The sequence below is a fragment of the Hordeum vulgare genome, chromosome 2H (assembly GCF_904849725.1).
Source record: "Hordeum vulgare subsp. vulgare chromosome 2H, MorexV3_pseudomolecules_assembly, whole genome shotgun sequence".
Classification (NCBI taxonomy): Eukaryota; Viridiplantae; Streptophyta; class Magnoliopsida; order Poales; family Poaceae; genus Hordeum; species Hordeum vulgare.
This window is the reverse complement of record NC_058519.1, coordinates 525,085,432-525,157,520: the sequence shown is the minus strand read 5'-3', so window position 1 is coordinate 525,157,520 and position 72,089 is coordinate 525,085,432. Positions and strand designations below refer to the sequence as shown.

Here is a 72,089-nt window from a genome sequence, read left to right as displayed (position 1 = left end):
AGGCAGATTATTCTTGAGAATAGGATATTGTTCTAAGACAATTTTATCTATCTCATCTCTCTCCTCCATATGCATATCATTTTCATGCTCAAGCAGATATTGCTCTAAAGGATCCGTAGGAGGTACGGCAATAGAGGCAAGAGCAATGATTTCATCCCTACCAGACGACTCTCTTTCATGGGGTTGTCTTCCAAACTTGGAGAAGTTAAATTCATGAGACACACCCTTGAAACTTACTGTGATAGTCTGCTTAATGCAATCAATGTGAGCATTGACAGTGTTGAGAAAGGGTCTACCGAATATGATGGGACAAAAGCTATCTTGTGAAGTACCAAGGACGAGGAAATCAGTAGGATACTTCGTCTTACCACACAGGACTTCTACGTCTCTCACAATTCCCAGAGGGCAGATAGTGTCTCTATTAGCTAGCGTAATAGTGACATCAATGGGTTCTGACTCAGCAGGTGCAGTCTCATATTTGATTTCATCATATAGAGAACGGGGTATTGCACTAACACTAGCTCCCATATCACATAAACCATGGTAACAGTGATCTTCTATCTTAACAGAAACAACGGGCAGGCCAACTACAGGTCCGTGTTTGTCTTTCGCGTGAGGTTTAGCAATTCTAGAGGAGTCCTCACAGAGTTTGATAACTTGCCATCTATGTCTTTGGCTAAGAGATCTTTGATAATAGCAACACTAGGTTCAACTCTAATCTCCTCAGGGGGTGCAAGTGGTCTAATGTAACCCCTACGTATCACAGTTGGAGCTTTAGAATAATCCTTTATCCTAACAAGGCATGGTGGTTTCTCAATGTAAGCACAAGGAACAACAGGATCACTAAAAGCATTGACTTTATCCTCAACTAGATTGGTTTTGGCTATGTTGCTTTCTACACGAGGATGATATTTAAACCACTTCTCTTTGGGAAGATCAACATGAGCAGCAAAAGATCCACAGAGAGAAGCTACTATCTCATAGTCAAGTCCATACTTAGCGCTAAAATCTCTAGAAGTGTTTGTCTCAACAAAAGATTTAACGCAATCAAACTGGAACTTCATACCTGACTCCTTACCTTTCTCCAGCTCCCAATCTTAAGAGTTGCGTTTGATTCTCTCCAATAAATTCCACTTGTGATCAATATCCTTCTTCATAAAAGAACCGACACAAGAAGTGTCAAGCATGGTACGATCTTCATGAGAAAGCCGAGCATAAAAGTTTTGAGTGATGATTTCTCTCGAGAACTCATGATTGGGGCATGAATATAGCATTGATTTAAGCCTCCCCCAAGCTTGAGCTATGGTTTCCCTGTCACGAGGGGCAAAAGTTATAAATAAAGTTCCGATCACGATGTACTAAATGCATAGGATAGATCTTTTGATGAAATTCCAATTTCAACCGATTGTAGCCCCATGATCCAGTATCATCACATAGCCTATACCATGTCAACGCCTTATCCTTCAAAGATAAAGGAAATACTTTCTTCTTTACCTCATCCTCGGGCAAACCTGCAAGCTTAAATAAACCACAAACTTCATCTACATAGATTAGATGCAAGTCTGGATGTGAAGATCCATCTCCTGTGAAAGGATTAGCTAGCAGTTTCTCAAGCATACCCAAAGGAATTTCATAAAAGATATTTTCAGTAGGTACCACAGGTTGAGGAGCAACTCCTCGTGCTTCCGTTCATGGTGAAGATACCCCGAACAAATTCCTCAAAGGAACAGTCTCCATAGTGACAAGTGACAATAAATTTCAGCACAGTATAAAAATGTTTCCTTACCAATTTCCACTTACCAAAGGCGCTTCACTCCCCGGCAACGGCGTGAGAAAAGAGTCTTGATGACCCACAAGTATAGGGGATCAATCATAGTCCTTTCGATAAGTAAGAGTGTCGAACCCAATGAGGAGCAGAAGGCTGTGATAAATGGATTTCAGCAAGGTAATAACTGCAAGCACTGAAAGTAGCGGTACAAGTAATTGTGTAGCGAGGTGAAACGTAGCAAGCAAAGAGTAACAAGTAACAAGTAGTAGCAACGGTGGATCAAGTGGCTGATACGTCTCAAACGTATCTATAATTTTTGATGGTTTTACGCTGTTATCTTGTCTTCTTTGTATGTTTTATGTACCATTTTTATATCTTTTTGGGGACTAACTTATTGATTCAGTGCCAAGTGCCAGTTCCTGTTTTCCGTGTTTTTGACTCTTTTCAGATCTGATTTTGGAACGGAGTCCAAACGGAATAAAATCCCCGAAATGATTTTTTCCGAACGAAAGAAGACCAGGGAACCTTTGGGCCAGGCCAGGTGGGCCCCAGGGAGCCCACAAGGGCCCAATCCGCCACCAGGGGGAGGCGGCGGTGGGCAAGCTTGTGGCTTCCCTGGCCGCCTCCTGACCTAGGTTTTGCGCCTATATATTCCCAAATATTCCGCAAAAAATCAGGGGAGCCTCGAAAATAATTTTCCGCCGCCGCAAGCTTCCATTTCCGCGAGATCTCATCTCAAGACCCTTCCCGGCGCCCAGCCGGAGGAGACTTTGGAGGTGGAGGGCTTCTTCATCATCATCATCGCCCCTCCAATGACTTGTGAGTAGTTCACTTCAGACCTACGGGTCCGTAGTTAGTAGCTAGATGGCTTCTTCTCTCTCTTGGATCTTCAATACAAAGTTCTCCATGATCTTCATGGAGATCTATCCGATGTAATCTTCTTTGGCGGTGTGTTTGTCGAGATCCGATGAATTGTGGACTTGTGATCAGATTATCTATGATGTATATTTGAGTCTTTGCTGATTTCTAATATGCATGATTTGATATCCTTGTAAGTCTCTCCGAGTCTTGGGTTTTGTTTGGCCAACTAGATCTATGATTCTTGCAATGGGAGAAGTGCTTGGTTTTGGGTTCTGCCATGTGGTGACCTTTCCCAGTGACAGTAGGGTAGCAAGGCACACATCAAGCAGTTGCCATCAAGGGTAAAAAGATGGGGGTTTTATCATTGGTTTGAGATTAACCCTCTACATCATGTCATCTTGCTTAAGGCGTTACTCTGTTCTTATGGACTTAATACACTAGATGCATGCTGGATAGCGGTCGACGTGTGGAGTAATAGTAGTAGATGCAGAAAGTATCGGTCTACTTGTTTCGGACGTGATGCCTATAGAAATAATCATTGCATAGATATCGTCACGACTCTGCACAGTTCTATCAATTGCTCGGCAGTAATTTGTTCACCCACCGTCTACTTGCTTTCATGAGAGAAGCCACTAGTAAACACTACGGCCCCCAGGTCTATTCACATCCATCGTTTACATGTCCGCTTTTACTTTGCTTTGTTACTTTGTTACTTTCAGTTCTCACTTGGCAAACAATCTACAAGGGATTAACAACCCCTTCATAGCGTTGGGTGAAAGCTTTTGTGTTTGTGTAGGTTGGTGAGATACTCTTCCGCCGGATTGATACCTTGGTTCTCAAACTGAGGGAAATACTTACCGTCGTTGTGCTACATCACCCTTTCCGCTTCGAGGGAATACCAACGTGCTATAGTAGAAGTATTTCTGGCACAATTGCCAGGGGTACACAGCAAACATCAGTGGCCCATTCCCTTTTGTAGCAAGGGACAAGCCTGAATAAAGTCTTATAGGGGGGAAAACGCTCCCGAGGACACACGGGAATTTTTGTCATGCTAGTTTCATCATGTTCATATAATTTACGTTCGTTACTGTGATAGTTTGATATGTGGGTGGACCGGCGCTTGGGTACTGCCTTTACTTGGACAAGCTCCCGATTGATGTTTTTTCCAGACCAGGACGCTTCATATAGCAAAAGAGGGGGCTAGTGGGCCGTCAGGCAGCCCACAAGCTTGCCCTCCGCCACCAGGGGGTGGCGGAGTGGGGGCTTGTGGAGCCCTGGTGCCCCCCCTCTGGTAGTTCTTTCGCCGAATATTTTTTATTTAATCCAGAAAAAATCCACGTAAGTTTTCACGGCATTTGGAGATGTGCAGAATAGTGGACTAGGATTTGCTCCTTTTCCAATCCAGAATTCCAGCTGCCTGAATTCTCCCTCTTCAAATAAACCTTGCAAAATAAGAGAGAAAAGGCATAAATATGGTACCACAAGTAATATAATAGCCCAAAAAGCAATAAATATCAACATGAAAGCATGATGCAAAATGGACGTATCATTTATCACAGGAGGCAATATAAAGTGACGTTCCTCCACACTAAGAGGACACACATCTAAACCTCAAAAGCGCATGACAGCCTCTGGTTCCCTCTGCGAAGGTCCTATCTTGTACCTTTACTTTTTTCCCTTGAAAGAGTCATGGTGATCTACACCAATTCCTTATTTCGCCTTTATCTTGCCTAACATCATATGCTAGGGAAAGATCTATATTCATATGTCAACTTGGAGGTAAGTATTCATGAATTATTATTGTTGACATTACCCTTGAGGTAAATGGTTGGGAGGCGAAATTATAAGTCCCTATCTTTTTGTGTGTCCAACTCAAACTTTGATCTCATGAGTACCACGTGAGTTGTAGCAATTGTAGAAGACAAAAGGATGATTGAGTATGTGGATTTGCTTTACAAGCTCTTATTTGACTCTTTCCGATGTTATGATAAATTGCAATTGCTTCAATAACTAAAGGCTATCGGTTGTTAATTCTCGGTAAGGCTCTTGATCCATACTTTACTTTGTGAAGGAATTATCACTTTAGCATGAGAGATTATATGATGATATTGCTGTTCTAATTATGATCATGATGCCTGCATGTCTGTATCTTGTTTTGTCGACACCTCTATCTCTAAACATGTGGGCATATTTATTGATCTCGGCTTCCGCTTGAGGACAAGCAAGGTCTAAGCTTGGAGGAGTTGGTACGTCCATTTTGCATCATGATTTTATGTTAAAATTTATTGCTTTATGGGCTGTTATTACACTTCATGGTACAATACTTATGCCTTTTCTCTCTTATTTTATAAGGTTTACATGAAGAGGGAGAATGCCGACAGCTGGAATTCTGGCCTGAAAAAGGAGCAAGTTTGAGATACCTATTCTGCGCAACTCCAAAAGCCGTGAAAATCAACGAGGATTTATTTTGGATTTTATAAAAAATACTGGGCCGAAGAAGTACTAGAGGGGAGCCAGCACGAGGCCACAAGCCTGCTAGGCGCGGCCTACCCCCTGGCCGCGCCTAGGGGGCTTGTGGGCTCCCTGTTGGCCCTCTGCCCCCCTCTTTTTCTACAAGAAGGGTTTTGTTCCAGAAAAAATCAAGAAGAGGCTTTTCGGACGATTCGCCGCCACCACGAGGCGGAACTTGAGCAGAACCAATCTAGAGCTCCGGCAGGACGATCCTATCGGGGAAACTTCCCTCCTGGAGGGGGAAATTGTCGCCATCGTCATCACCAACACTCCTCTCATCGGAGGGGACTCGTCACCATCAACATCTTCATCATCACCATCTCATCTCCAAACCCTAGTCCATCTCTTGTAACCAATCTCCGTCTCGCGACTCCGATTGGTACTTGTAAGGTTGCTAGTAGTGTTAATTACTCTTTGTAGTTGATGCTAGTTGGATTACTTGGTGGAATATTATATGTTTAGATATTTGATGCTACTCATTACCTCTATGGTCATGAATATGATTATGCTTTGTGAGTAGTCACTTTTGTTCCTAGGGGCATGGGATAAGTCATGATATAAGTAGTCATGTGAATTTGGTATTCGTTCGATATTTTGATGCGTTGTATGTTGTTTTCCTCCAGTGGTGTTATGTGAACGTCGACTACATAACACTTCACCATTATTTGGGCCTACAGGAAGGCGTTGGGAAGTAGTAAGTAGATGATGGGTTGCTAGAGTGACAGAAGCTTAAACCCTAGTTTATGTGTTGCTTCGTAAGGGGCTGACTTGGATCCACTAGTTTAATGATATGGTTAGACTTTGTCTTAATTCTTCTTTCGTAGTTGCGGATGCTTGCAACAGGGGTTAATCATAAGTGGGATGCTTGTCCAAGTAAGGGAAGTACCCAAGCACCGGTCCACCCACATATCAAACTATCTAAGTACCGAACGCGAATCATATGAACATGATGAAAACTAGCTTAACAGAAATTCCCATGTGTCCTCGGGAGCATTTTACCTCCTATAAGAGCTTGTCCAGGCTTGTCCCTTGCTACAAAAGGGATTGGGCCACTTTTCTGCACCGTTGTTACTCTTGTTACTTGCTACTTGCTACGAATCATCTTCTCACACAACTACTTGTTACCAATAATTTCAGTGCTTGCAGATATTACCTTGCTGAAAACCACTTGTGAGATCCTTCTGCTCCTCGGTGGGTTCGACACTTACTTATCGAAAGGACTACGATAGATCCCCTATACTTGTGGGTCATCAGGGCCCACTCAGTAATACAACATCACATACAAGCCTTGCAAGAATTGTGACTCAAGTGTGAGTCACGGGATTTTGTATTATGGAACGAGTAAAGAGACTTGCCGACAACGAGATTGAAATAGGTATACGGATACCAATGATCAAATCTCGGGCAAGTAATATACCGAAGGACAAAGGGAATGTTATACGGGATTATATGAATCCTTGGCACAGAGGTTCAACCGATAAGAACTTTGTAAAATATGTAGGATCCAATATGGACATCCAGGTACCGCTATTGGATATTGACCGAGGAATTTCTCGGGTCATGTCTACATAGTTCTCGAACCCGCAGGGTCTGCACACTTAAGGTTCGATGATGTTTATTATAGTTGAGTTATATGTGTTGGTGACCGAAGGTTGTTCGGAGTCTCAGATGAGATCACGCACGTCACGAGGGTTTTCGGAATGGTCCAGAAACGAAGATTGATATATAGGATGGTTTCATTTGGTCACCGAAAAGTTTCCGGGCATTACCGATAGTGTACCGGGAGTGACGAATGGGTTTCGGGTATTCACCGGGAGGGGCCCACCCACCCAGGAGTGAGCCCAGTGACCCTAGGGTGGCGCACCAGCCCTTAGTGGGCTCGTGAGGCCAACCCAAGAGGGCCATGGCGCCACAAGTGGAAAAAACCAAAAGAAAAGAAAAAACAAGGAAAGAGGGAGGTGGGAAGGAAGGAGTCCCCTCCTTCCCCAAAACCGAATTGGGGTGGGAGTCCACCTCCTCCCACTCGGTCGGCGCACTTGGGGCTCCCTTGAGCCCCAAGGTTAGCCCCTACCCTCCTCCTACATATATTGGTGGTTTAGGGCTTTTTAATACACAACTTTGCCACGTGTAACCCAAACCTATACCACATAGTTCTTCCTCTAGATCAGATTTCTGCGGAGCTCGGGCGGAGCCCTGCAGGAGTAGATCATCACCACCACCGGAGCACCGTCACACTGCCGGAGAACTCATCTACTTCTCCGTCTCTCTTGCTGGATCAAGAAGGCCGAGATCGTCATCGAGCTGTTCGTGTGCTGAACGCGGAGGTGTCGTCCGTTCGGCGCTAGATCGGAATGGATCGTGGGACGACGGTGATTTGAATCACGAAGTTGTACCACTAAATCAACCGCGTTTCTTACCGCTTCCTGCTTAGTGATCTACAAGGGTATGTGGACCTAATCTCCTCTCGTAGATGAACATCACCATGATAGGTCTTCGTGTGTGTAGGAAATTTTTTGTTTCCCATGCAACGTTCCCCAACAGTGGCATCATGAGCTAGGTTCATGTGTAGATGTTATCTCGAGTAGAACACAAAAGGTTTTGTGGGCGTTGATGTTCGATCTGCTGCCCCCTTAGTCTTTTCTCAGTTCGGCGGTATTGTTGGATTGAAGCGGCCCGGACCAACATTACTCGTACGCTTACGAGAGACTGGTTTCATCGACTAACATGCAACTCGTTGCATAAAGATGACTGGCGGGTGTCGGTTTCTTCAACTTTAGTTGAATTGGATTTGACCGAGGAGGTCCTTGGAGAGAGGTTAAATAGCAATTTGCACATCTCCATTGTGATTTTTGTGTAAGTAAGATGCGATCATACTAGATACCCATAGCAACCACGTAAAACATGCAACAACAAATTAGAGGACGTCTAACTTGTTTTTGCAGGTATGCTTGTGATATGATATGGACAATGACATGATGTGATATATTGGATGTATGAGATGATCATGTTGTAATAGTTAATATAGACTTGCACGTCGATGCTACGGCAACCGACAGGAGCCATATGGTTGTCTTTAAACTAATGTTTGTGTTTGCAGATGCGTTTACTATATTGCAAGGTTGTAGCTTTAGTAGTAATAGCATAGATAGCACGACAACCTCGATGGCGGCACGATGGTGGAGATCATGATGATGGAGATCATGGTGTGACGTGTTGGGGAACGTCGCATGGGAAATAAAAATTTTCCTACGCGCACGAAGACCTGTCATGGTGATGTCCATCTACGAGAGGGGATATTCGATCTACGTACCCTTGTAGATCGCACAGCAGAAGCGTTAAGAAACGCGGTTGATGTAGTGGAACGTCCTCACGTCCCTCGATCCGCCCTGCGAAATGTCCCGCGATCAGTCCCACGATCTAGTGCTGAACGGACGGCACCTCCGCGTTCAGCACACGTACAACTCGATGATGATTTCGGCCTTCTTGATCCAGCAAGAGAGACGGAGAGGTGGATGAGTTCTCCGGCAGCGTGACGGCGCTCCGGAGGTTGGTGGTGATCTAATCTCAGCAGGGCTCCGCCCGAGCCGCGCAGAAACGCGATCTAGAGGTAAAACCATGGAGATATGTGGTCGGGCTGTCATGGCAAAGTTGTCTCAAATCAGCCCTAAAACCTCTGTATATATAGGGGGAAGAGGGGGAGCCTTTCCTTGGGGTCTAAGGACCCCCAAGGGGTTCGGCCGAGCCAAGGGGGGGAGTCCTCCCCTTCCAAACCGAATCCAACTAGGTTTGGAAGGAGGAGTCCTTCCCCTTTTTCCCACCTCCTCGTTTTTTTCTCTTTGATTTTCTTCCTATGGCGCATAGGGCCTTCTTGGGCTGTCCCACCAGCCCACTAAGGGCTGGTGCGCCAACCCCAAGGCCTATGGGCTTCCCCGGGGTGGGTTGCCCCCCCGGTGAACATCCGGAACCCATTCGTCATTCCCGGTACATTCCCGGTAACTCCGAAAACCTTCCGGTAATCAAATGAGGTCATCCTATATATCAATCTTCGTTTCGGGACCATTCCGGAAACCCTCATGACATCCGTGATCTCATCTGGGACTCCGAACAACATTCGGTAACCAACCATATAACTCAAATACGCATAAAACAATGTCGAACCTTAAGTGTGCAGACCCTGCGGGTTCGAGAACTATGTAGACATGACCCGAGTGACTCCTCGGTCAATATCCAATAGCGGGACCTGGATGCCCATATTGGATCCCACATATTCTACAAAGATCTTATCGTTTGAACCTCAGTGCCAAGGATTCATATAATCCCGTATGTCATTCCCTTTGTCCTTCGGTATGTTACTTGCCCGAGATTCGATCGTCAGTATCCGCATACCTATTTCAATCTCGTTTACCAGCAAGTCTCTTTACTCGTTCCGTAATACAAGATCCCGCAACTTACACTAAGTCACATTGCTTGCAAGGCTTTTGTGTGATGTTGTATTACCGAGTGGGCCCCGAGATACCTCTCCGTCACACGGAGTGACAAATCCCAGTCTCGATCCATACTAACTCAACGAACACCTTCAGAGATACTTGTAGAGCATCTTTATAGTCACCCAGTTACGTTGCGACGTTTGATACACACAAAGCATTCCTCCGGTGTCAGTGAGTTATATGATCTCATGGTCATAGGAACAAATACTTGACACGCAGAAAAAAGTAGCAACAAAATGACACGATCAACATGCTACGTCTATTAGTTTGGGTCTAGTCCATCACGTGATTCTCCTAATGACGTGATCCAGTTATCAAGCAACAACACCTTGTTCATAATCAGAAGACCCTGACTATCTTTGATCAACTGGCTAGCCAACTAGAGGCTTGCTAGGGACAGTGTTTTGTCTATGTATCCACACATGTATATATGTCTTCATTCAATACAATTATAGCATGGATAATAAACGATTATCTTGATACAGGAATTATAATAATAACTATATTTATTATTGCCTCTAGGGCATAATTCCAACAGTCTCCCACTTGCACTAGAGTCAATAATTTAGCCCTCACATCATCATGCGAATTACATTGTAATAAATATAACACCCATACAGTTCTGGTGTTGATCCTGCTTTGCCCGTGGAAGAGGTTTAGTCAGCGGGTCTGCTACATTCAGATCCGTGTGCACTTTGCATATATTTACGTCCTCCACTTCGACGTAGTCGCGGATGAGGTTGAAGCGTCGTTTGATATGTCTGGTCTTCTTGTGAAACCGTGGTTCCTTTGCTAAGGCAATGGCACCCGTGTTGTCACAGAACAAGGTTATTGGATTCAGTGCGCTTGGCACCACTCCAAGATCCGTCATGAACTGCTTCATCCACACACCCTCCTTAGCCACCTCCGAGGCAGCCATGTACTCCGCTTCACATGTAGAATCTGCTACGACGCTTTGCTTGGAACTGCACCAGCTTACCGCACCCCCATTAAGAATAAATATGTATCCGGTCTGCGACTTAGAGTCGTCCGGATCTGTGTCAAAGCTTGCATCGACGTAACCCTTTACGGCGAGCTCTTTATCACCTCCATACACGAGAAACATCTCCTTAGTCCTTTTCAGGTACTTCAGGATATTCTTGACCGCCGTCCAGTGATCCACTCCTGGATTACTCTGGAACATGCCTGCCATACTTATGGCCAGGCTAACGTCCGGTCTAGTGCACAGCATTGCATACATGATAGAACCTATGGATGAAGCATAGGGGACGGTGCTCATATACTCTCTATCCTCATCAGTTGCTGGGCACTGGGTCTTACTCAATCTCGTACCTTGTAAAACTGGCAAGAACCCTTTCTTGGACTGTTCCATTTTGAACCTCTTCAAAACTTTATCAAGGTATGTGCTTTGTGAAAGTCCTATCAGGCGTTTTGATCTATCCCTGTAGATCTTAATGCCTAGAATGTAAGCAGCTTCTCCTAGGTCCTTCATAGAGAAACTTTTATTCAAGTAATCCTTTATGCTCTCCAAAAACTCTACGTTGTTTCCAATTAGCAATATGTCATCCACATATAATATTAGAAACACCACAGAGCTCCCACTCACTTTCTTGTAAATACAAGATTCTCCAACCACTTGTATAAACCCAAATGCTTTGATCACCTCATCAAAGCGTTTGTTCCAACTCCGAGATGCTTGCACCAGTCCATAAATGGATCGCTGGAGCTTGCACACCTTGTTAGCATTCTTAGGATCGACAAAACCTTCGGGTTGCATCATATACAACTCTTCCTTAAGGAAACCGTTAAGGAACGTCGTTTTGACATCCATCTGCCAGATTTCATAATCGAAAAATGCAGCTATTGCTAACATGATTCTGACGGACTTAAGCATCGCTACGGGTGAGAATGTCTCATCATAGTCAACTCCTTGAACTTGTGAAAAACCCTTTGCCACAAGTCGAGCTTTATAAACGGTCACATTGCCGTCAGCGTCCGTATTCCTCTTAAAAATCCATTTGTTCTGAATAGCCTTGCGGCCCTCAGGTAGTACTTCCAAAGTCCACACTTTGTTCTCATACATGGATCCTATCTCGGACTTCATGGCTTCTAGCCATTTGTTGGAATCTGGGCCCACCATTGCTTCTTCATAATTTGCAGGTTCGTTGTTGTCTAGCAACATGATTGACAAAACAGGATTACCGTACCACTCTGGAGCAGCACGTGGTCTCGTCGACCTGCGTGGTTCGACAGGAACTTGAACCGGAGTTTCATGATCATCATCATTAACTTCCTCCTCAACCGGCGTCGCAACGACAGAGGTTTCCCCTTTCCCTGCGCCACCATCTAGAGGGATGAGAGGTTCGACAACCTCATCAAGTTCTATCTTCCTCCCACTCAATTCTCTCGAGAGAAACTCCTTCTCGAGAAAAGCTCCGTTTTTAGCAACAAACACTTTGCCCTCGGATTTGAGATAGAAGGTGTACCCAACTGTCTCTTTTGGGTAACCTATGAAGATGCACTTTTCCGCTTTGGGTTCCAGCTTTTCAGGCTGAAGCTTTTTGACATAAGCATCACATCCCCAAACTTTAAGAAACGACAACTTTGGCCTTTTGCCATACCACAGTTCGTATGGTGTCGTCTCAACGGATTTTGATGGTGCCCTATTTAAAGTGAATGCAGCTGTGTCTAATCCATAACCCCAAAACGATAATGGAAAATCAGTAAGAGACATCATAGATCGCACCATCTCTAATAAAGTACGATTACGACGTTCGGACACACCATTACGCTGTGGTGTTCCAGGCGGTGTGAACTGTGAAACAATTCCACATTGTCTTAAGTGAGCACCAAACTCGAAACTCAGATATTCACCCCCACGATCAGATCGTAGGAACTTGATCTTCTTGTTACGATGATTTTCAACTTCACTCTGAAATTGCTTGAACTTTTCAAATGTTTCAGACTTGTGCTTCATTAAGTAGACATAACCATATCTACTCAAATTGTCAGTGAAGGTGAGAAAATAACGATATCCGCCGCGTGCCTCTACGCTCATCGGACCGCACACATCGGTATGTATGATTTCCAACAAGTCACTGGCACGCTCCATTGTTCCGGAGAACGGAGTTTTAGTCATCTTGCCCATGAGGCATGGTTCGCACGTGTCAAGTGAATCAAAGTCAAGTGACTCCAAAAGTCCATCGGCAAGGAGTTTCTTCATGTGCTTTACACCAATATGACCTAAGCGGCAGTGACACAAAAATATGGCGCTATCATTGTTAACTCTAACTCTTTTGGTCTCAATGTTATGTATGTGTGTATCACTATCAAGGTTCAATATGAACAATCCTTTCACATTGGGTGCATGACCATAAAAGATGTTACTCATAGAAATAGAACAACCATTATTCTCTGACTTAAAAGAGTAACCGTCTCGCAATAAACAAGATCCAGATATAATGTTCATGCTCAACGCAGGCACTAAATAACAATGATTCAAGTTCATAACTAATCCTGATGGCAACTGAAGTGAAACTGTGCTGATGGCGATTGCATCAACCTTGGAACCATTTCCTACGCGCATCGTCACTTCATCTTTCGCCAGCCTTCGTCTATTTCGCAGTTCCTGTTTCGAGTTGCAAATATGAGCAACAGAACCGGTATCGAATACCCACGCACTACTACGAGAGCCGGTTAAGTACACATCAATAACATGTACATCAAATATACCTGATTTTTCTTTGGTCGCCTTCTTATCAGCCAGATACTTGGGGCAATTGCGCTTCCAGTGACCCATACCCTTGCAATAGTAACACTCTGTTTCAGGCTTAGGTCCAGCTTTGGGTTTCTTCGTCGGATTGGCAACAGGCTTGCCGCTCTTCTTTGAATTACCCTTCTTGCCTTTGTCGTTTCTCTTGAAACTAGTGGTCTTATTCACCATCAACACCTGATGCTCTTTACGGAGTTCAGACTCTGCGACTTTCAGCATCGCAAACAACTCGCCGGGTGACTTGTTCATCCCTTGCATGTTGTAGTTCAACACAAAGCCTTTATAGCTTGGCGGCAGTGATTGAAGGATTCTGTCAGTGATAGCCTCTTGCGGGAGTTCAATCCCCAGCTCAGCTAGACGGTTTGAGTACCCACACATTTTGAGCACATGTTCACTGACAGACGAATTCTCCTTCATCTTGAAAGCATAGAATTTATCGGAGGTCTCATACCTCTCGATCCGGGCGTTCTTCTGAAAGATGAACATCAACTCCTGGAACATCTCATATGCTCCATGACGCTCAAAGCGACGTTGAAGTCCCGGTTCTAAGCCATACAAGACTGCACATTGAACTACTGAGTAGTCCTCCTTACGTGTTAACCAAGCGTTCTTAACATCCTGGTCAGCCGTAGCGGGTGGTTCATCTTCTAGCGCAGTATTAAGGACATAATCCTTCTTCCCAGCTTGTAAGATTAGCTTAAGATTACGAGCCCAGTCTACAAAGTTGCTTCCATCATCTTTCAACTTAGCTTTCTCTAGGAACGTATTAAAATTCAGGGTGACTGTCGCGTGAGCCATGATCTACAACACAAATATATTCAAAGTGGACTTAGACTATGTTCAAGATAATTAGAGTTTAACTTAATCAAATTACTTGCTAAACTCCCACTCAAAAAGTACATCTCTCTAGTCATTTGAGTGGTTCATGATCCACTTACACTAGCTCAAGTCCGATCATCACGTGTGTTGAGTATAGTTTCAGTGGTAAGCATCCCTATGCTAATCATATCATCTATATGATTCATGATCGACCTTTCGGTCTCATGTGTTCCGAGGCCATGTCTGCACATGCTAGGCTCGTCAAGCTTAACCCGAGTGTTCCGCGTGTGCAACTGTTTTGCACCCGTTGTGTGTGAACGTTGAGTCTATCACACCCGATCATCACGTGGTGTCTCGAAACGACGAACTGTAGCAACGGTGCACAGTCGGGGAGAACACAATTTCGTCTTGAAATTTCAGTGAGAGATCACCTCATAATGCTACCGTCGTTCTAAGCAAAATAAGGTGTATAAAAGGATTAACATCACATGCAATTCATAAGTGACATGATATGGCCATCATCACGTGCTCCTTGATCTCCATCACCAAAGCACCGGCACGATCTTCTTGTCACCGCCGCCACACCATGATCTCCATCAACGTGTCGCCATCGGGGTTGTCGTGCCACTCATGCTATTAATACTAAAGCTACATCCTAGCAAAATAGTAAACGCATCTGCAAGCACAAACGTTAGTTTAAAGACAACCCTATGGCTCCTGCCGGTTGCCGTACCATCGACGTGCAAGTCGATATTATCTATTACAACATGATCATCTCATACATCCAATATATCACATCACATCGTTGGACATATCACATCACAAGCATACCCTGCAAAAACAAGTTAGACGTCCTCTAATTTTGTTGTTGCATGTTTTACGTGGTGACCATGGGTATCTAGTAGGATCGCATCTTACTTACGCAAACACCACAACGGAGATATATGAATTGCTAATTAACCTTATACAAGGACCTCCTCGGTCAAATCCGATTCAACTAAAGTTGGAGAAACTGACACTTGCCAATCATCTTTGAGCAACGGGGTTACTCGTAGCGATGAAACCAGTCTCTCGTAAGCGTACGAGTAATGTCGGTCCAAGCCGCTTCGATCCAACAATACCGTGGAATCAAGAAAAGACTAAGGAGGGCAGCAAAACGGACATACCCGCCCACAAAAACTATTGTGTTCTACTCGAGAAGACATCTACGCATAAACCTAGCTCATGATGCCACTGTTGGGGAACGTCGCATGGGAAACAAAAAATTTCCTACGCGCACGAAGACCTATCATGGTGATGTCCATCTATGAGAGGGGATATTCGATCTACGTACCCTTGTAGATCGCACAGTAGAAGTGTTAAGAAACGAGGTTGATGTAGTGGAACGTCCTCATGTCCCTCGATCCGCCCCGCGAACCGTCCCGCGATCAGTCCCATGATCTAGTGCCGAACGGACGGCACCTCCGCGTTCAGCACACGTACAGCTCGATGATGATCTCGGACTTCTTGATCCATCAAGAGAGACAGAGAGGTAGATGAGTTCTCCGGCACCGTGACGACGCTCCGGAGGTTGGTGGTGATCTAATCTCAGCACGGCTCCGCCCGAGCTCCGCAGAAACGCGATCTGGAGGTAAAACCGTGGAGATATGTGGTCGGGCTGTTGTGGCAAAGTTGTCTCAAATCAGCCCTAAAACCTCCGTATATATAGGGGGAAGAGGGGGAGCCTTTCCTTGGGGTCCAAGGACACCCAAGGGGTTCGGCCGAGCCAAGGGGGGGAGTCCTCCCCTTCCAAACCGAATCCAACTAGGTTTGGAAGGAGGAGTCCCTCCCCTTTTTCCCACCTCCTCTTTTTTTTCTCTTTGATTTTCTTCCTATGGCGCATAGGGCCTTCTTGGGCTATCCCACCAGCCCACTAAGGGCTGGTGCGCCACCCCCAAGGACTATGGGCTTCCCCGGGGTGGGTTGCCCCCCCCCCCTGGTGAACATCCGGAACCCATTCGTCATTCCCGGTACATTCCCGGTAACTCCGAAAACCTTCCGATAATCAAATGAGGTCATCCTATATATCAATCTTTGTTTCCGGACCATTCTGGAAACCCTCGTGACGTCCGTGATCTCATCCGGGACTCCAAACAACATTCGGTAACCAACCATATAACTCAAATACGCATAAAACAACGTCGAACCTTAAGTGTGCAGACCCTGCGGGTTCGAGAACTCTGTAGACATGACCCGAGTGACTCCTCGGTCAATATCCAATAGCGGGACCTGGATGCCCATATTGGATCCCACATATTCTACGAAGATCTTATCGTTTGAACCTCAGTGCCAAGGATTCATATAATCCCGTATGTCATTCCCTTTGTCATTCGGTATGTTACTTGCCCGAGATTCGATCGTCAGTATCCGCATACCTATTTCAATCTCATTTACCGTCAAGTCTCTTTACTCGTTCCGTAATACAAGATCCCGCAACTTACACTAAGTCACATTCCTTGCAAGGCTTGTGTGTGATGTTGTATTACTGAGTGGGCCCCGAGATACCTCTCCGTCACACGGAGTGACAAATCCCAGTCTCGATCCATACTAACTCAACGAACACCTTCGGAGATACCTGTAGAGCATCTTTATAGTCACCCAGTTACGTTGTGATGTTTGATACACACAAAGCATTCCTCCGGTGTCAGTGAGTTATATGATCTCATGGTCATAGGAACAAATACTTGACACGCAGAAAACAGTAGCAACAAAATGACACGATCAACATACTACGTCTATTAGTTTGGGTCTAGTCCATCACGTGATTCTCCTAATGACGTGATCCAGTTATCAAGCAACAACACCTTGTTCATAATCAGAAGACCCTAACTATCTTTGATTAACTGGCTAGCCAACTAGAGGCTTGCTAGGGACAGTGTTTTGTCTATGTATCCACATATGTATATATGTCTTCATTCAATACAATTATAGCATGGATAATAAACGATTATCTTGATACAAGAATTATAATAATAACTATATTTATTATTGCCTCTAGGGAATAATTCCAACATGACGCCGGTGACAAGAAGATCATGTCGGTGCTTTGGTGATGGAGATCAAGAAGCACAAGATCATGGCCATATCATGTCACTTATGAATTGCATGTGATGTTGATCCTTTTATGCACCTTATTTTGCTTAGAACAACGGTAGCATTATAAGGTGATCCCTCACTAAAATTTCAAGATGAAATTGTGTTCTCCCCGATTGTGCACCGTTGCGAAAGTTCGTCATTTCAAGACACCACGTGATGATCGGGTGTGATAGACTCAACGTTCACATACAACGGGTGCAAAACAGTTGCACATAGGGAACACTCGGGTTAAACTTCACGAGCCTAGCTTGTGCAGACATGGCCACTAGACACAAGAGACCGAAAGGTCGAGCATGAATCGTATAGTTGATATGATTAGCATAGAGATGCTTACCAGTGGAACTATACTCAACTCACATGATGATCGGACTTGAGTTAGTGGATTTGGATCATGTACCACTCAAATGACTAGAGGGATATACTTTTTGAGTGGGAGTTTATTAAGTAATTTGAATAGTTAAACTCTAATTATCTTGAACATAGTATAAGTCCACTTTGCAATATTTTATGTTGTAGATCAATGGCTCACGCAGTAGCAACCCTGAATTTCAATACGTTCCTAGAGAAAGCTAAGTTGAAAGATGATGAAAGCAACTTTGTAGACTGGGCACATAATCTTAGGCTCATCCTATAAGCTGGGAAAAAGAATTAGGTCCTTGATGCTGCGCTAGAAGATGAACCACGCGCTACGTCTGACCAAGATGTTTTGAACGCTTGGCAATCGCGTAAGGAGGACTACTCAGTAGTTCAATGTGCAGTCTTGTATGGCTTGGAACCGGGACTTCAACGTTGCTTTGAGCGTCATGGAACATATGAGATGTTCCAGGAGTTGAATTTTATCTTTCAGAAGAACGCCCGGATGGAGAGGTATGAGACCTCCGATAAATTCTATGCTTGCAAGATGGAGGAGAATTCGTCTGTCAGTGAACATGTGCTCAAAATGTCTGGGTACTCAAACCGTCTAGCTGAGCTGGGGATTGAACTCCCACAAGAGGCTATCACTTACAGAATTCTTCAATCACTACCACCTAGCTATAAGAGCTTTGTGTTGAACTGTAACATGCAAGGGATGAACAAGTCACCTGGCGAGTTATTCACGATGCTGAAAGTCGTAGAGTTAGAACTCCGGAAAGAGCATCAAGTGTTGATGGTCAATAAGACCACTTGTTTCAAGAGAAACGGCAAAAGCAAGAAGGGTAACTCAAAGAAGAGCGGCAAGCCTGTTGCCAATCCGACGAAGAAACCCAAGGCTGGACCTAAGCCGGAAACAGAGTGTTATTATTGCAAGGGGATGGGTCACTTGAAGCACAACTGCCCCAAGAATTTGGCTGATAAGAAGGCAGCCAAAGAAAAATCACGTATATTTGATATACATGTTATTGATGTGTTAACCAACTCTCGTAGTAGTGCCTGGGTATTTGGTACCGGTTATGTTGCTCATATTTGCAACTCAAAGCAGGAACTGCGGAATAAACAAAGGCTGGCGAAGGATGAAGTGACGATGCGCGTGGTAAATGGTTCCAAGGTTCATGCAATCACCGTCGGCACAGTCTCACTTCAGTTACCATCAAGATTAGTTATGAACTTAAATAATTGTTATTTAGTGCTTGCGTTAAGCATGAACATTATATATGGATCTTGTTTATTGCGAGACGGTTACTCGTTTAAGTCAGAGAATAATGGTTGTTCTATTTCTATGAGTAATATCTTTTATGGTCATGCACCCAATGTGAGAGGATTGTTCGTATTGAATCTTGATTGTGATGATACACATATACATAACATTGAGACCAAAAGATGTAGAGTTAACAATGATAGCGCCATGTTTTTGTGGCACTGCCGCTTAGGTCATATTGGTGTAAAGCACATGAAGAAACTCCATTCCGATGGGCTTTTGGAGTCACTTAACACGTGCGAACCTTGCCTTGTGGGCAAGATGACTAAGACTCCGTTCTCCGAAACAATGGAGCATGCAAGTGACTTGTTGGAGAACATACATACCGATGTGTGCGGTCCGATGAGTGTGGAGGCGCGCGGCGGATATCATTATTTTCTCACCTTCAATGATGAATTGAGTAGATATGGTTATATCTATTTGATGAAGCACAAGTCTGAAATGTTTGAGAAGTTCAAGCAATTTCAGAGTGAAGTTGAAAATCATCGTAACAAGAAGATCAAATTCCTACGTTCTGATCATGGGGGCGAGTATCTGAGTTTCGAGTTTGGTGCTCACTTAAGACAATGTGGAATTGTTTCACAGTTAACACCGCTTGGAACACCACAACATAATGGTGTGTCCGAACGTCGTAATCGTACTTTGTTAGAAATGGTGCGATCTATGATGTCTCTTACCGATTTGCCGTTATCATTTTGGGGTTATGCATTAGAGACAGCTGCATTCACTTTAAATAGGGCGCCGTCAAAATCCGTTGAGACGACACCATACGAGTTGTGGTATGGCAACAGGCCAAAGTTGTCATTTCTTAAAGTTTGGGGATGTGATGCTTATGTCAAAAAGCTTCAGCCTGAAAAGCTGGAACCCAAAGCGGAAAAGTGCGTCTTCATAGGTTACCCGAAGGAGACAGTTGGGTACACCTTCTATCTCAAATCCAAGGGCAAAGTGTTTGTTGCTAAGAACGGGGCTTTTCTTGAGAATGAGTTTCTCTCGAAAGAATTGAGTGGGAGGAAGATAGAACTTGATGAGGTTGTCGAACCTCTACTCCCTCTAGATGGTGGCGCACGGCAAGGGGAAACCTCTGTCAAAGCGACGCCGGTTGAGGAGGAAGTTAATGATGATGATCATGAAACTTCGGATCAAGTTCCTATCGGACCTCGCAGGTCGACAAGATCACATACTGCTCTTGAGTGGTACGGTAATCCTGTCTTATCAATCATGTTGTTAGACAACAATGAACCTGCGAATTATGAAGAAGCAATGGTGGGCCCAGATTCCAACAAATGGCTGGAGGCCGTGAAGTCCGAGATAGGATCTATGTATGAAAACAAAGTATGGACTTTGGAAGTATTATCTGAAGGCCGCAAGGCTATTCAGAACAAATGGATCTTTAAGAAGAAGACGGACGCGGACGGTAATGTGACTATTTATAAAGCTCGGCTTGTGGCAAAGGGTTTTTCACAAGTTCAATGAGTTGACTACGATGAGACATTCTCACCGGTAGCGATGCTTAAGTCCGTTCGAATCATGTTAGCAATAGCTGCATTTTTCGATTATGAAATCTGGCAGATAGATGTCAAAATGGCGTTCCTTAATGGTTTTCTTAAGGAAGAGTTGTATATGATGCAACCCGAAGGTTTTGTCGATCCAAAGAATGCTAACAAAGTATGCAAGCTCTAGTGATCCATTTATGGACTGGTGCAAGCATCTCGGAGTTGGAATAAGCGCTTTGATGAAGTGATCAAAGCGTTTGGGTTTATACAAGTTGTTGGAGAATCTTGTATTTACAATAAAGTGAGTGGGAGCTCTGTGGCATTTCTAATATTATATGTCGATGACATATTGCTGATTGGAAACAATGTGGAGTTTTTAGAGAGCGTAAAAGATTACTTAAACAAGTGTTTCTCTATGAAGGACCTAGGAGAAGCTGCTTACATTCTAGGCATTAAGATCTATAGGGATAGATCGAGACGCTTGATAGGACTTTCTCAAAGCACATACCTTGATAAAGTTTTGAAGAAGTTCAAAATGGAATAGTCCAAGAAAGGGTTCTTGCCAGTATTACAAGGTATAAAGTTGAGTAAGACTCATTGCCGGTAACTGCGGAAGATAGAGAAAAGACGAGTATCGTCCCCTATGCTTCAGCCATAGGGTCTATCATGTATGCAATGTTGTGCACTAGACCGGACGTCAGCCTGGCCATAAGTATGGTAGACAGGTTTCAAAGTAATCCATGAATGGATCACTGGACAGCAGTCAAGAATATTCTGAAGTACCTGGAAAGGACTAAGGAAATGTTTCTCGTTTATAGAGGTCACGAAGAGCTCATCGTAAAGGGTTACATCGACGCAAGATTTGACACTCATCCCGATGACTCTAAGTCTCAAACCAGATACATATTTATTCTTAATGGGGGTGTGGTAAGCTGGTGCAGTTCCAAGCAAAGCGTCGTAGCAGATTCTACATGTGAAGCGGAGTTCATGGCTGCCTCGGAGGCAGCTAAGGAGGGTGTCTGGATGAAGCAGTTCATGACAGATCTTGGAGTTGTGCCGAGCGCACTAAATCCAATAACTCTGTTCTGTGACAACACTGGTGCCATTGCTTTAGCAAAGGAACCAAGGTTTCACAAGAAGACCAGACACATCAAACGATGCTTCAACCTCATCCGCGACTACGTCGAATGAGAGGATGTAAATATTTACAAAGTGCACACGGATCTGAATGTAGCAGATCCGCTGACTAAACCTCTTCCACGAGCGAAGCATGATCAACACCAGAACTGTATGGGTGTTAGATTCATTACAATGTAAATCGCATAGCGATGTGAGGACTAGATTATTGACTCTAGTGCAAGTGGGAGACTGTTGGAAATATGCCCTAGAGGCAATGATAAAATTGATATTATTATATTTCCCATTTCAAGATAATCGTTTATTTCCATGTTATAATTGTATTGAATGAAAGCATAGATACATGTGTGGATATATAGATGAAACAATGTCCCCAGCAAGCCTCTAGTTGGCTAGCCAGTTGATCAACGATGGTTAAGGTTTTCTGACCATACGCAAGTGTTGTCACTTGATAACTGGATCACATCATTAGGAGATGTGATGGACTAGATGTTGGAATTATGCCCTAGAGGCAATAATAAATATAGTTATTATTATAATTCCTGTATCAAGATAATAGTTTATTATCCATGTTATAATTGTATTGAATGAAGACTCATTTACATGTGTGGATACATAGACAAAACACCGTCCCTAGCATGCCTCTAGTTGGCTAGCCAGTTGATCGATGATAGTCAGTGTCTTCTGATTATGAACAAGATGTTGTTGCTTGATAACTGGATCACGTCATTGGGAGAATCACGTGATGGACTAGACCCAAACTAATAGACATAGCATGTTGATCGTGTCATTTTATTGCTACTGTTTTCTGCGTGTCAACTATTTATTCCTATGACCATGAGATCATATAACTCACTGACACCGGAGGAATGCTTTGTGTGTATCAAACGTTGCAACGTAACTCGGTGACTATAAAGATGCTCTACAGGTATCTCCGAAGGTGTTGGTTGAGTTAGTATGGATCAAGACTGGGATTTGTCACTCCGTGTGACGGAGAGGTATCTCGGGGCCCACTCGGTAATACAACATCACACACAAGCCTTGCAAGCAATGTAACTTAGTGTAAGTTGCGGGATCTTGTATTACGGAACGATTAAAGAGACTTGCCAGTAAACGAGATTGAAATAGGTATGCGGATACTGACGATCGAATCTCGGGCAAGTAACATACCGAAGGACAAAGGGAATGACATACGGGATTATACGAATCCTTGGCACTGAGGTTCAAACAAAAAGATCTTCGTAGAATATGTAGGATCCAATATGGGCATCCAGGTCCCGCTATTGGATATTGACCGAGGAGTTTCTCGGGTCATGTCTACATAGTTCTCGAACCCGCAGGGTCTGCACACTTAAGGTTCGACGTTGTTTTATGCGTATTTGAGTTATATGGTTGGTTACTGAATGTTGTTCGAAGTCCCGGATGAGATCACGGACATCACGAGGGTTTCCGGAATGGTCCGGAAACGAAGATTGATATATAGGATGACCTCATTTGATTACCGAAAGGTTTTCGGAGTTACCGGGAATGACGAATGGGTTCCGGGAGTTCACCGGGGGGCAACCCACCCCGGGGAAGCCCATAGGCCTTGGGGGAGACACACCAGCCCTTAGTGGGATGGTGGGACAGCCCACAAGTGCTCTATGCGCCAAGAGAAGAAAAATCAAGAGGAAAGAAAAAAAGGGAGGAGGTGGGAAGGGAGGAGGACTCCCTCCCACCAAACCTAGTCCAACTCGGTTTGGGGGGGAGAGTCCTCCCCCTTGGCTCGGCCGACCCCCTTGAGGGTCCTTGGACCCCAAGGCAAGGCCCCCTCCCTCCCACCTATATATACAGAGGTTTTAGGGCTGATTTGAGACGACTTTTCCACGGCAGCCCGACCACATACCTCCACGGTTTTTCCTCTAGATCGCGTTTCTGCGGAGCTCGGGCGGAGCCCTGCTGAGACAAGGTCATCACCAACCTCCGGAGCGCCGTCACGCTGCCGGAGAACTCTTCTACCTCTCTGTCTCTCTTGCTGGATCAAGAAGGCCGAGATCATCGTCGAGCTGTACATGTGCTGAACGCGGAGGTGTCGTCCGTTCGGTACTAGATCGTGGGACTGATCGCGGGATTGTTCGCGGGGCGGATCGAGGGACGTGAGGACGTTCCACTACATCAACCGCGTTCTCTAACGCTTCTGCTGTACGGTCTACAAGGGTACGTAGATCACTCATCCCCTCTCGTAGATGGACATCACCATGATAGGTCTTCGTGCGCGTAGGAAAATTTTTGTTTCCCATGCGACGTTCTCCAACAGTGGCATCATGAGCTAGGTTCATGCGTAGATGTCTTCTCGAGTAGAACACAAAAGTTTTTGTGGGTGGTGATGTGCGTTTTGCTGCCCTCCTTAGTCTTTTATTGATTCCGCGGTATAGTTGGGTTGAAGCGGCTTGGACCGACATTACTCGTACGCTTACGAGAGACTGGTTTCATCGTTACGAGTAACCCCCTTTGCTCAAAGATGACTGGCAAGTGACGGTTTCTCCAACTTTAGTTGAATCGGATTTGACCGAGGAGGTCCTTGGATGAGGTTAAATAGAAACTCATATATCTCCGTTGTGGTGTTTGCGTAAGTAAGATGCGATTCTACTAGATACCCTTGGTCACCACGTAAAACATGCAACATCAAAATTAGAGGACGTCTAACTTGTTTTTGCAGGGTATGATTGTGATGTGATATGGCCAACGATGTGATGTGATATATTGGATGTATGAGATGATCATGTTGTAATAGAAATATCGACTTGCACGTCGATGGTACGGCAACCGGCAGGAGCCATAGGGTTGTCTTTATACTAACGTTTGTGCTTGCAGATGCGTTTACTATTTTGCTAGGATGTAGCTTTAGTAGTAATAGCATAAGTAGCATGACAACCCCGATGGCAACACGTTGATGGATGATCATGGTGTGGCGCCGGTGACAAGAAGATCGTGTCGGTGCTTTGGTGATGGAGATCAAAAAGCACGTGATGATGGCCATATCATGTCACTTAAGAATTGCGTGTGATGTTAATCCTTTTATGCACCTTATTTTGCTTAGAACGACGGTAGCATTATGAGGTGATCTCTCACTAAAATTTCAAGACGAAATTGTGTTCTCCCCGACTGTGCACCGTTGCTACAGTTCGTCGTTTCGAGACACCACGTGATGATCGGGTGTGATAGACTCAACGTTCACATACAACGGGTGCAAAACAGTTGCGCACGCGGAACACTCGGGTTAAGCTTGTAGAGCCTAGCATGTGCAGACATGGCCTCGGAACACATGAGACTGAAAGGTCGATCATGAATCATATAGTTGATATGATTAGCATAGGGATGCTTACCACTGAAACTATACTCAACTCACGTGATGATCGGACTTGGGATAGTGTATGTGGATCATGAACCACTCAAATGACTAGAGAGATGTACTTTTTGAGTGGGAGTTTAGCGAATAATTTGATTAAGTTAAACTCTAATTATCTTGAACATAGTCTAAAGTCCACTTTGAATATATGTGTGTTGTAGATCATGGCTCACGCAACAGTCATCCTGAATTTTAATACGTTCCTAGAGAAAGCTAAGTTGAAAGATGATGGAAGCAACTTTATAGACTGGGCTCGTAATCTTAAGCTAATATTACAAGCTGGGAAGAAGGATTATGTCCTTAATGCTGCGCTAGGAGATGAACCACCCGCTACGGCTGATCAGGATGTTAAGAACGCTTGGTTAGCACGTAAGGAGGACTACTCAATAGTTCAATGTGCAGTCTTGTATGGCTTAGAACCGGGACTTCAACGTCGCTTTGAGCGTCATGGAGCATTTGAGATGTTCCAGGAGTTGGAGTTTATCTTTCAGAAGAACGCCCGGATCGAGAGGTATGAGACCTCCGATAAATTCTATGCTTGCAAGATGGAGGAAAACTCGTCTGTCAGTGAACATGTGCTCAAAATGTGTGGGTACTCAAACCGTCTAGCTGAACTGGGGATTGAACTCCCGCAAGAATCTATCACTGATAGAATCCTTCAATCATTGCCGCCAAGCTACAAAGGCTTTGTGTTGAACTACAACATGCAAGGGATGAACAAGTCTCCCGGCGAGTTGTTTGCGATGTTGAAAGTCGCAGAGTGTGAACTCCGCAAAGAGCATCAAGTGTTGATGGTGAATAAGACCACTAGTTTCAAGAGAAACGGCAAAGGCAAGAAGGGCAATTCGAAGAAGAGCGGCAAGCCTGTTGCCAATCCACCGAAGAAACCCAAAGCTGGACCTAAGCCTGAAACGGAGTGTTTCTATTGCAAGGGTATGGGTCACTGGAAGCGCAATTGCCCCAAGTATCTGGCAGATAAGAAGGCGGGCAAAGAAAAATCAGGTATATTTGATATACATGTTATTGATGTGTACTTAACCGGCTCTCGTAGTAGTGCCTGGGTATTTGATACCGGTTTTGTTGCTCACATTTGCAACTCGAAGCAGGAACTGCGGAATAGACGAAGGCTGGCGAAAGACGAAGTGACGATGCGCGTAGGAAATGGTTCCAAGGTTGATGCAATCACCGTCGGCACAGTGTCACTTCAGCTACCATCGGGATTAGTGATGAACTTAAATCATTGTTATTTAGTGCCTACGTTGAGCATGAACATTATATCTGGATCTTGTTTATTGCGAGACGGTTACTCTTTTAAGTCTGAGAATAATGGTTGTTCTATTTCTATGAGTAACATCTTTTATGGTCATGCACCGAATGTGAGAGGATTGTTCATATTGAATCTTGATAGCGATACGCATATACATAACATTGAGACCAAAAAGGTTAGAGTAAACAATGATAGCGCCATATTTTTGTGGCACTGCCGCTTGGGTCATATTGGTGTAAAGCGCATGAAGAAACTCCATGTTGATGGACTTTTGGAGTCACTTGACTTTGATTCACTTGACACGTGCGAACCATGCCTCATGGGCAAGATGACTAAAACTCCGTTCTCCGGAACAATGGAGCGTGCAAGTGACTTGTTGGAAATCATACATACCGACGTGTGTGGTCCAATGAGCGTGGAGGCACGCGGCGGATATCGTTATTTTCTCACCTTCACTGACGATTTAAGTAGATATGGTTATGTCTACTTGATGAAGCACAAGTCTGAAACATTTGAAAAGTTCAAGCAATTTCAGAGTGAAGTGGAAAATCATCGTAACAAGAAGATCAAGTTCCTACGTTCTGATCGTGGGGGTGAATATCTGAGTTTCGAGTTTGGTGCTCACTTAAGACAATGTGAAATTGTTTCACAGTTAACACCGCCTGGAACACCACAGCGTAATGGTGTGTCCGAACGTCATAATCGTACTTTGTTAGAGATGGTGCGATCTATGATGTCTCTTACTGATTTGCCGTTATCTTTTTGGGGTTATGCATTAGAAACAGCTGCATTCACTTTAAATAGGGCACCATCAAAATCCGTTGAGGCGACACCATACGAACTGTGGTATGGCAAAAGGCCAAAGTTGTCGTTTCTTAAAGTTTGGGGATGTGATGCTTATGTCAAAAAGCTTCAGCCTGAAAAGCTGGAACCCAAAGCGAAAAAATGCGTCTTCATAGGTTACCCAAAAGAGACAGTTGGGTACACCTTCTATCTCAAATCCGAGGGCAAAGTGTTTGTTGCTAAGAACGGAGCTTTTCTCGAGAAGGAGTTTCTCTCGAGAGAATTGAGTGGGAGGAAGATATAACTTGACGAGGTTGTCGAACCTCTCATCCCTCTGGATGGTGGCGCAGGGCAAGGGGAAACCTCTGTCGTTGCGACGCCGGTTGAGGAGGAAGTTAATGATGATGATCATGAAACTCCAGTTCAAGTTTCTGTTGAACCACGCAGGTCGACGAGATCACGCGCTGCTCCAGAGTGGTACGGTAATCCCGTCTTATCAATCATGTTGTTAGACAACAATGAACCTGCAAATTATGAAGAAGCAATGGTGGGCCCAGATTCCAACAAATGGCTAGAAGCCATGAAATCCGAGATAGGATCCATGTATGAGAACAATGTGTGGACTTTGGAGATACTACCTGAGGGCCGCAAGGCTATTCAGAACAAATGGATCTTTAAGAAGAAGACGGACGCTGACGGTAATGTGACCGTTTATAAAGCACGACTTGTGGCAAAGGGTTTTTTCACAAGTTCCAGGAGTTGACTACGATGAGACTTTCTCACCCGTAGCGATGCTTAAGTCCGTCAGAATCATGTTAGCAATAGCTGCATTTTTCGATTATGAAATCTGGCAGATGGATGTCAAAACGGCGTTCCTTAACGGTTTCCTTAAGGAAGAGTTGTATATGATGCAACCCGAAGGTTTTGTCGATCCTAAGAGTGCTAACAAGGTGTGCAAGCTCCAGCGATCCATTTATGGACTGGTGCAAGCATCTCGGAGTTGGAACAAACGTTTTGATGAGGTGATCAAAGCATTTGGGTTTATACAAGTGGTTGGAGAATCTTGTATTTACAAGAAAGTGAGTGGGAGCTCTGTGGCGTTTCTAATATTATATGTGGATGACATATTACTGATTGGAAACAACGTGGAGCTTTTGGAGAGCATAAAAGGTTACTTGAATAAAAGTTTCTCTATGAAGGACCTATGAGAAGCTGCTTACATTCTAGGCATTAAGATCTATAGGTATAGATCAAAACGCCTGATAGGACTTTCACAAAGCACATACCTTGATAAAGTTTTGAAGAGGTTCAAAATGGAACAGTCCAAGAAAGGGTTCTTGCCAGTTTTACAAGGTACGAGATTGAGTAAGACTCAGTGCCCAGCAACTGATGAAGATAGAGAGCATATGCGCTCCGTCCCCTATGCTTCAGCCATAGGTTCTATCATGTATGCAATGATGTGCACTAGACCGGATGTTAGCCTGGCCATAAGTATGGCAGGTAGGTTCCAGAGTAATCCAGGAGTGGATCACTGGACAGCGGTCAAGAATATCCTGAAGTACCTGAAAAGGACTAAGGAGATGTTTCTCGTGTATGGAGGTGACGAAGAGCTCGCCGTAAAAGGTTACGTCGATGCAAGCTTTGACACAGATCCGGACGACTCTAAGTCGCAAACCGGATACGTATTTATTCTTAATGGGGGTGCAGTAAGCTGGTGCAGTTCCAAGCAAAGCGTCGTAGCAGATTCTACATGTGAAGCGGAGTACATGGCTGCCTCGGAGGCGGCTAAGGAGGGTGTCTGGATGAAGCAGTTCATGATGGATCTTGGAGTGGTGCCAAGCGCACTGAATCCAATAACCTTGTTCTGTGACAACACTGGTGCCATTGCCTTAGCAAAGGAACCACGGTTTCACAAGAAGACCAGACACATCAAACGACGCTTCAACCTCATCCGCGACTACGTCGAGGAAGAGGACGTAAATATATGCAAAGTGCACACGGATCTGAATGTAGCAGACCCGCTGACTAAACCTCTTCCACGGCCAAAACATGATCGACACCAGAACTGTATGGGTGTTAGATTTATTACAATGTAATTCACATGGTGATGTGAGGGCTAGATTATTGACTCTAGTGCAAGTGGGAGACTATTGGAATTATGCCCTAGAGGCAATAATAAATATAGTTATTATTATAATTCCTGTATCAAGATAATTGTTTATTATCCATGCTATAATTGTATTGAATGAAGACTCATTTACATGTGTGGATACATAGACAAAACACCGTCCCTAGCATGCCTCTAGTTGGCTAGCCAGTTGATCGATGATAGTCAGTGTCTTCTGATTATGAACAAGGTGTTGTTGCTTGATAACTGGATCACGTCATTGGGAGAATCACGTGATGGACTAGACCCAAACTAATAGACGTAGCATGTTGATCGTGTCATTTTATTGCTACTGTTTTCTACGTGTCAACTATTTATTCCTATGACCATGAGATCATATAACTCACTGACACCGGAGGAATGCTTTGTGTGTATCAAACGTCGCAACGTAACTGGGTGACTATAAAGATGCTCTACAGGTATCTCCGAAGGTGTTGGTTGAGTTAGTATGGATCAAGACTGGGATTTGTCACTCCGTGTGACGGAGAGGTATCTCGGGGCCCACTCGGTAATACAACATCACACACAAGCCTTGCAAGCAATGTAACTTAGTGTAAGTTGCGGGATCTTGTATTACGGAACGATTAAAGAGACTTGCCAGTAAACGAGATTGAAATAGGTATGCGGATACTGACGATCGAATCTCGGGCAAGTAACATACCGAAGGACAAAGGGAATGACATACGGGATTATACGAATCCTTGGCACTGAGGTTCAAACGATAAGTTCTTTGTAGAATATGTAGGATCCAATATGGGCATCCAGGTCCCTCTATTGGATATTGACCGAGGAGCCTCTCGGGTCATGTCTACATAGTTCTCGAACCCGCAGGGTCTGCACACTTAAGGTTCGACGTTGTTTTATGCGTATTTGAGTTATATGGTTGGTTACCGAATGTTGTTGGGAGTCCCGGATGAGATCACGGACATCACGAGGGTTTCCGGAATGGTCCGGAAACGAAGATTGATATATAGGATGACCTCATTTGATTACCGGAAGGTTTTCGGAGTTACCGGGAATGTACCGGGAATGACGAATGGGTTCCGGGAGTTCACCGGGGGGGCAACCCACCCCGGGGAAGCCCATAGGCCTTGGGGGAGACACACCAGCCCTTAGTGGGCTGGTGGGACAGCCCACAAGTGCTCTATGCGCCAAGAGAAGAAAAATCAAGAGGGAAAAAAAAAGAAGGGAGGAGGTGGGAAGGGAGGAGGACTCCCTCCCACCAAACCTAGTCCAACTCGGTTTGGGGGGGGGGTCCTCCCCCTTGGCTCGGCCGACCCCCTTGAGGGTCCTTGGACCCCAAGGCAAGGCCCCCTCCCTCCCACCTATATATACGGAGGTTTTAGGGCTGATTTGAGACAACTTTTCCACGGCAGCCCGACCACATACCTCCACGGTTTTCCTCTAGATCGCGTTTCTGTGGAGCTCGGGCGGAGCCCTGCTGAGACAAGGTCATCACCAACCTCCGGAGCGCCGTCACGCTGCCGGAGAACTCTTCTACCTCTCCGTATCTCTTGCTGGATCAAGAAGGCCGAGATCATCGTCGAGCTGTACGTGTGCTGAACGCGGAGGTGCCGTTCGTTCGGTACTAGATCGTGGGACTGATCGCGGGATTGTTCGCGGGGCGGATCGAGGGACGTGAGGACGTTCCACTACATCAACCGCGTTCTATAACGCTTCTGCTGTACGGTCTACAGGGGTACGTAGATCACTCATCCCCTCTGTAGATGGACATCACCATGATAGGTCTTCGTGCGCGTAGGAAAATTTTTGTTTCCCATGCGACGTTCTCCAACACTAGACCCAAACTATGAACGTAGCATGTGACCGTGTCATTTTATTGCTATTGTTTTCTGCGTGTCAAGTATTCATTCCTATGACCATGAGATCATATAACTCACTGACACCGGAGGAATGCCTTGTGTGTATCAAACATCACAACGTAACTGGGTGACTATAAAGGTGCTCTACAGGTATCTCCGAAGGTGTCCGTTGAGTTAGTATGGATCAAGACTGTGATTTGTCACTCCGTGTGAAGGAGAGGTATCTCGGGGCCCACTCGGTAATACAACATCACATACAAGCCTTGCAAGCAATGTGACTCAAGTGTGAGTCACGGGATCTTGTATTACGGAACGAGTAAAGAGATTTGCCGGTAACGAGATTGAAATAGGTATACGGATACCGGCGATCAAATCTCGGGCAAGTAACATACCGAAGGACAAAGGGAATGTTATACGGGATTATATGAATCCTTGGCACAGAGGTTCAACCAATAAGATCTTCGTAGAATATGTAGGATCCAATATGGTCATCCAGGTTCCGCTATTGGATATTGACCGAGGAGTGTCTCGGGTCATGTCTACATAGTTCTCGAACCCGTAGGGTCTGCACACTTAAGGTTCGATGATGTTTTAGTATAGTTGAGTTATATGTGTTGGTGACCAAAGGTTGTTCGGAGTCCCGAATGAGATCACCGACGTCACGAGGGTTTCCAGAATGGTCTAGAAACGAAGATTGATATATAGGATGGTTTCATTTGTTCATCGAAAAGTTTTCGGGCATTACCGGCACTGTACGGGGAGTGACGAATGGGTTCCGGGTATTCACTGGGAGGGGCCCACCCACCCGGGTGTGAGCCCAGTGACCCTAGGGTGGCGCACCAGCCCTTAGTGGACTGGTGAGGCCAGCCCAAGAGGGCCATGGCGCCACAAGTGGAAAAACCATAAGAAAAGAAGAAACAAGGAAAGAGGGAGGTGGGAAGGAAGGAGGGGACTCCTTCCCCCAAAACGAATTGGGGTGGGAGTCCACCTCCTCCCACTCGGCTTGCTCCCTTGAGCCCCAAGGCTAGCCCCTCCCCTCCTCCTATATATATTGGTGGTTTAGGGCTTTTTGAGACACAACTTTGCCACGTGCAACTCAAACCTATACCACGTAGTTTTTCCTCTAGATCGGATTTCTACGGAGCTCGGGCGGAGCCGTGCAGGAGTAGATCATCAGCACCATCGGAGCATCGTCACGCTGCCGAAGAAATCATCTACTTCTCCGTCTCTCTTGCTGGATCAAGAAGGCCGACATCATCATCAAGCTGTACGTGTGCTGAACGCGGAGGTGCCGTCCATTCGGCGCTAGATCAGAACGGATCGTGGGACGGATCATGCGACGACGGTAATTTGAATCACAAAGCTATACCACTACATCAACCGTGTTTCTTAAAGCTTCCCGCTTAGCGACCTACAAGTGTATGTTGATCTAATCTCCTCTCGTAGATGAACATCACCATGATAGGTCTTCGTGTGCGTAGGAATTTTTTTATTTCCCATGCAACGTTCCCCAACAGTATATTCGACTCATCTAATGACGCCGATGAGAGGGAGCGGCCGGCCGCACTTCCGGATGAGATGGTCGATGAGCCGGCCTCATGGTCATGGTGGCCTTCTTGCCGGGATGCCACTTCCAATACCCCATGGTGATGGGCCGACGGGGAGCGAGGTGGGCGGCACTAGGGTTTAGTGTCGGGTGCGGAGGGAGCAATGGAGTGAGGAAGAGGAAGTGGTCACACTAGTCCACAGCTTCGCCATAAAAAAGGACATGGTCGGGTGCGCTTGGGTGGCTAACCGCGGGCCCGCCCATGTGTGTGGATTAAATGGGGATGGTGGTAGGTAGTTGGGCGGCCGACACGCAGGTCCGATGCGGACGACAAGAGGATGCATGCATGTCTGTTCCGTGTTCGATTGACCGCAAAGTTAGATTTTTGTTTTAAAGTACTACCTATTTTGTACCAAATTCAAAAAGCGTATGTCGAAATTGAAGAAAAAAAATTCAAAAATAGCACCCCGTCGACATGCAGTGGGCCGAAGAGTGGCCCGTCGGCTTGCGGTGGGTCGAAGAGGGGGTCGTTGGCCTGCATTAGTCCGAAGAGGGGGCCGTCAGCCTCCACGCGACCAAAGAGCGGCCCGTCGGCCTCATGTTGCCGAAGAGTGCCAGGGGCACAAAACATAACTAAAATGGACTCAAATGAAAAAGTTATCAATGTGAAAAATCTTTGTCTCATCGAAACGGATGATTTTGATATAAAAATCGTTTTAACCCGAGGTCGTATGCAACCTGTAGAGCCAAAATAAGATTAGGGGCAGAAACTGCACGGTTACTTCAGACAGACCGAATGGATGTCAGAAAATTTGTTGCGGGGCACCCAATGCACTCGGTGAGACCGTGTGGAATATAGAAGAATAGACAAGTTTGGTCTCGTTCACTCAGTGAGACCGAACCAAACCAGTCGGAGGCTCCGAATGGATCCGAAAAATTGCCAAAGATTTTTGTATAGAATGTTTAGTCCTTTTATTGTACGGGAAGTCCAGCGGCCTCATAAATCGATGTGGGCGTTGTTCGTCTGCACCGGGAAGACACATGTGGGCATTTAAGAAATGTTTGTGTTACGATGGCATGAATTGAGACCAAAACTTTTGGCGGTGGGGTCATCCACCATGCAAAGTAGAGGCAATGATCATCTCTCAGGCCTGTCACCGTGTACCCTCGACGCCGGGGGTGATGCACAGAAAAACGTCACCGTGTACCGACCGGAAGCGCGGTACGCAAGCAGTCTTCCCGATGCAGACGAACAAATTTTTGGATCAAAAATCCTAACTTTAATTCTAGATTTTCATTTTCCTTCTAATAAACAACTGATCACTTATTGCAGGGAATAAACACCTAGTTACCTTTTTTTACAAAAAATGGCATTCGGTCTGTCCGAAGTAACCTAGGGCCTGCACCGGGTGTCCCCTGACAAATTTTCTGACATCCATTCGGTGTGTCCGAAGTAAGTGTACAACTTTTGTCCTGACCTTGTTTTCGCTCTACAGGTTGCATACGACCTCGGATTAAGATGATTTTTATATCAAAATCAACCGATTCGACGAGACGAAGATTACTCATGTTGATAATTTTTCATTTAAGGCCGTATTAATTGTGTTTTGTGCCCCTAACACTCTTCGGCCAACGGGAGGCCAACGACCCCCTCTTCGGTCGCCTGCAGGCCAACTTCAGCCTCCCGCCGGCCGACGGGCCCCTCTTCGGCCCACCAGAGGCCGACGGCGTGCTATTTTTGATATATTTTTTTAAAATTTCAATATACGCTTTTCGAATTTGATACAAAATACATAATGCTTTTTAAAAAAATCGCAAAGTTAGATAAAATACACCGGCGATGCATTTAGACAGACCAAAAGCGAAAGTTTTTTAGGATGCAATCACGCGTTAAGCCGCCTCGTTCTTTTAGGTCCAAACAGATAGATCCAAATAATTTGGGAGTATATGTTGGAGTTGGCCTTACTCATCGTTTAGTAGTAAGACACCAAGTTCTGTTTGATATCTATCTCTTCATGTGTTTTAGCCAAGTGAGTGAGTAAACCCTTTCAAAGATGTTACAAGTCAGTCTCCCGTTAAATATTTAATGAATAAAATGTACTCATTAATGTTTAAAATGTATTATATTAAGCTTGTCATCGTGAAGAGTACCATATAATAATATTATGGATATGATATTATTGTATGATACTACCTTCATTGTGTATAGTAACATAAAGTAATATCATGGATGTTCTTATTTATTGACATGCATGATACATAATAGCATAGCATTTAACATGTTACAGTATCTAACAATGTTACTTTAATCTTCTCTTTTCTTTAATTGTCTGCAACATCAGCATATTTGCTAGTCCCAAATATATAATATTACCTTAGTTACTCTCATTATGGTCAGCCTTATGCGACTCAGGGAGTAGTGAACATGTGGCTTTGTTTGACAAGTCAAAGGGAATGGCGTGGTAGGTAAGGTGTACAGTCACTATAAGTAGAAACTTGAACTGAAAATCCTGTCCCACGGTATGTTGATTTCCTTGGACCATATGATGCAATCTTGGGTATATATAGCCGGTCCAGTCCAAAACAAGCATTGCAGAAGCTTCGAGATGGTAGTCAGTACTTACTCCCTAAAAGGCTAATGACAAATTGAGTTTTTCTTCTAGCCAGTAGCTAGCGCAATAACTCAACTTGATTATTCCCTAAAATCTCAACTTAATCAAGGTGTTGGTGGCGAGCAGGAGCACCAAGAATGGCTATATTATTGATTACTAATAAGCTTTCGGCATCGGTGAGATGAGAATGCAACGGGATTCCACCCGCACACTACATTTTCCTTTTATCAAAGTACAAGCACAAACGCACATACACACCGATGACATACGCTCATCTTTATGAACGTAGTTTTTTTTTTCTTTGACGAAACACGCGCTATATTCGTTGAGCACAAGGATGATAAGTCGGTCTTCAGCTCCCGATCGGTCGATCGATCCTTGTCACGGAGCATGCGTGCTCCATCGGTGCTCTCACTCTCACGGCTCACGTACTCACACGTCCTCGCACGTACTTAGCGTGCCACCACCAGCAAACTTTTGTACTGTAATCATCAAGCGCGATAGAAAAGATTCGCCAACCTTTTAAGTAGTACACGCATGCACGCAGACGCAGTACTGCCCGCCCTGCTTTGCCATGCTGCGATATTCCTCCCACGGTACATGCCAATCAGGAGGGACAAAAGTGCTTTCCTGCCGCAAGAATATCAGCAGTGCAAGTTGCCTTTAAAAAAAAAAAGAATGCGCGCACAAAATAGACCAGCTGCTAAGCACCGGTGTCAATCATTCGCCTAAACAAATCGAGTTATCCCCGTGTCATGTCCACTCGATTTCTTGGTGAAATCGTTAACACGATCCGCAACTTGATGGTGTACGCCCCACGCAATGCACGCACTTTAACTTTAGTACGTAGCACTAGTACACTACTGTACATCTTACAACTATCAAAAAATATCCCAAAAAAAAAAGAACTATCGAAATATATACCTCGAAGACAGCGGGAAAAGCTTAATTGAATGGATCGATGAGCGGAGATTGTAGAATATTTGCCACCGCGTATCCACCAAGTGTTAATTTCATTCACCATCTTAGATGTACACCAGTGAGCCTTTTTTTTGCGCGTGTGTGTGTGTGTTTAGATCACACCAGTGAGCGAGTTATTCTGGAATGGTATACAGAACATCGAAATAAATTTTGACTCTAAATGGACACAATCACCTAATTGGCGTTTCCTTGCACCCGTGATCACCATATGAATTTCAGTAACGGGAAAGGTCTGACCATAATTAATCATCTAATCAATGTATAGCCATACACAGTAAGCATTATTATGGGACAGCAGGCGGGTGGAGTTAGCAGCATACTAGTGCGCTACCTTTTAAAAAAAACAAAAACAAAATAGCAATGCACTCACTGCCATACTTTTATCGTTCATTCCATTTCCATAGAGTGATAGACATCTCAACAATGTTTTCTCTCCCTAACGGCCATCGCCGGTGCGATCGTCAGGGGTACGGTTACGTGTGCATCTAGCCGAGCGAATAAGCCGGAAGTATCCTGAATCCAGGGCAGCCCAGCCCACCCACCCAGCTCGCCCGCCCGGTCACCTTTCCCCTCGCCTTTTATAAATGCACGTGATCCCTCCGTCGCCTCGCTCTACAGAACACCCGACGCCCCTCTCTCCGCTCCTCTCCTCTCCCCACCGCCACCACCACTCCGGTCCGGTGTTCGCTAGCCGCAGCCTCCACCGGGCGCACGATCCTCTCCGCTCCTCGATCGGCTCTCTCGCGGACGGAGGGAACGGGCTCGCGAAACCCTGGCCCGATCCCGTAGAACCCCCCCTAGACGCGGAGGCCCTGACGCGGGGGAGTGAGAGCGGGGGGAGGACGAAGGCGCGGGGAGGCGGAGGCCTGTGCTGTATGTCAGATCGTGGGATCCGGCGAGGCGGAGACGGCGGAGGAGACTACGGACACGGTCAGCTCGCGAACCCGCTCCAATGGCCTCAGCTCAGGAAAAGGCGGCGCTCTGCTGCGGCGGCCCCGCGCGCGATGCCCCCAGGGCGGCCATCGCCGCGCCCGCGCCCGGGAAGGTCTCCATGTCCGGCGCTGGTGACCGCGTCGTCTCCGCTGCCGGGGGCGGCGCCGTGATGGACGACATCGCGTCCGCGGCCCAGCCCACCACCGCCAAGGCCTCCTCTAAAGGTATACTAATACTATATGGGGAACTCGCCGATCGCCACCTCCCCTTTTCCTCTCTCTCTCTCTCTCTCTCTCTCTCTCGCGCGCGCGCTACCTCCCACTCCCTCGATCGAGTTGGATCATGGATAATATTGGCCGTCCGCGACTCGATCGCGAGGGACGAGGGGTGCATGTGATTGATTTTGTGTAAGCGGGTGCGTTTGATTGGGTCATGGGAAATGGGTGCCGTGCGGCGCGTGGATGGCCAAAGCTGGGTAAGGCACGTGACGGTGTTTGTGTTGATCACGATTTTTCGTGCGGTCATACGCGACTGTGGGGAATGCAACCCAGTAGCATGGTGGGATCTGTGTACAGTGCGTACCTCTCCACTTCCCGTTTGCATGCAAGAACAAAGATGCAGACGGATCAGCCAATTATTCATTGTTCTGCTAGGACCAGATACGAGATGCAGGAATTAAATTCAAAATGAGATTCATACATTTCGCATGGTCCTGGCATGTATTCAAGCGGAGTATGCAGATCACCAAGCAGATGGTTTTGTAGCAGGGGCATTGTGCATCAGCATCCGATTAGATCTTTTAGTGACACTAATCCACCATATCAACAATTTTTTTGTGGCTTACACTATCTTATCTAGGTAAATTGATAATTGAACAGTTGGGGCATGACGTGCTGTTGCCTGCCTACTGTTATTCTGGCTTTTGTGCTCTAAATAATTGTTGGCTGCTTGAACTTTTTCTTTGATCACTAGTAGCAGTGATCATTTTGTTTTCCCCACACTTTAGTTGATGCTGAGCTTTCGTATGGGGAAAGCTGGGAAAGTGTGAGGGATATATGTAATGATGTTACTTGTTAGTAGTTGACAATAGATGGACCAAAAAGCTTCTTGATTATTTGAGTGATGGGCCCAACACAGTTTTTTTTTCCTATGGCATTCACACTTTCTGGATGCTCCACTAGGCACTATGGACAAGCTAATCAGACAATCTGATCTACCTGGCCCGCACAGTGGGCAGTGAACGTATTATCTCATTGTAGTAGTGTTTGTGGGGGCTGCTAATCATGCGCAATAATCTATCGGGCTCGCACGGCTGGCAATGGACATTCTTAAAGTAGTGTTTGTGGGGGAAAGTTGTGGCTAAGCTCCCGTGTAGTTTCACTATTTATCTGCACCGTCCAGCTGCATCGTTTTGCAGTGTGTACATGTTGAACACTCGGTTGTTGTCTGATGAGACCCATTCTAGCTGGCCTTTCAAGTTCATCTATTATCAAAGATTTGTACTCCCTCCGTTTCAAAATATAAGACCTTTTAGATATTACACTAGGAGACTACATACGGAGCAAAATAAATGAATCTACATTCTAAAATATGTCTATGTACATCCGTATGTAGTTCATAGTGCAATATCTAAAAGGTCTTATGTTTAGAAACGGAGGGAGTAGTTTTTTGTGGTGTCTGACAGGATCTGAATGTGTAACATAAACCAAAGTTATCATTAAATATTAGACAAATCATTCTTGGTAGCCTATCTCTTCGGTTCAGGAAATTGATAAGCACCCAGTTTCATTTTGGCTGAACATATATCTTCACGAAAAATATATTGGGAAACAGACATAGTTTAACCTGATTGTAAGAAATGTCTGGTATCTTAACTTATCAGATACGTTTCAGCTGTCAACCATTAATTTTTGCAGTATGTAGTGAAAAAATTGTACATAATTGATGTTATTATTATTATGTGCTTTGTTTAATTAGATAAAACTGTTTTCTGATTTAGCCTACATAAATCTTTGTTGGTAAAAACAATTTGTACTTTCATATCTATTTTATATTATTTTTCTAACTAAGAACCTCCATGTTGGAACGTTAGTGGATGGAACAATATTATAAGACTTGCATTCATACAGTATGGTCCATGTCAGTGCAGTTTTTTTAGTTGCTTATAGGAGGGAGGTCAACAACAGCCATTTCTCTATCAAGTGCCCCTTTTGCCATCCTGATATGCACATGGAGCATGGTGCTCTTGACCTGCCAAATTTTCTATTATGAATGCTTGACATATGTCATTGAAGAGTTATGTATATACGTTGCTCTATGATTGGTGTATGTGCCTTATGTGTTTTTAATTTGTTGGAAGTTATCTGAGTGACTCCACTAGGGATCAACTATTATAGTAGTTTGAAATGTGTATGCCATGTCTTAGCTGAACTATATCATTACTATCCATCCTATTCCTAATGTTCTGCTGGGTGAAAAAATGCAGGGATACCCATAATGACGAGAGCTCAAAGATTCCACCCTTTGGACCCATTATCTGCTGCCGAAATTGCAGTGGCTGTTGCAACTGTAAGAGCCGCTGGAAAATCTCCTGAGGTTTGTCAACAGGAATCTTTCTGATACTTCTCCCTATACACGCTTGAAAAATGATTTGACAAGCAGCATTCTAAAATTATAGGAACGCGACAGCATGCGTTTTGTTGAAGCTGTGCTACTGGAACCAGAAAAGAATGTTGTGGCATTAGCTGATGCCTACTTTTTCCCACCGTTCCAACCATCACTGCTCCCTAGAACCAAAGGCTCTGCCGTCATTCCAAGCAGGTTGCCTCCCAGGAGGGCCAAGCTTGTTGTCTACAATAGACATTCAAATGAGACTACCATTTGGATAGTGGAACTATCAGAAGTGCATGCGGCTACTAGAGGTGGACATCACAGAGGGAAGGTGATATCATCTGAGGTTGTTCCAGATGTACAGCCTGCAATGGTAAGCCTACTTGATTCGTTTAGTATCTTGCTTTCATTGCCTCAAACTCCAATTGTCAATCTGCCAATCAGTTACGCCATATAACAGTGTGCAATGATATGCAACCATTATATCACTGATCATTGCTGCCAGATAACAGTTTTGTAGTTAACCGATATTTATGCCTATGCATCTGCCAGAACTGTTGGCTCTTTTGACATCCTTTTGAACCTTATGCAGCATTTATTTCATTGTGATTTTTTGAATTCTTATATATTACAGGATGCTATGGAATATGCTGAGTGTGAAGCTACTGTAAAAAATTATCCTCCATTTGTTGAAGCTATGAAAAAAAGAGGTGTGGACGACATGGAACTTGTCATGGTAGATGCCTGGTAAGCTAGCTGCCGAAGTTTAATTTCATTGCATTTTTCATTGTGGCTTATCTTTCAGCTTTACATCATCATATTAAATATTTGATTTGGACTTCGCCCATAAATCGTCAGGTGTGCGGGCTACTACAGTGACGCTGATGCTCCCAGTCGTAGACTTGCTAGGCCTCTAATCTTTTGCCGAACCGAGAGTGATAGTCCCATGGAGAATGGTTATGCTCGTCCTGTGGAAGGGATCCATGTTGTTGTCGATATGCAGAATAATGTTGTCATAGAGTTTGAAGACAGGAAGTTTGTTCCTCTGCCCCCACCAGATCATTTGAGGAACTACACTCCTGGGGAAACCAGAGGTGGTGTTGATCGCAGTGATGTGAAACCTCTTATTATTAATCAGCCTGAGGGCCCAAGCTTCCGTATTAATGGCTATTTTGTGGAATGGCAGAAGGTACAGGGTTCCTTCATGTTTTACCTATCATACCAGTATTTTAATAAACTTGTCACCTAGAGTCAATAACACTTTTAATGGCGTTGAACAGTGGAATTTCCGTATTGGCTTCACCCCTAAAGAGGGTTTGGTCATCTACTCTGTTGCATATGTTGACGGTAGCCGTGGGCGTAGACCTATAGCTCATAGGCTGAGCTTTGTTGAGATGGTTGTTCCTTATGGAGATCCAAGTGAACCACATTATCGCAAGAATGCTTTCGACGCTGGAGAAGATGGACTTGGCAAAAATGCTCATTCTCTTAAGAAGGTCATTTGCTCAGTTCTAGCCCCCTTTCCTCTTCTGTCATTTTAACTTCAATCTGACAATTCTCTTATCTTTTTTTTTGTGTGTAGGGCTGTGACTGCTTGGGCTACATCAAGTATTTTGATGCACACTTCACAAACTTTACCGGTCATGTGGAGACAATTGAGAACTGTGTGTGTTTGCACGAGGAGGACCATGGAATCCTTTGGAAACACCAAGATTGGAGAACTGGTTTAGCAGAAGTTAGGCGATCAAGGAGGCTCACGGTGTCATTTATCTGCACAGTTGCCAACTATGAATATGGTTTTTACTGGCACTTTTACCAGGTAACTATTCAAATAGACTGTTTGAGATTTAGTGAATCCGTATTTTGTATATATTGAATGCTATGATGCATCTACGTTCTATGATTTGATTATTGTAATGTAACCGTTAGTTTTTCCTTGGGTACAGGATGGTAAGATAGAAGCTGAAGTTAAACTTACTGGAATTCTGAGTTTGGGAGCTCTGATGCCTGGGGAATCAAGGAAATATGGCACAACTATTGCTCCTAGTCTATATGCACCTGTTCACCAGCATTTCTTTGTTGCCCGTATGGACATGGCTGTTGATTGCAAACCTAACGAGGCTCATAATCAGGTGGGTCCCTATACAAGCTTTTTTATTATTATCAAAATGCCCATTTGAAACTGGTGCAAGAACAGGACCACTGCATGCATCTGCCAGATGGAAGTTGATTGCTAGCTTCACGCCTTTTGACTGTACCCGCCTTGTAGAATAACTTTGTATTCCTTTTGTGCAATGGACGCTTAAATATTGGCATAGCTCATTTGACACACTTGTTTCTATCACAGGTGGTTGAAGTAAATGTCAACGTCGAAAGTGCAGGCACAAATAATGTGCATAACAATGCTTTCTATGCTGAAGAAAAAATACTGAAATCTGAGTTGCAAGCAATGAGAGATTGTGACCCTTCATCTGCGCGACATTGGATTGTAAGAGCACATACAGATATGCTTGTTGTTTTCTTCTTTCTACCGTGTTACTGTCGATTGTTCATGGCAACACACCAAATTATAATCATCCATGATAGCAGACCATATCGTATTGTGCATAACTGCAAACGTTACTTAAGAATTTTCTGTCGTCAAACAGCTGCATATCTCCTGATTTCCTTTAGTGTACATGTCAGTAACGATATAACAGTTGCACAAGAAGCATGTCAAATATTGTCGACACCATGTTAACACCTCTCAGCAAAGCATTTCATTTCTTGTTTGGGAGCCTTGGGGCAGCTAATGATACTGCTTTTCCTTGTATGTTTCCTGTTTGCATCTTGACCAGGTTAGGAACACGAGGGCTGTAAATCGTACCGGACAACCAACTGGTTTCAGACTCGTGCCTGGTTCAAACTGTTTGCCATTTGCTCTGCCCGAGGCGAAGTTTCTTCGAAGAGCCGGATTCTTGAAGCACAACCTTTGGGTGACACCATACAAGAGCGATGAGAAGTTTCCTGGAGGGGAGTTCCCCAACCAGAATCCACGTCTTCACGAGGGTTTGGCTACTTGGGTCAAGCAGGATAGGCCCTTGGAGGAAACTGACATCGTCCTCTGGTACACATTCGCCTTGCACGCTGATATCCAGCATTGTTTCTTCAGTTTGCAGTTCATGATCCTTACAACTGAAATTATGCATCCATAGGTATGTATTTGGACTCACCCACATCCCAAGGCTGGAAGACTGGCCGGTCATGCCAGTGGAACGCATCGGCTTCATGCTCATGGTACCACAATTTGAGCCTTTCAAAATCCTCCTTCTGTAGCAGTTTCGATTCCAGAGAGGAAATCGCCGCGTTCTGTCATTACTAGCGATCTCAGCTGAAATTATGCTTGTTTTCTCCCCTGCAGCCACATGGATTCTTCAACTGCTCGCCTGCTGTCGATGTGCCTCCTGGCACCTCTGATGCCGCTGATGTCAAGGAAGCAGAGTCGCCTAAAGCCATCCAGAACGGTGGCCTTGTCTCCAAGCTCTGAAGCTTCGCGGCTCTCATCGAAAGAACAAACTGGCAATAAAAGTTATCTTCTCGTGGTCTGTTTTATTTTCTGTAATATGTGTGTTTGCTGCTCTGAATGATTGTGAATGTTTTGAGCTGCACAAGTAGCATCTAATAATGTCTGGACTGGCATAATGCCTTTGTTATAAATAAAAGTGTGTTGCCATGCCCTCTTTTAGGGGCAATGATTATCGTGCCATCAATCATTTGCTGGAGTGGCGTAATGCATGTAGGCGTATTTGTTAGCTGCTCTGTCGTGTTTGCAACCCATCATCCATGAGAAACTAGTTTGACATCATCTCGCAAATCGACTGAGGCTTCTGATCAAACACCTCAAAGACCAACAAAATTGAAACTTCAAAGGAGAACGCTGCAAAGGTAAGAATAGTGCATCTCTAGTGAAGTGCAACCCAATATGTAGGCAACGGCCTTGCCAATGGCAATGTCAAACTGAAGTTCAGTCAGAATTACGAATTGACATCATGAAATAGCACGTAGTCACACTTAGAGAAGGAAAATAAGTTTTATACAATTGATAGAATCGTCTTGCTTGTTACTTGCTCATCATGCCAGGTTCTATTGACAAGACATAGGTACATTTGCAAGCATATTACTCCCTCCGTCCGAAAATACTTGTCCGAGGAATGGATGTATCTAGATGTATTTTGGTTCTAGATACATCCATTTCTATCATATTTGCGACAAGTAATTCCGGACGGAGGGAGTATTTATCTACAACATTTCCTCAATCACCAAAACGAAGATGCGATGCAATTCTAGTTTGCATCGTTTCTTTCAGACTGTGTTACAGCACTATATACCTATCACACATTTGGTGACTAAAGAGTAAAGAGTAGTAGCACCCAATTGTTTCTACCAATCACAAAGATGCAATGGTTCAGTCTTCAGGTCACCTGAACCAAGCCTTTTTTTGGACTGTACTATACAGTTTTATCCAGCATCCCGCTACTTTATGCCCTTCATCGCCATTTGACCAACTTCCCCGTCACAATCTGAAATGGTAGGTTTTACAAGCAGGCCAAGGCGAAGGACATGAAGATGATTTTCATGATACATACATGCCCACTTGGCCCTTCGGGAAGCGCCTGATTTGGAAATGATGTAGTTAACGACCAGTATTTGGAAGGAGCTACCTGCTCATCTTCTGGCAGAGAGAGATTTCGGTCGCCATTTAGCAGCATCTGAAAGGGCACGCTGGGCATTCGCAGGAGAGAGTGATTCAAGTATTACATCTCTCATATGCGAGGCGGCACTTTCTCCATGGCGCGTTGCCAGCTCTAGATACATAAGAGACCTCATCTTGTCTCCTGCCTACACAACATAGGCATCATCATTAAAAAGGATGTAACAAGATACAGGTAATGCATGACTTAAAACATTGAAGAACCAGTCATTATAATGTTACAGACAGTGCATCTGACCTTTCTTTTCAGAGAAAGAAATAAAGATAAGAATGGTCGGCATATTATATAAAGATTATGTGTGTCAATGGTCCAGCTTGTTTACGATGCTGACCTTCATTATCAGTGCAGGCACTGTACCATGGTTCTTTCTCCTCAATTTTCCTTAATCCAACCATCTTGACAAAGATATTATATACGGTTGCTTTTGTTTCTGTCTACCTAGGTCTCTTTTTGTGAGAATATATCTATGCCAAACTAAACAACATCAAAAGGACATGGTTTGGTGTAGGTCCTAGATAGAAAGTCGGCTGCTGCTTGCTCCTACAATTGTATGCAGCCTGAGGACTTCCAAACCAAAAGAACGAAGCATCACACCGTGGGCAACAATTATGCATTGATAGATGATTATATGTGATGGCACACAATGCAGGATGGCAAGAAAAAATAGTACATACAATGAACACAGCTTTTCTTCACAAATAAACCACTCCAAAATGAAAATGCGATATCATTCTAAGATAATAGTTCAGATACGCAATACATGCATTCCCAAGGAATAAAAGGAAAAGGGATGACATACCGCACAGAGTTTAATACCAGACTCATAAAGAGCCTTTCTGTGACCACAATCAGCAGCTAGCTGTAGCCATTTCTTTGCACGCACTGGATCCTGTGTAAACCCTTCACCAAAACCGTAACACAAGGAAACATTATACATGGCTCGTACATTCCCTCCTTCTGCAGCTCGTAAGTACCATTTTGCCTGCATTTACAACTTTCTGTCAGTTTGAAATGTGAAGGCAATAAGCTTAACATAATTGCTACGGAGGGTAATCTTGTATCGACCAGTTGATGTATTATGATGGATCTGGGTGATATAATCCTGGTAAACCTTGGTAGGGTGTCAAGATCAATGAATCTGTTCTCTAAGCAAAATTCAACAACTAAAAGCATGAAAGCGCAACAAATCAGCTTCAAAATCCCCATAAAGCTAAAATAAGAATACCTAGAGGCTTCTAATGCAACTCTACCAATAAATCTCACAGAAAGATATCACAAAAATGAAACTGGTTGCACCTGTAAGCGTCTAGAGTAACTAATTATTTTGATATGGGAATTGTTTTGTAAAGCACAGTTGTGTAACACAGAGCTGGTATCTTACAGCTTCCCGTTGATTACGCTTGATTCCTTTTCCATTCTGCAAGCAGAGGGCTAGGTTGTACTGGGCACGAACATTGCCTGCGGATGCAGCTGGATAAAACCATCTAACAGCTTCCTCGGCCTGGGGTGGATCAGCTGTAGTGTAAAGAGATTTGGCAACATTGTCAATTCTGAATTTCTAATGATCTGAGATGAAGAGTTTGATTTCAAAAAAGTCGATAAGATACATAAAAGGTATTTCCTCTGCAAGTTGGGTATTTACCACCCTTTAGAGGTTATAATCAGACTGAAAGACCCTCATAGTTTACTTAAACAGTTTTGCTAAACCACATCTAGATGTGCCCTATGCATTGCACATCTAAGTCATATGTCATTGATTTTACTTGAAAGACTATAACCTCGACTGTGCCGCAAAGGAATCTAATCACGCCTGGCTTGCCAATCAGGATACTTCGGGACTAGACAAATTCGTCCTATCAATCATTTTGCTACCTGCTGGAACAACCCTCCAAGAAAGGAAATATAGGCCAAATCTACGATACCTTCGAGGTAGGACACTCCGAGATTGCACATGCCGACAGGGTGTCCCAGCTCCGACGCCGCCTGGTAGTACCCCACCGCCTCCTCCCGCCGCCCCTCCTCCCAGCACATCAGCCCGGCGTCCACCATCGCGGCCGCGGACCCCAGCCTCGCCGCCCGCTTGAAAAGGCCCAGCGCGCTATGCCTCGCCGCCTCGCGCCGCCCCTCGCCGTCGAGTCCGGCGGGAACGGCGGGGCCGTGCTTGAGGCGGCGCCCGTGCGCGTGCAGCGCCGCCGCCTCGCGGAGCGGCTGCAGCGCGTCCCGCCACGAGCGGCACGCACGGCTGGCGGCCGAGACGTCTGCGGCGCCGACCGCGGACAGCGCCCGGTGGAGGAGCTCCGGCGGGAGGGACGCGAAGTCCGCGCCGGAGCAGACGGGCGCGTTCTTGGGCGGGGGAGCAGGCGGCTCCGGCTTGGGCTTCTTGGAGTGGCGGCGGCGGCGCCGGCGGTGGGGGTCCGAGGACGCGCGCAGCCGGGAGGAGAAGGGAGACGGCGAGGGGTTGGGCGGCGGCCAGGTGCGGCTCGCGGCGTCCATGAGGGGATGGGGACGCGTTGAGCCGCCCTGCGTTCGGGGGGAAGCGGTTTGGGGGGACGGGATTGCGGAGGGTGGGGTGTGCACCAGTGCGGGGGCCGGGGAGGTCAATGTGTTCACGGGTGGGTTAAGCTGGTTAGGTCTTGATGATCCGTGGGCCCATGTCAAGGCAGCCACGCAATTGGGCCGCTTGACAGTGACACGTCGCGCGCGGCGGCGGAGGTTTCATTTTTTCAGGATTATTTTGAGGAGACCATTAGGCTAGTCATATGTGGAGTGGAGAGTAAGGCATGTTTGAAACTCCTGTGGCTTCATAAAAATCAGCCCTGTTTTAAAAAAGTAAGCCAAACAAGATAGCATTAGGACGGGACTGCTTTAATCCATTAAAATAGTTTTGCTTCACCTAATTTACTTTGGAATTACAGAAGTTGTAACCCTTTCAAAAAGAGTGTTTGGCTTTCATCTACCTCCAGCTTCAAGAATGAGAAATTTGGTGGAAAGGATATACTCCTTCCGTCCGGAAATACTTGTCCTAGAGATGAATGTATCTAGACTTATTTTAGTTATAGATACATCCATTATATCAATTTTTTGGACAAGTATTTCCGGACGGAGGGAGTATATCACTCGATGAGTAAGAAGAAACAAAAGGGTATCCACTTACTAGTGACAGTGATGGGTAATTTCCTTCCAACTACAGCTTTTTTTTGGAGCACCTCCTAAAGAGAGCTTTACAAAAAACATGGAGTTGTATCCGAGATTCTATTTTTTTTATGGAGCGGTATATTGTGGAGCTATCGTGTTTGCCTTGTATTTTCTAGAGCGAAGCTGAATTTCTAGGAATGGAGCAGTCCTAAATAAGCCCTGAGATACCGCTCCGCTAAAAAACAAGAATCTAGGATACAACTCCTTGTTTTTTGTGAAACTCTCTAGGGGGGGCTTCATAAAATTATAGAAGGTGAAGTTGGAAGAAAATTACCCATCACTCCCATCACTAAGTGGATACCCCTTTGTTTCTTCCCTCTCGTCCAATCAAATAGATCTTCTCCACCAAATTTTCCATTTGTGAAGCTCAAGCTAGATGAAAGCCAAACTTTCTCTTTGAAAGAGTTGCAACTCCTGTATGAAACTGCTCCAAAGTAAACTTGATGGAGCGGAACTAATTTTGATGAAACGGAACAATCCAAAACATGCCCTAACTTACACTAGTAACATGCATATATTACTAGTCTATGTTACTATTTTCATAGTGGGTAGTGTCATAGATCTAGTAACATAGATGCCTTCATTTATTATTTTGTAGAGTCATTTTGCATCGGAAACCTGCCGGAGCCTGGGACCTGCGTCCAAGGACTTCTCCAAAAAACCAAGGTTCAAACACTGTGAGCTTTTCTTGGTAGCCTAAGATCGGACCACAACTATAGTGAGACGGTGACTAGGGCACACACTCTCACAAAACACGACGAAGACGCGCAAGCTACCCAGGTTCGGGACATCGTGCAGTGTAATATCCTACTCTTGCCTCTGTTTGATTGACATGGAGAGCTTCAAATCTCAATACATGAGAAGTGGGGGAGAATGGGTCGACCCCCCTACACAGCAGCGCCCTGCCCCCTTTGTAGTGCCTTGGTCCTCTTCCCCAAAAAATGAGCGGGAAAGGGAGGCCACAGGGCGGCAATTCAAAGGGGGACAGGAGCCCATGCCTATCCTGACAAAAGGTGGTATTTGTTGGCAAAGCTACCATCCATGACGGGTCGATGGGATCGACGATGACCTCCGTCCTGGCGAGTCATGTCAGCGGGGTCTTCTTTCACCGATATGGCAAGCTTTTGGGAACCTGTTTTTTGGGAGGCTGTGGGTGCTGCGCCTTAATCACCAAAGAGGAAATCCCCCTTGTCTGCGCCTCCTTGCACGACCTCTGTTATCCTTGTGTGTGCAGGAGTGTCATCCACGTGGTGGGCGCAAATCCCGGTGGTTGGTGTCGTGCGCCAGGCCTCGTGGATTGCCTCGCGAGGGAAGTCTCCAGGGTGCTCCTGCGCTTGACGGCCTTGGCTAAATCTAACCTGACGTTGAGGGGCCTCATGAGGCTAGCCCCTCCCGAGGCGTCCTCTTCCAAAGGGCCCACGGCCTGACCATCCTTCCGCGGGCCGGCCCTAGTGTCGCCTCCTGAGCTAGAAGCAGACATGTCGTGGTACCCTGGTTCTCACTAGGACGATAGTAGCCCCTGGGCCTGCAGCGTGCATGTTCCACCCATCAGCGATGAAACAGTGCGGGGCCCATCAAGTTGTCGTGCCTAAGGTGACGCGTGGTGTCTCTTGTGAGCACGACGCCTCCACTTTCCAAGATGCCTTGATAACCAGTGCATCTACGATCAATCCGGCCCGTGCAGGGCACAGTCTCGTCATTGCCTCTTCACTTCGTCCCTCGCCTTCCTCGCAAACAACCCCTCCGCCCTCTCCTGTTTGTCCCAATTGGTATCCTTTGATTGCTTGCTTCTCTCTTTTGTATGTCTTTGTGCCATACGATCCTTTTTGCACTCTTTGGGTCCTCGATATAGTTTGTTTTCCTCCAACTACTTATCATTGTATATGTGTATTTCTTTGCACTCATTTGTTGAGAAGTACACACTTTTTGGAGGACCACCTATTATATTGGCTTTCTAATCTTTTCGTCCATTTTGGCAATCGATGCCAATGGGGGAGAAGTTTGGAGAAGTTAAGAGAGTTTTTGCTTTTGTTGCTTAAGCATTTGCATCTCATACCCATGCATTGCTTTGCATGTGTGTGCTTGGTTGTGCTTATTTCCTTATATAAACTCTCTTGAAAGTGATTGCCATCCATTACCAAAATGGGGGAGATTGTTAGAGCATATTTCTCCATATATAGTTTTGGTAATTGATGACAATCCCTATGGACTAATGTTTGCCTTAAGTTATATTCGAAGGATTTGTCTGTAGACACTTCTTGAAGTCCATCTGTTGGTTTCAAGGAGTTTATATGATGACCAAGGTGGTACTCAAGGTTTTGTCCAAAGATTGGTCATAAATACGCAGGGTTGATCAAGACTAAGTCAAAGAGTGAATCAAGTTGATCAACACACAAAGCATACAAGATGAACCAAGAGGGATCAGGTGATCCCATGGTATGGTAAGCATTGTCCATTACGCTTTTGTGTACTAACCCATGGTCTTCGTGAGATTTTCGTGTGGGGTTAGGTGTGTTTCCAATGGGCTTGCATCAAGAGGAGGCTCTCATAAGACCCATGGAGGATGACATCAAGTGGTGGTCGTTGATGTCTACTACACAACTTTATTCTTGTAGACTCGTGTTGGGCCTCCAAGCGCAGAGTTTTGTAGGACAATAGCAATTTTTCCTCAAGTGGATGATCTAAGGTTTATCAATTCGTGGGAGGTGTAGGATGAAGATGTTCTCTCTCAAGCAACCCTGCAATCAAATACAAGAAATCTCTTGTGTCCCCAACACACCCAATACAATGGTAAATTGTATAGGTGCACTAGTCCGGCAAAGAGATGGTGATACAAGTGCAATATGGATGGTAGATATAGGTTTTTGTAATCTGAAAATATAAAAACAGCAAGGTAACAAGTGGAAAATAGCGAGCAAAATGTTGTATTAATGCTTGGAAATAAGGCCTAGGGTACCTACTTTCACTAGTGCATTCTCTCAACAATGCTAACATAGTTGGATCCCTCAACGTGCAACAAAGAATCACTCCAAAGTTCCTATCTAGTGGAGAACAATAAGATGAAATTGATGTAGGTAGTAGAACTACCTTAAAGTTATTCTTTCCGATCAATCTATTCAAGAGTTCGTACTAAGATAACATCAAGCTATCCTTTTCCATTCAATTTATTCAAGAGTTCGTACTAAGATAACATCAAGCTATCTTTTTTGTTCGATATATCTAAGAGTTCGTACTAGAATAACATCAATGATACATGTCAATCGACCCTAATGTCACCTAGATACTCCAATGTCACCTCAAGTATCCGTGGGTAAATTATGCGACATGCATCAAACAATTTCAGAGCTATCATATTCAATCCAACTCAAAGAACGTGGAAGGAGCACCCCAAGATTTCTATCACAGAACATGGTATGAAAACGTGCAATCAACCCCTATGCATAGATTCCCAAGGTCACCGGAACCCGCAAATTGATGCCTCAACATATATCAAGTGAATCAATATAATACCCCAATGTCACTACGGTTATCCCACGCAAGACTTACATCAAGTGTTGTCATACCAATATCCTCAATCCAACATGACGAGATCTTAAAGGAAAGACTCAATTCATCACAACTAGATGGTGAGGGAAATACATCATATGATCCAACTATATTAACAAAGCCCGTGTTCTTGAGATTGTGCCATCTCAAGAACAAGAGAGAGAGAGAGAGAGAGAGATACTGAACACATAGCTACTGGTATATACCCTCACCCTCGATGGTGAACTACTCCCTCCTCGTCATGGCCTCCGCCGGGATGATGAAGATGGCCACTACTGATGGTTTTCCCTCTCCGGCAGGGTACTGGAATCGCTCCAGATTGGTTTTTTGGCAAATACAGAGAGTTGCAGTGGCAGAGCGGAAGTTCTCTCTTTATTTCTGGGGTTTCTGGAATTTATAGGATTTTTTAGCGTTGGAATCACGCGCAACGGAGCCACGTGGGCCCCACAAGCCATCAGGGCGCGACCAAGGCCGAGGCTGCACCCTGTTGACTTGTGCCTCCATGGCAGCCCTGTCTGGTGGTTCTTCACTCCAACGTTTCTCCTATGTTCCAGAAAAAATCACAAAAAAGTTTTGGGCGATTCCGAGAACTTTCATTTTCTGCACAAAAAAACAACACCAAGGTAATTCTGCTGAAAAATAGCATCAGTGCGGGTTAGTTCTAAATAAATCATATAAAGTGCATCAATACCATAGAAAGTTATTATAAACATAGGCAAATATGGCATGAACACTTCATAAATTATCGATACGTTGGAGACGTATCAGCGAAGAAATCCTTCCTGGTGACTGTGAACTGCGTTGGGTTTTCCATGAAGAGGAATGGGTTATCGCATCACAATGCGGGTAAGTATTTCCCTCAGTTATGAAACCAAGGTTTATCGAACCAATAGGAATACCAATCCTCAACCGTCTTCAACTATTGCACACAAAGAAACAAACAACTTGCACCCAACGCGGGCAAGAGGGTTGTCAATCCCCTTGATCTCGTTATTTGCAAGCAAATGAGGTGTGTAGATAATTGTTGATAACTGTAAATTGCAAAATAAAATAAAACACAAATAATGGCAGCAAGGTAGTAGTAGCATTTGTAAATATATAAGTGAATAGACCCGGGGGCCGTAGTGTTCCCTAGTGGCATCTCTCATGGCAAAGGCATATGGTGGATAAACAAATTACTATTGGGCAATTGATAGAACAACGAATAATTATGCGATTTTCACGGCAATGATCATGTGTATATAGGCATCACGTCCATAAGAAAATAGGCAGACTCCTCCCTACACCTATTACTATTACTCCACTTCAAGAACACTTCTATGCTTGCGTCTCTGTGTATTAAGTAAAAACAGAGTAATGCTTGGAGAACAATGACATGATGTATACAAAATAAACTCAATTAATATGAATAAACCCCATAATTTTATCCTTAGTAGAAGCAACACAAAGACGCATCTTGTCCCCTTCTGTCACTGGGATATAGAAATTCGCCAGGTTGAACCTACTACAACACACCACTCCCACTGAAGAAATATTAATCTAGTTGGCCAAACTATATCAATAGATTGGAGAGCATTACGAAGCTATGATGATCATGCAATTAAGAACCATAATAATCATAGGTGTCTAAAATACTTTTCATGAATAATCTGAACATAAACCTCATCGGATACCAACAAACACACCATACATAGTGATTACATCGGATAGATCAAAGCGAAGATGCGATGAACATGGTATTGAAGATCATAAGAGACAGAGATTGCCATCTAGATACTGCCTATGGACCCTTAGGTTTGTGGTGAACTACTCACACATCATGGTGAGGGCGACAAGGTTGATGTAGAGGCCTTCCGTGATTGATCTCCCCTCCGACAGATCACCGGAACGGAGGTTTAGATGGCCTCCCATAGGAACATAGACTTGCGACGGCGGAAAAAGTGTTTCGAGAGTCCCCTTAGGGTTTTCAGAATATTTGTGAATTTATAGGCCAGAGAGGGACGTCGGGAGGCATCCAGGGGGGGCACAAGCCATCAGGGCACTACCAAGCCCTGGGCCGCATCCTGTTGGCTTTTGCCTCCCTCGTGCGGCCTCTCATCCACTTCCGATGCTTGCGGGTCTTCATATAGTCCAGAAAAAATCATAGTAAAGTTTTGTAGCATTTGGACTTCGTTTGGTAGGGTAAACCTGCAAAGCAAAAAAACACGCAGAAAACAGGAACTAGAACTGGGCACTAGGTCAATAGGTTAGTGCTCAAAAATATTATAAATTGGTATATAAATGCCCAAAAAGTATCCTAAAATGATAATATATTAGCATGGAACAATAAAAAATTATAGATACGTTGGATACGTATCAGCATCCCCAAGATTAATTCCTACTCGTCCTCGAGTAGGTTAATGATAAAAACAGAATTTTTGATGTGACATGCTATCCATAATGTAATCTATTGTATGTATGATCATTGAGAAATGATGAATTAACAAACAACATAATAATAATATTTATTAAGTATAAGCAACACAATTATTGATTTTCAAAGTATACGATCCTAAAAGAATGTTTACCCCCTATTCATCTTTATTGTATTAGCAAGGCATGACTCCGTCTTCACCACATAAATACAAATGTTAAGCACCATGGTGTTCAAGTCGGGCAATTGGATCGTACTTTTTCAATATGCATCAACTTTTTATTCTTCACGCAATACATGAGCGTGAACCATTGGACATAGCATATAGATGGAACAGAATATGATGGTAGATATCAAACGGGTAAAAAGTGGAGAAGATAATCTCACATCAACTAGGCGTACCAACGAGCTATGGAGATGCCCATCGGTAGATGTCAATGCGAGGAGTAGGGATTGCCATGCAAATGATGCACTAGAGCTACAAGTGTATGAAAGCTCAACTGGAGCTAAGTGGGGTGTGCATCCAACTTGCTTACTCATGAATACCTAGGGCGTTTGAGGAAGCCCGTCATTGGAATATACAAGCCAAGTTTACTATGATAAGATAATTCCCACTAGCATATGGAGGTGACAACATAGGATACTCTCGCTATGAAGATCGTGGTGCCAACACACACACACACACACACACACACACACACACACACACACACACACACACACACACATATATATATATATATATATATATATATATATGTGGTGGGCTCATTTGGCCTCCCCCATTTTATTTATTTTTCGTCCGGAGTCTCATCCCGACTTGTGGGGGAATCATAGTCTCCATCATCCTTTCCTCACTGGGACAATGCTCTAACAAGGATGATCATCACACTTTTATTTACTTACAACTCAATATGGAGAACTGATAGGAAGATATGACTCTTTGAGAATGCCTCTGGCAGTGTACCAGGATGTGCAATGATCTAGCGTGACATGTATAAAAAACATGATGGAAGGTGGATTTGCCACGAATACTGTGTCATCTCTATATGATCATGCAAAGCAATATGACGATGAACGAACTAGTCATGTGAAGTGACGATGGAATTTGCATGGCAATATATCTCAGAATGGCTATGGAAATGCCATAATAGGTATGCATGGTGGCTGTTTTGAGGAAAATATAATGAGGCTTATGTGCAACAGAGTGTATCATGCCGTGGGGTGTGGATGCATGGGCGAAAGTTGCACCAATCCTCAAGGTGAGAATGGGCTATGCACGGTACCGAAGAGGCTAGCAAATATGAGAAGGTAAATATGCGCATGTCCAAGGTGTCACATTAGTCATAAAGAACTCACATACTTATTGGGAAGTTTTATTAGTTTTATCACACATCAAAGCACTACTCGCATGCCCCGAGGGAAGGGGTTGATAGGAGTTAACCGCCGCGCACCCCCGACTTGAGACAACACTAGGATTTTAACGAGGAATAAGAATGCTCACACATCATCACCATGCCTCTTTAATATTTAGATGAAAAACAAGTTAACACCCCTTTAATCCCGACACTTATATGAATCAACAATTATGGACTTACACCTTTTTCATATTACCATATCAATGTCATTAACTCACAATTTCTCTATGTGTGCTACATGGTGGTTTTGATTATCATTCATTGAATGCCTATTATTTTTGGACTAGTCTTATAACCGATGCAAATTACCATCACTATTTATTCAACTCTCAAAAAAATATAAGTGAAGAACGATAGAAAATTATTTCTATAAGATCTACACGCCACCGTGCTCGAAAAGATATAAGTGGAGTACTAGAGCAACTACCAAGCTCAAAAGATATAAATGAAGCACATAGAGTATTCTAGCAAATCATAATGAAGGTGAGTCTCTCTCTAATAGGCGTGTCCAGCAAATGATGATTGTGACAAACTGAAAGTAAAAGCAAACAAAAGCAAATGACGCTCCAAGCAAAGCACATATCATGTGATGAATGAAAATGTTGCTCCAAGTGGCATACCGATGGTTTAGACGAAAGGTGGGATGCCTTCCGGGGCATTCCCAAGCTTAGACGCTTGAGTATTCCTTAGGATAATACTTGGGGTGCCTTGTCCATTCCCAATCTTATGCTCTTGCTACTCCTTATTCCATGGTCATGTGAAGATGTCACCATATGAAGCCTTGTATGGACGTAAGTGTCGTACTCCTCTGAATTGGTATCAGACACGAGATAGCCGCATCTTCAAGACTGACCTAATGCTAGAAGTAGAGAAGCAAGTAAGAGAAATCCTTGACATACTTCACGTGACAAAATCCCGACAAAAGAGTTACCATGATTCCAAGCACCGACAGGTCAGCTATGAACCATGCGAGTATGCCTATCTCCGAGTCACACCCATGAGGGGAGTCAGAATATTTTAGACTCGTGAGAAGCTTGCAACAAGGTATATTGAACCTTTTCCCGTCATGTCCACAGTTGGTGCAGTGGAATACCAGCTGGAACTTCCACCCGAATTGTCCTACGTACACGATGTCTTCCACGTGTCGCAACTGCGAAAGTGTGTCTCACCGCCAGAGAAACGGACTGATGTGGCTGACATAGAGCTTGCTCAGGATCTGACTTATGAAGAGAAACCATTGAATATTGGATGAGATGGAAAGAGTCACCCATAGTAAGTCAATAGAATTTTACAAGATACAATAGGAACACCGTACTGAGGAAGAAGCTACGTGGGAAAGAGAGGACTTTTTGGAGGACTGCATACATTGAAATGTTTCCCGAGCAACCAAATCTCAAGGACGAGATTCATCCTAAGGGGGAGGTTTGTGACACCCTGGTTTTTGCCCTTTTTCTTTTATTTGTTTTTATTGAATATTTGATTTGAAAATGGTTTTTTTTGAATCATCTCATGGAGATTTCCACTGAGGCATTCTTTTGATTTTCACCCAAGTGACTCCTAGTTCCCTCAAAACATCTTGAGACATCATCCCTTCCCTAATATTGCAATTTCAATATTTTTCTTTTAAACATAATAATCATTTTCTCCCTGAAAATGAGTATTTCTCTCTTATGCACCAAAGTAACCATAATTTTTCTTGCCCGGAAAAATATGAATAAATTCCCTGATATTCTTTAGGTCATGCCTCACCTTTTTTTATGCAAAAATATCCCATTGTCATGTGAAGAAATTTGGCTCAATAAAATATTTTTTGTTTTGGACAGAAAGGTCACTTTGTGAAGGAAGTGCACTTTTTGTTGCTCCATTTGATGTGAAAATTTTCTAGCATTGCTACCTTCCAACCCAGACCTTGGCCTCCAAGTTTCACCTCCTAACTCTATGTAGATGTTTCTCAGTAAGCTCCTACAATTTTGTCCAGAAACTTGCGAGGTAGCTCATTTCATGTCCAAGTTGTGTGGGGATGAACCAAGACCACAAATGGGACTGCCCTTGAAGGGACTTGAGCGCACACATGGTCTGGCAGCCTTGGCGCACATGTAGACTGATACATCTCCAACGTATCTACTTTTCCAAACTCTTTTGCCCTTGTTTTGGACTCTAATTTGCATGATTTGAATGGAACTAACCCGGACTGACGGTGTTTTCAGCAGAATTGCCTTGGTGTTATTTTTGTGCAGAAATAAAAGTTCTCAGATTGACTTGAAAATTTACGAAGAACGTTTCTGGAATTAATAAAAAATATCAGCGAAAGAATCTACCGGAGAGGGGGCCACCCGTGGCCACAAGCCTGCAGAGCGCCCCCTAGGCCGCGCACCCTGGCTTGTGGGGTCCCTGAGGCTCCACCGACCTCGTTTCCCCTTCTATATATTCCTATCTAGGGAGAAAAAATCAGGAAGAAGAGTGCATCATGGTTTATGATACGGAGCCGCCGCCACCTCCTATTCTTCCTCGGGAAGGCAGATCTGGAGTCTGATTTGGGCTCTAGAGAGGGGAAATCGACGTTGTTGTTAGCATCAACCATCCTTCATCACCAATTTCATGATGCTCTCCATCGTTCATGAGTAATTCCATCGTAGGCTTGCTAGACGGTGATGGGTTGGATGAGATCTATCATGTAATCGAGTTAGTTTTCTTAGGGTTTGGTCCTTGATATCCATTATGTTCTGAGATTGATGTTGCTATGACTTTGCTATGCTTAATCTTCTCACTAGGGCCCGAGTGCCATGATTTCAGATTTGAACCTATTATGTTTTCATGAATACATGTGTGTTCTTGATCCTATCTTGCAAGTTATAGACACCTATTACGTGTTATGATCCGCATCCCCAAGGTGACAATAACTTGGATTCTTTCCGGTGATTACCGTAATTTGAGGAGTTCATATATTCACTAAGTGCTAATGATTTGGTCTGGTTCTCTATTAAAAGGAGGCCTTAATATCCCTTAGTTTTCATTAGGACCCCACTACCACTGGAGGGTAGGACAAAAGATGTCATGCAAGTTCTTTTCCATATGCACGTATGAATATATATGGAATACATGCCTACATTACATTGATGAATTGGAGCTAGTTCTGTATCACCCTATGTTATGACTGTCGCATGATGAATGCCATCCGACATAATTATCCATCACTGATCCATTGCCTACGAGCTTTCCACATATTGGTCTTCGCTAAGTTAATTTTTCGTTGCTATTGTTACAATCACTACAAAACTGCTACTCTCACGTTCATCACCGTTACCGTTACTTCCATACCACTTTGCTACTGAATACTTTGCCGCAGATATTAAGTTTTTCAGGTCTGGTTGAATTGACAACTCAGTTGCTAATACTCGAGAATATTCTTTGGCTCCCCTTAAGTCGAATGAATAAATTTGGGTTGAATACTCTACCCTCGAAAACTGTTGTGATCCCCTATACTTGTGGGTTATCATAGCCCCAAGTGAATGTGGTGACCACATGGCACCAAGGTGTTCGACAAGCGCTTAGCACGCTCTGCGCGTTGCCCGATCCCTGTCTCGCACGTGAGCATGCCCCGTGACGCCCGGGTGTGTCTTCGACCTCGTGTTGCTTCGTCCTGAAACTCCCCATCTTTATCCGTCTCTACCCAATGTCGGCGACACACACACACACCAGAGGTGGACACGGAAGGGCAGAGAAAACAATGACCGCGAGATGGATTCATCTCGCCCGCGCATCTTGTGCTTGGCCTGGTGTTGCCACTATGCTTGGAGGATCTCCCCTAAGCTCTCACATCCGTCTAAGCCCCACTCGTCTCTTCTTGCCACTCGAGAAAGCTCACTGGTGGCCGAGATCTCTCCTTTGTCCTCCCCTCTAAATAGGACCCCAAGCCATTCTAGCAACCCCACTCACCTTCTTTGGCCTCAAATCATCTAGAGAAGCACCACGGCAAGGCCAGGCGGGCCTCCAACCGCCGAATCATCACCGGAGTTGGCCGCGGATGCCCTCCCATCGGCAGCTTGCTCCGATGCTCTCCGCTCTTCTCCAACCCCTAAGGCGTGCTCGTGGCCTTTCGTGGAGCGTGACAGAGTTGTTGGACCCTCTCAACCTCGTCGCAATCCCCAACTCCAACAAGCTTCGCCGCCTGCCATCTATGGAGAAGATCGTTGTGACGCCATCCGTCTGCCCCTGCTTGACTTCATGGTACGTACATGATCGCCATGATGAGATGTGTCCATTCCCCTCCTCGCCGACGGCAGCCACGCCCCCGCACCGGAGAATCATCGCCGGCCGAGCCGTGCTCCTTGTTCCCCGTCTCTCTCTTATAAACCATACAGGAGGGGCCCATCTGTCAGTCTCGCCCCTCGCTCCCGAAGCGGTATAAGTGGAGGCGCATTCTGAAAATACGCCTTCGACGTGGCCTGATGACCCACAAGTATAGGGTATCAATCGTAAGTAAGATTAATTTTGATAAGTAAGAGTGTTGAACCCAACGAGGAGCAGAAGGAAATGATATCCAGTTTTCAGCAAGGTATCTTGTGCAAGTGCTATTAGTGACAGTAGTAGATAGTTTTGCAGCAAGATATTTTGTAACAAGTGACAAGTAATAATAGTAACTAAGGTGCAGCAAGGTATCCCAATCCTTTTTATAGCAAAGGACATGCCGGAAAGTGTTCTTATATGAAGAAAGTGCCCCCAAGGACACATGGGGATTTTTATCTAGTCATGTTCATCATGTTGAATTGATTCGTGTTCGCTACTTTGATAATTTGATATGTGTGTGGACCGGTGCTAAGGTGTTGTTCTTACTTGAACAAACAACCCACTTATGATTACCCCCTCGCACAAGCATCCGCAACTACGAAAGAAAAATTAAGATAAATCTAACAATAGCATGAAACGTGTGGATCCAAATCAGCCCCTTATGAAGTAACGCGTAAACTGGGGTTTAAGCTTCTGTCACTCTCGCAACCCATCATCTACTTGTTAATCCACAACGCCTTACCTTAGGCCCATAACATGGTAAAGTGTCGTGTAGTCGACGTTCATACGATGCCACTAAGAGAAGCAACAGCATACATATCATCAAAATATCGAACGAATGCCAATTTCACATGATTCCTTGTGACAAGACTTATCCCATGTCCTCAGGAACAATAATAACTACACACACCTAATAAACATGTTCAGGATGAGAGGTATAATGATGGTGACAAAGGATATGAACATAATATCTTTCACCAATTAATCCAACAAGCATCAACTACAAGATGTAATCAACACTACTAGCAACCCACAGGTACCAATCTGAGGTTTTGAGACAAAGATCGAACACAAGAGATGAACTAGGGTTGGAGATGAGATGGTGTTGGTGTTGATGTTGATGAATATCGATTCTCCTACGAAGGAGGAAGCGTTGGTGATGATGATGGCTTTGATCTCCCCCTCCCGGTGAAAAATTTCCTCGGCAGCATCGCACTGTCAGAGAGAAAAAAGGCCTCTGTCCAGGTTTCCGCCTCGATACGGTGGCGCTTCATCCCGAAAGTAATCTCTTGATTTTTTTCTAGGGTAAAACACACCATATAGGAGAAGATGGACGTCGAAGGGCCAGTAGGGGCCCCACAAGCCATCAGGCGCGGCCAGGGGCTGGGTCGTGCCCTGTTGGCCTGTGCCCAGCTGGCAGCCTTCCTCTAGTGTATTTTTGTTCCAGAAATTCTTAAATATTCCAAAAATATTCTCCGTGAAATTTTAGGTCATTTGGAGTCTGGTGATTTCTCTGCCTATTCTTCCGTTTTCCGATCCAGAATCCCAGTTTCTAGATATTTCCTTCATTGTGATGTTCCTTGCATATTCAGAGAAAAAAAGGCATAAGAATTGCAGAACAATTTGGAGTAATGGACAAGAACAAAGTAAAAAAGGTACAATAAATCATGATGCAAAATGGACGTATCAACTCCCCCAAGCTTAGACCTCGCTTGTCCTCAAGCGAAAGTCGAGCTCTAAAATAATGACCACATATTTTGAGAGAGGTGTCGATAAAAACATAATAAGAGCATGAGAACATCATGAATAATATCTTAGCAGCAATTTTTTCATCATAAACAAGTAATATTCTATTCACAACTGAAGAAACACGAAGCATAATCTTTATTGAGAACCAACAAGCAATGCAATTAGTTTTTGGGATAATCATAGCTTTTGTACTTGAGATAAGAGTCTATGTAAGAGCTTTGTATTTCTAGCAAGTTCACATATTCAACTATAATATAGCTCTCTATGATTGTTAACACACATTGTATATTTTTGGGACAAGTGATTCCGTAGGACACATAGGAAGATGGGGGCTTTATTATTCTTTCCAACCCAACTTACTTACCTCAAGGATAATGTCAACAGTAATGGAACATGATCATCTACATTCAACTGGCTATATTTGTTTGAATCTTTCCTTAACACATAATGCTTGCCGATAAAGAGTTGAAGAATACAAATTTTGTAAGAATGTAAAAGACACGCCCTTCATAGAGGGAAGCAGAGGTCGTCATGAGCTTTTATTTGTTTGATGTGTTCAATCTCTTAATGCAAAGGAACATCACTTAATATTTCCCCTTGTGATAGCAAACTTTGTTATGCATTTCATCGCTTTTATTGCTTCACCATTGTTAGAGCATATTTCTCCATATGTGGTTTTGGTAATTGATGACAATCCGTATGGACTAATGGTTGCCTTAAGTTATATTCGAAGGATTTGTCCATAGGCACTTCTTGAAGTCCATCTGTTGGTGTAAAGGAGTTTATATGATGACCAAGGTGGTATTCAAGGTATTATCCAAAGATTGGTCATAAAGACACAAGGTTGATCAAGACTAAGCAAAGAGTAAATCAAGATGATCAATACAGAAAGTGTACAAGATGTACCAAGAGGGATCAAGTAATCCCATGGTATAGTAAGCATTGTCCATAACGCTTTTGTGTACTAACCCATGGTCCTTGTGAGAGTTCTATGTGGGGTTAGGTGTGTCTCCATGAGTTTGCGTCAAGAGGATGATCTCATTCAACCTATGAAGGATGACATCAAGTGGTGATCGTCATCAAGATTGTGTTGTGCAAGTTCAAGTGGAGCATCACGAAGCTATCATGCTTGAAGCTTGTCATCCATTATGGTGGCAATGGACTTGTGAATATGTGTTGAAGAGTGGCTCACCCATAGTGAGTATGAGGGAGAAATCAACTAGTCTTCGTCAAACCAAGGCAATCAAGAAAGGTGGTCCATCTTGAGGAAGCCAAGATCATCATTATCTAGCTCAAGAGGACTAGGTGCAAGGTATAGGTTTTCCCTTTATAGGTTTTCTATTTTAGGATAGATTGTCGTACTGTCAAGGGGGGCTCTCAAGTGAGTAGCTTGATCGTATCGTTCGTTGAGAGTTCAAACCATTTGCATCCTTTCATCATATTTCTTGGTTCTTGTTTGGTGCTTCTCTTTTTGAGTTTTAGAGCTTATGGGCATCTTCATGACAAGCTCGAGTTCATCGAAAACGAAGTCCATATGCATCTTCTATGATGTTTTCGAAGTTGGAAGTTTTTGCCGGTTCTTCATTCATAGAGGTATCACTTTTCTATATCATTGGCATTTTCTAACGGCATGTTCTTAAGATTTTATGTCGCTTTTGGATAGCTCTTGTTGTTCTGAATTCAACAAGCTTGAGTTTGTTCGATTCGGAGTTCGTATGCAAAAGTTAGAGCAGTTTCAGTATCCAGCGGTAGTACCGCTCATGGTGCCAGTGGTAGTACCGCTCCTGGAGCGGTACTACCGCCCCCGGAGCGATAGTACCGCTCCCTCGGACGTTCTGGGAGCGGTAGTACCGCTCCAGTCGAGCTGTGAGTGGGGGTAACGGTTGGATTCGTTCCCCCACTATATAAAGGAGGTCTTCTTCCCCATTGGACCTTATCTATCCATTGAGCTCGTGTTCTTCCCCCATAGTTGACCTTCTTAGAGCTTGCTAACTCTCAATCCCTCCAATGGTTTTTGCTAGTTCTTGAGGGAAAAGAGAGAGGAGATCTAGATCCACATCTCCACCAATCACTTTCTCCTATATGTGAGGGGAACCCCTTGGATCTTGATCTTGGAGTTCTTTGTGAGCTCCTTGTTCTTCTCTCATATTTCTCCATAGATTTTGTTATTGTGGAGGGATTTGAGTGTGAGGAACTTGACCACTTTGTGTGTTCTTGCCATTGCATTAGTTGCATCGGTTTGAGTTCTCCATGGTGATAGGTGAAAGTGAGAAGTTGAGAAGCTTATTACCCTTGGGTACTTGGTACCCCTAGAAGCTTGGTGGTGCCTCGGAGCTTAATCATTGTGGTGTAAAGCTCCGGGAAAGCGTCGGGGTCTCCAATTAAGTTGTGCAGATTTCCCTGAGCATTTGTGGTCACCTCGAAGCCATATGCCATTGTGGTGAAGCTTCATGGTGTTGTTGGGAGCCTCCAATTAAGTTGTGGAGATTGCCCCAACCTTGTTTGTACGGGTTCGGTGACCGCCCTCAAGGGTCCCTTAGTGGAATCACGGCATCTTGCATTGTGCAAGGGCGTGAGGAGATTACGGTGGCCTTAGTGGCATCTTGGGGAGCATTGTGCCTCCACACCGCTCCAAACGGAGATTAGCATCCGCAAGGGTGTGAACTTAGGGATACATCGTCGTCTCCGCGTGCCTCGATTATCTCTTACCCGAACCCTTTACTTGTGCACTTTATTTTGTGATGGTCATATTGTTTCTTGTCATATATATTGCTATCACTTAGTTGTTTATCTTGCTTAGCATAAGTTGTTGGTGCACATAGGTGAGCCTAGTTGTTTTAGACTTTGTTCTTGACAAATTAAACGTTAGTTCTATTCCGCATTTGTTCAAGCCTAAACTGTAATTATTTTAAAGCGCTTATTCACCCCCCTCTAGGCGACATCCACATCCTTTCAATTAGTATTAGAGCTAGGTCCCTCTTTATTAGGTTTAACCACCTAGAGGGTAAGGATGTCGACTAGGGGTTTAGGATTCTCTGACACTCTTAGTTTTGATGGCACAAATTTTGATGTTTGGGTAATTCGCATGATTAATCACTTTAGGGTCATGGACCCAAATTTGGAATTGTAGATATGGCTTTTTCTCATCCAAAGGATTCTCAAAATATATCTTTAGAGGATGAGAAAACTCTTATATCAATGCTCAAGCTTCCAATGTGCTTTTTGATGCTTTGAGCAATGTAGTTATATTTCAACTCATGCCATTCCGGGGTGCTCACGAGTTGTGGGCAAAGCTTCAAGGTAAATATGGTACGTCCAAGATTTGTGGGTATCATTGTTCTCCCTCCACCTCCGGTCGTGTGGTCTTCTCAACTTCATCTACTTCACCTACATGTGAATTCCCACAAGGTAAAGATATGGTTAGTAGTGGAGATCATTGCAATGATGATAGTGGGCTTATTGTTGATGATCCTTCGTCAATATATTATTGCAATGCTTCATCTTTGGGCGTTAACACTTTGAGCATTCTAAATATTTTACATGCTTGTGTTGATAGTCCGTGCATATCATGTAAAAACTGCTTGACTAAATCTCATGATGATATGCTTTCTATATCTTGTTGCCATGATAAAAATGTATCTATTTCCTCGAGTTATTGTGCTAACAATGTAGAGGAAATCCATCACTCCATGGAACAAGATGTGGCCTTAAATGATGCTTCAAGGGATCCCACATCATCATCGATTGTTTCTCACTTTTGCCTTATGGCTAAGGCTTCAAAGGTATCTCATACTTTGAATCCCAATATATCTCATGATGATGATGTTGATGATAATGAGGATGAGGATAAAGATGAAGAGAGTGATGATATTGCATCCTTAAAAATTAAGGGTGAAATGATTTTTAAATCTCTTTATAAGAATAAACTTGCTTGTTCCAACTTCATGGAAATCATGTTTATTGCCACTGAGGGCAAGAAATATATTGAGGAGTTGGAAGCTCATCTCGAGGAGCATGAGGCCACCATTGAGAGAATGGACGGTCATGAGAGTGATTACGCTAATGAGATCGCGGAGCTATCTCAAGCTCTTGAAAATGAACAAACCACCAACGAATCTCTTGAGGAGACCTTTGCTCTAGAATTATATAGATTAAAGGAATCTCATGATAGAGCTCTCGAGATGGCTAATGATTTTAGAACTATAAATGATAAGCTTGAAGTTGCACATGCTAAACTCCTTGAGGACTATGAGCACCTCAAAAATGGCTCAAAGGCTATTAAGAGTTTGCTCATCGAACTCACCGAGTCTCATGCTCAACTTGAAGCGTCATATGCTAAAGAGCTTGCCAAGTTGCCTTCTCCTATTATTGTTAATAATGATGCTTGTGCTATGCTAAGGCAACAAAAGTTCTTCCCCGGCAATAGTGCCAGAGATCCTTCTGTCGTCTCTTGAGCTTGCGTTGGTTTTTCCGTTGAAGAGGAAAGGGTGATGCAACACAGGAGCAGTAAGTATTTCCCTCAGTTTGAGAACCAAAGTCTCAATCCAGTAGGAGAATCCCATCAAGTCCAGAGTACCTGCGCAAACACAAAAGAGCTTTCACCCAACGCTATAAAGGGGTTGTCAATCCATTCAAGATTGATTGTAAAGTGAGATCTGAAGGCGGAAAGTGCAATGAAGAAAAAGTGTAAGGCTGAAAATATGGTGTGGAGTAGACTCGGGGGCCATAGTGTTCACTAGAGGCTTCTCAAAATACCAAATATTACGGTGGGTGAACAAATTACTGTCGAGCAATTGATAGAACCGCGCAAAGTCATGACGATATGTAAGGCAATAATCATACATATAGGCATCACGTCCGAGACAAGTAGACCGATACTTTCTGCATCTACTACTATTACTCCACACATCGACCACTATCCAACATGCATCTAGTTTATTGAGTTCATGACGAACAGAGTAATGCTTTAAGCAAGATGACATGATGTAGAGGGATAATCTCAAACCAATGATGAAAACCCCATCTTTTTACCCTTGATGGCAACAACACGATGCGTGCCTCGCTACCCCTTCTGTCACTGGGTGAGGTCACCGCACGGTATGAACCCAAAACCAAGCACTTCTCCCATTGCAAGAATCATAGATCTAGTTGGCCAGACAAAACCCACAACTCGAAGAGAATTACAAGGATATGAAATCATGCATAAGAGAGATCAGAAGAAACTAAAATAAGATTCATAGATAATCTGATCATAAATCCACAATTCATCGGATCTCGACAAACACATCGCAAAAGAAGATTACATCGGATAGATCTTCATGAAGATCATGGAGAACTTTGTATTGAAGATCCAAGAGAGAGAAGAAGCCATCTAGCTACTAGCTATGGACCCGTAGGTCTATGGTGAAGTACTCACGCATCATCGGCGAGGTCATGGTGTTGATGAACAAGCCCTCTGTATCCGAATCCCCCCTCCGGCAGGGCACCAGAACGTGCCCCAGATGGGATCTTGCGGAGACAGAAGCTTGCGGCGGCGGAAAAGTACTTTCGATGATCTCCTAATTTTTTCTGGGATTTTAGGGAATTTATAGGCGAAAGTCCTAGGGCAGAGGTGGCCCAGGGAGCCCACAAGCCAGGGAGGCGCGGCCCCCTGGCCACGGATAGGGGGCTTGTGGGGTCCCTGCAGGCCCCCTGTCATGATTCTAAAGCTTCCCGATCTTTTTCTGTTTCGGAAAAATATCTTTTTGGCAGTTTCGTTCCGTTTGGACTCCGTTTAAAGTCCTCCTCTGAAAGGGGTCAAAAACATGGAAAAAAAGGAACTGGCACTTGGCACTGAGTTAATAAGTTAGTCCCAAAAATATATAAAAGGCATACAAAACATCCAAAGTTTGACAAGATAATAGCATGAAACCATCAAAAATTATAGATACGTTGGAGACGTATCAAGCATCCCCAAGCTTACCTCCTGCTCGTCCTCGAGTAGGGAAGTGATAAAGACTGAATTTTTTATGTGGAATGCTACCTAGCATAGTAGTCCTTTGCAACTTCTTTCATGTGACATGAATGTTCAGATCCGTAAGATTCAAAACAATAGTTTGCTATTGACATGAAATCAATAATACTTCAAGCAAACTAGCAGGGTAATCATGAACTTTCAAAATAACAAGGCCAAGGAAAGTTATCCCTACAAAATCATATAGTTTGGCTATGCTCCATCATCCTCACACAACTAATGTAAATCATGCACAACCCCGGTATTGGCCAAGTAATTGTTTTTGCACTCTTACTTTCTCAAACTTTTTATAACTATCACGCAATACATGAGTGTGAGCCATGAATATAGCACTATAGGTGGAATAGAGTGTGGTGGTGGTTGTGAGACAAAAAGGAGGAGATGGTCACATTGACTTGGCGTATCAAAGGTCTATGGAGATGCCCATTAATAGATATCAATGTGAATGAGTAGGGATTGCCATACAAATGATGCACTAGAGCTATAAGTATGTGAAAGCTCAAAAGGAGAACTAGTGGGTGTGCATCCAACTTGCTTGCTCACGAAGACCTAGGGCAATTTGAGGAAGCCCATCATTGGAATATACAAGCCAATTTATATAATAAAGATTCCCACTAGCATATGGTAGTGACAAAGCAAGAAGCTCTCAATCATGAAGAACATGGTGCTATTATGAAGCATAAGTGTGGAAAAAGATAGTAGCATTGTCCCTTCTCTCTTTTTCTCTCTTCTCTTTTTTATATTTGGGCTCTTGGCCTCTTCTTTTTTATTTTGGGCTCTTTGGCCTCTTTTTTTATTTTTTATTTCCTCACATGGGACAATGCTCTAATAATGATGATCATCACACTTTTATTTACTCACAGCTCAAAGCTCAGAACGATGATGACTCTATAGGAAATACCTCCGGCAGTGTACGGGGATGTGCAACGGTCTAGCTTGGCGTATGACGTTGGAACATCTTGCTAGCTATCTTGTGATCATGCAATGGCAATATGAGAGTGACGGCACAAGTCATGAGACGGAACGGTGGGAGTTGCATGGCAATATATCTCGGAATGGCTATGAAAATGCCATAGTAGGTAGGTATGGTGGCTGTTTTTGAGGAAGGCATATGGTGGGTTTGTGCACCGGCGAGAATTGCGCGGCACTAGAGAGGCTAGCAATGGTGGAAGGTGAAAGTGCATCTATAGAATGGACTCACATTAGTCATGAAGAACTCGCATACTTGTTGCGAAAGTTTTTATTAGTAATCGAAACAAAGTGCTAAACGCATACTCCGAGGGGAAGGGTTGGTAGGTGTTAACCATCGCGCGAACGCGACCTCAACACAAAGGATGACAATCAATAGATCAATTATGCTCCGACTTCCTAACATAGCGGTTCACCATACGTTCATGCTACGGGAATCACTAACTTCAACACAAGTATTTCTAGATTCAGAACACCCTACTAACATAACTCTTAATATTACCAAATCCACGCCTCAAAACTAATTGAGAGGAATCAAAACTTCTCTTTCTACTCAATGCACATGAAGATGGAGGTTTTTGTATCCTCTTTGGGTACCTATCACCTTTGGAACTACTTTCATAGCATAAGTCAACTACCAAGTCACGCACCGCCGTGCTCTAAAAGATCTAAGTGAAGCACATAGAGCAAAATTATATAGCTCAAAAGATATAAGTGAAGCACTATGAGCATTCTAGCAAAATCACGATGAGTGCATGTCTCTCTCTAAAGGTGTGCAACAAGGATGATTGTGACACAACAAAAAGAAAAGACTCCTAAGATACAAGACGCTCCAAGCAAAACACATATCATGTGGTGAATAAAAATATAGCTCCAAGTAACGTTACCGATGGATTGAAGACGAAAGAGGGGATGCCTTCCCGGGGCATCCCCAAGCTTAGGCTTTTTTGTGTCCTTGAATTTGGCTTGGGATGCCTTGGGAATCCCCAAGCTTGAGCTCTTTCCACTTCTTATATCTTTGTCCATGAGAACATCACCCAAAACTTGAAAACTTCACAACACAAAACTTAAATAGAAACTCGTGATATCATTAGCACAAGAAAACAAACTACCACCTCTTTAGGTACTGTAGAAAACTTGAATTCTACTTATATTGGTGTTGGGCTACTGTATTCTCACTTTTCCATGGCTAGTACCCCCCGATACTAACCATAGTTTCATCAAAACAAGCAACCAACTCAACAAAAACAGAATCTGTCAAAAACAGACCAGTCTCTAGCAATCTGTATACTTCGTATACTTCTGGTACCTAAAAAATTCTGAAAAATTACGACTGCCTCGGCAAAAGGCATATCAACCAGAAGCAAAAAGAATCAACTATTAAGCTCTTTTTCTGAATAAAAATGAAAAATCATCTCGTGAGCGAAAAGTTTCTGTCGTTTTCCAGCAGGATCAAACAACCATTACCAAGACTAATCATAAAGGTTTTGCTTGGCTCAAACACAAAAAGAAACACAAAAAACACAATCACAACAGAATTATGTGTTGGAGAACGTCGCATGGGGAACAAAAAAAATTCCTACGCACACGAAGACCTATCATGGTGATGTCCATCTACGAGAGGAGATTTGGATCTACGTACCCTTGTAGATCGCACAGCAGGAAGCGTTAAGAAACGCGGTTGATGTAGTGGAACATCCTCACGTCCCTCGATCCTCCCCGCGAACCGTCCCACGAACCATCTCGTGATTCGTCCCACGATTCGCTGTGATCTAGTGCCGAACGGACGGCACCTCCGCGTTCAGCACATGCACAGCTCGATGACGATCTCCACCTTCTTGATCCAGCAAGAGGGGGCGGAGAGGTAGAAGAGTTCTCTAGCAGTGTGATGGCACTCCCGTGGTGGTGGCGATCTAATCCTGCAGGGCTCCGCCCGAGCTCCGCAGAAATACGATCTAGAGGAAAAACTTCGTCGTATAGGGTCGAGCAGCACGTGGCAAAGTTGTGTCTCAAAAACCCTCAATACCTCTAGTATATATAGGAGGGAGGGAGGGAAGGAGGAAGCCTCAAATCCTCATGGTTTGACCGAAATTGGAGGTGGAGGAGTCCTACTGCAATCCTACTTGGAGTAGGATTCCACCTTCCCACTTGGAAACTCTTTCCACCTTGTGTTTTTTCCTCTCAAACCTTATGGGCCTTAGTGGGAACTTATTCCAGCCCACTAGGGGCTAGTTTATCTCTTCCCATAGCCCATGAGACCCCTTGGGGCGTCACACCTCTCCCGATGGTCCCCGGCACCCCTCCCGGCACTCCCGGTACACTACCGATGAGCCTGAAACTTTTCTGGTGACCAAAACAGGACTTCCTATATATCAATCTTTACCTCCGGACCATTACGGAGCTCCTCGTGATGTCATGGATCTCATCTGGGACTCCGAACAACTTTCGGTTACCAACACCTATAACTCAACTATACCGAAACGTCACCGAACCTTAACTGTGCACACCCTTCGGGTTCGAGAACTATGTAGACATGACCCGAGACACTCCTCGATCAATATCCAATAGCGGGACCTGGATGCCCATTTTGGATCCTACATATTCTCTGAAGATCTTATCGGTTGAACCTCAGTGTCAAGGATTCATATAATCCCGTATGTCATTCCCTTTGTCCTTCAATATGTTACTTGCCCGAGATATGATCGTCGGTATCCGCATACCTATTTCAATCTCGTTACCGGCAAGTCTCTTTACTCGTTCCATAATACAAGATCCCGTGACTTACACTTAGTCACATTGCTTGCAAGGCTTGTGTGTGATGTTGTATTACCCAGTGGTCCCCGAGATACCTCTCCGTCACACATAGTGACAAATCCCAGTCTTGATCCTTATTAACTCAACGGACACCTTCGGAGATACCTGTAGAGCACCTTTATAGTCACCCAGTTACGTTGCAACGTTTGATGCACACAAGGTATTCCTCCAGTGCCAGTTAGTTATATGATCTCATGGTCATAGGAACAAATACTTGACACGCAGAAAACAATAGCAATAAAATGACACGATCAATATGCTACATTCATAGTTTGGGTCTTGTCCATCACATGATTCTCCTAATGATGTGATCCCGTTATCAAGTGACAACACTTTCCTATGGCCAGGAAACCTTGACCATCTTTGATCAACGAACTAGTCAACTAGAGGCTCACTAGGGACAGCGTGTTGTCTATGTATCCACACATGTATTTGAGTTTCCAATCAATACAATTCTAGCATGGATAATAAATGATTATTATGAACAAGGAAATATAATAATAACTAATTTATTATTGCCTCTAGGGCATATTTCCAATAGTCTCCCACTTGCACTAGAGTCAATAATCTAGTTCACATCACCATGTGATTTCAATGAATCCAACACCCATATAGTTCTGGGGTCTGATCACGTCTTGCTCGTGAGAGAGGTTTTAGTCAACGGTTCTGAATCCTTCAGATCCATGCGTGATTTACAAATCTTTATGTCATCTTATAGATGCTGCTACTACGTGCTATTCGGAAATACTCCAAATATCTACTCTACAATACGAATCCGTTTTACTACTCATAGTTATTCGGATTAGTGTCAAATCTTGCATCAACGTAACCCTTTACGACGAACTCTTTAACCACCTCCATAATCAAGAAAAATTCCTTAGTCCATTGGTTACTAAGGATAACTTTGACCGATGTTCAGTGATTCAATCCTGGATCACTCTTTGTACCTCTCAACAGACTTGTGGTAAGGCACATATCAGGTGCGGTACACAGCATGGCATATTGTAGAGTCTACGGCTAAGTCATAGGGAACAACCTTCATCCTTTCTCTTTCTTCTGCCGTGGTCGGGCTTTTGAGTCTTACTCAAATTCACACCTTACAACACAGCCAAGAACTCTTTCTTTGCTGATCCATTTTGAACTCCTTCAAAAACTTGTCAAGGCAT

General features: G+C 44.2%; 2 protein-coding genes across 4 annotated transcripts; one reads left to right on the top strand and one right to left on the bottom strand.

The window, feature by feature from the left end:
* Positions 1-36,827: 36,827 nt before the first annotated feature.
* Positions 36,828-43,502, top strand: LOC123426997 (copper methylamine oxidase-like). The gene is made up of 12 exons (XM_045110921.1): positions 36,828-37,382; positions 39,644-39,753; positions 39,836-40,141; positions 40,403-40,515; positions 40,627-40,957; positions 41,049-41,264; positions 41,351-41,587; positions 41,715-41,900; positions 42,116-42,256; positions 42,606-42,874; positions 42,963-43,044; positions 43,169-43,502. Exons 1-12 carry the CDS (start codon positions 37,178-37,180, stop codon positions 43,292-43,294), a joined length of 2,322 nt encoding a protein of 773 aa, XP_044966856.1. The 5' UTR covers positions 36,828-37,177; the 3' UTR covers positions 43,295-43,502.
* A 316-nt stretch (positions 43,503-43,818) lies between these two features.
* On the bottom strand, positions 43,819-47,121 carry LOC123426998 (F-box protein At1g70590). 3 transcript variants are annotated; one of them, XM_045110923.1, is made up of 5 exons: positions 46,442-47,121; positions 45,901-46,034; positions 45,319-45,501; positions 44,469-44,646; positions 43,819-44,327 (listed from the first exon to the last, which is right to left on the bottom strand). In XM_045110923.1, exons 1-4 carry the CDS (start codon positions 47,010-47,012, stop codon positions 44,473-44,475), a joined length of 1,062 nt encoding a protein of 353 aa, XP_044966858.1. In that variant the 5' UTR covers positions 47,013-47,121; the 3' UTR covers positions 43,819-44,327; positions 44,469-44,472. The 3 variants fall into 3 exon arrangements, 2 of the variants coding, with proteins under 2 accessions (XP_044966858.1, XP_044966857.1); XR_006622353.1 differs by having other exon boundaries at positions 44,394-44,646; XM_045110922.1 differs by having other exon boundaries at positions 43,819-44,646.
* Between the last annotated feature and the right edge of the window lie 24,968 nt (positions 47,122-72,089).

Excerpts from the sequence above, each read along its gene's own strand:
- LOC123426997 (XM_045110921.1), top strand. The coding sequence starts at position 37,178 with ATGGCCTCAGCTCAGGAAAAGGCGGCGCTCTGCTGCGGCGGCCCCGCG. Across the intron at positions 40,516-40,626 it reads CTTGTCATGGTAGATGCCTG|GTGTGCGGGCTACTACAGTG; the intron begins GTAAGCTAGCTG and ends ATAAATCGTCAG. Across the intron at positions 42,875-42,962 it reads GAAACTGACATCGTCCTCTG|GTATGTATTTGGACTCACCC; the intron begins GTACACATTCGC and ends ATGCATCCATAG.
- LOC123426998 (XM_045110922.1), bottom strand. The coding sequence starts at position 47,012 with ATGGACGCCGCGAGCCGCACCTGGCCGCCGCCCAACCCCTCGCCGTCT. Across the intron at positions 46,035-46,441 it reads CGGAGTGTCCTACCTCGAAG|CTGATCCACCCCAGGCCGAG; the intron begins GTATCGTAGATT and ends TTTACACTACAG. Across the intron at positions 44,647-45,318 it reads CTGGTATTAAACTCTGTGCG|GCAGGAGACAAGATGAGGTC; the intron begins GTATGTCATCCC and ends TATGTTGTGTAG.